This window comes from Calypte anna, chromosome 9, assembly GCF_003957555.1.
Source record: "Calypte anna isolate BGI_N300 chromosome 9, bCalAnn1_v1.p, whole genome shotgun sequence".
In the NCBI taxonomy this organism is placed as follows: domain Eukaryota; kingdom Metazoa; phylum Chordata; class Aves; order Apodiformes; family Trochilidae; genus Calypte; species Calypte anna.
In genome coordinates, this window is record NC_044255.1 from 21,905,324 (window position 1) to 21,977,412 (window position 72,089).

The 72,089-nt window shown below is 38.8% G+C and overlaps 2 protein-coding genes across 6 annotated transcripts; one reads left to right on the top strand and one right to left on the bottom strand.

Moving 5' to 3' along the window:
- Nucleotides 1-765: 765 nt before the first annotated feature.
- LOC103531449 (neuroserpin) lies at nt 766-47,003 on the bottom strand. Of its 4 annotated transcripts, none has more exons than XM_030456119.1 (9): nt 46,770-46,943; nt 22,812-23,079; nt 21,012-21,242; nt 18,267-18,461; nt 17,291-17,495; nt 10,993-11,090; nt 5,641-5,727; nt 4,309-4,398; nt 766-3,518 (listed from the first exon to the last, which is right to left on the bottom strand). In XM_030456119.1, the coding sequence occupies exons 2-9, from the start codon at nt 23,059-23,061 to the stop codon at nt 3,442-3,444; spliced, it is 1,233 nt and encodes a 410-aa protein (XP_030311979.1). In that variant the 5' UTR covers nt 23,062-23,079; nt 46,770-46,943; the 3' UTR covers nt 766-3,441. The 4 variants fall into 4 exon arrangements, with proteins under 4 accessions (XP_030311979.1, XP_030311980.1, XP_030311983.1 ...); XM_030456120.1 differs by having other exon boundaries at nt 3,220-3,518; nt 46,886-47,003; XM_030456123.1 differs by having other exon boundaries at nt 3,220-3,518; nt 46,861-46,911.
- A 135-nt stretch (nt 47,004-47,138) lies between these two features.
- PDCD10 (programmed cell death 10) lies at nt 47,139-59,608 on the top strand. 2 transcript variants are annotated; one of them, XM_030456436.1, is made up of 9 exons: nt 47,139-47,279; nt 47,876-48,096; nt 53,760-53,973; nt 54,595-54,648; nt 55,610-55,727; nt 56,343-56,469; nt 56,850-56,928; nt 57,246-57,328; nt 59,111-59,608. In XM_030456436.1, exons 3-9 carry the CDS (start codon nt 53,878-53,880, stop codon nt 59,190-59,192), a joined length of 639 nt encoding a protein of 212 aa, XP_030312296.1. In that variant the 5' UTR covers nt 47,139-47,279; nt 47,876-48,096; nt 53,760-53,877; the 3' UTR covers nt 59,193-59,608. The 2 variants fall into 2 exon arrangements, with proteins under 2 accessions (XP_030312296.1, XP_030312295.1); XM_030456435.1 differs by lacking the exon at nt 47,876-48,096.
- The last annotated feature ends 12,481 nt before the right edge of the window (nt 59,609-72,089 follow it).

The window sequence follows — 72,089 nt, forward strand, 5'->3', positions numbered from 1 at the left end:
CCCAATTATTATTAATAATTAGTTATTAATCTTGGGCAGCTGGTTCTTATTGTGCTCTCACGCTCAAGCAACTCATTGACTTTACAAAGATCTATGAATAGATCAGTCCCATTCTGGAGATTCAATTTACCAACACTCCCATAGGACTGCTGAAAATGTGGAAGTTCTTCTCAGCTTCTTAGGATAGAGTGACATCTTGTGGTTTTCTTCTTTTGTCCATCATTGGGGGAAAAAAAAAATAATCACAACAACTTTTACTATTTTTTTTTGTTTGCTTGTTTCTGGTATAATACTAAGGTCTTGTTTGAGTTATATCACAGTTTTTTCACAACTACCACTACTTATTTATTTTTAAAAGTCAGTCTATATCCCATTAAGTCATACAGGTGGTGTTGACCTAAACAAGTTTACTTTGCCATCATAAAGGCTTTTGGAAAGCTAATGGACATCAGTGCTTGAAAAAGCAACAAAACCACTCTAATTCAAACAAGTTCTAACCTGGAAAAATAAACTGGTGCTCATGTTCATGTAAATGTCTGATATTCTTACTTAAATAAAGTCTCCAGTGGTAGCAGGATTTGTATGGAAAATACTGTTTTGAATTACAGCTCTGAAAAGCATTTCCCCCTGGACTCCATCAGATGTATGCAAGAAATACAGAAGCTGACAGCATTAGGAAACTGCATCTCATGCTTCAACTCCACCTGCAGAACAAAAGGATCCCAGCAAATACTGTCACATCACAGGTCACACACCACAACTATAGACATTTCAGTAATTTATTTTTTGATATAGCCTTCAACATAAAATACAGTTTTAATTTTTTTTTGAGACTGTACACCTAAACTCACATACGAGCCACTATTGACAAATTCCCCTTACCAAAAAAAAAAACCAAAACCAAAACCCCAAACAAAGACAAAATTATTTTTCCTGGTTTTGTATTGAAAAAAGCAATAGCATCTTTGAAGAGAACATTATACAAAATCTAGATTAAAAAACCCACAATGGAATAGTATTCGTATACCTCAGTAAACTGGTAACAATGCTTAAAATATCATCACTACTGAAAAACAGTATTGAGAGCTGTTCTCATGGTCTGAAATGAACATCTGGGCATCACTGGGTAACAAATCAAATTCATGTTGTTGAAAACGAGGTGATTTTCAATTTTCAAGAAACAACTATTTTGCATCTGTAAAGATTGGGAGAATATGAAGTGAATAACTAGTGTTTGCACTTCTGTTTCTGCTGGTTTACCTTTAAGCCCATTGAGGCCATTCTCAGAATCAGATCTGAAATGTGTTTCTGCATCATTCCACTTAGTACCTATGCTGGGGAAGTCTGTGCACTTGCCTGATATCCTCTATAAATACTTCTGACTGGCAGCTGTCCTTCCAGAATTCCATAGCTTTAGTTCAAATCTATGTTCAGTCCTCCCCTTGGTAATAAAACATCTGTGCTGCAAAGAAATGATGCAAAGGAAACACAAAATTGGTCAGGAGGAACTTCTGATGGACCGAAAATGAACATGATTGAGGGCTGTCATCTGCTTTGCACATCTTCCCACAGCCAACACCTCAAAAATAGCCTGGAAAAAAAAAGTAATAGCTAAAAATCAGGCTCCTCTACAGTTAAAACCACAAGAGATCCTTAGCATATGGGTCACTGCTAAAGACAGTAGGTGACATTCCCAGAATCATTTAAAGATGAAGAACCAGCCCTTGCCTAACTCCGTGTCAAAGGAGCTGATTTCATCTGCAATGTGACAAAGTCTGGATTCTTGGTAAAATTAGCCCCTGGCTCCTTCTCAGAGGCACTCCCTTTTTTTCAAAAAAGCATAATTTTTTTGGCTACAGAGAATTAATAACAATTTTGGTCTAAATTTGAATATAAAAACTGTCTCACCCAGTCCAGACTATTTCCTGATTTACTAAGGGTAAATAAGCAACAGCAACACACTGAGTTGCTCCCTTTCTCTTCTGTGCAACAGAACTCAACAATTCAAGGAGGCAGGGCTAAAAATGTGTTCTCTGAGGGAGCACAACCAACCTCCACAGAGAACATCCATCACTTTGCAGTGTGCCCTGCATGATTTGCACTGGCAGCATAAAAAAAAAAAAAAAAAAAAGAGTGAACAATGTGTCAAATTTCAGAAGTTCTCTTTGCATGAATAACTTTGTGAGCAATATCTAAGCTATTCTGAAGTGCCAGAGAAGCCTATAACTAAAACTCAGCCAAAACACATTTATTCCCATAGAAATCAAAAGATGAACTCCTATTGACTAGAAGAAACCAATGTAATAGCCAAAGTTTTGTATTCATGCTAAGTTTCAAAGGAGCTCCTCCCTTCTTTTCCCCTATTCTCTCTTACCTTTTTAATAACTTCAGTTCTTTTTATACTTTGCACAATGAGGGATGAAATAATTATACACCTCTCTGGTGAGAACAGGTAATTCTTCTCTTGCAAACAGAAACAGCAACTAATTCCCCTGCTATTATTTACTTGTGGTATGTGTCATTCTCCTCTGTCAGTAAAAAGTTAGGGAATAAAAAGGATTATATTGTTCCTTTAAACATTTATTTATGAATAGAATATTTGCAAGACACTAAAAATCAAGGTGGGTTTTGTTTGCTTTTTTTTTTGTTTTGTTTTTTACTTTGTAAAAGATCATTCTAGATCCCTGAAGTGAGTGAAGTAAATTACTTGGAGGGAGAAAAATGTGCATACTAATGACATGACTATTAAACTATTTTACTTCAGTCACATACATAGCAATTTCTACACTGAGTAGTCTCAAATATTCATGCTATCAAATTTTATTGGCATCACCAGCTATGGAAGGTGAATTGCAGAGTTGCATGCAGAAGCATTCAAAAAAAAGCAGTATTTTAGATTCACATGTGGGAGAGTTCACACAAAGTCTACCACATTTTTCTTAAGAGAATAAAACCCACCAGGCTTAATTTGTCCCATTAACATTGATGAGACAGCACATCACAGCCTGTTTACTACTTCTACAGGAACAAGAAGAGATGACAATTTTCAGCTGCAGTTCCTCAACTCCATAAATCATCATCAAGGTTTGCCATTTGCATTATTCAGAGCTGCACACATTCTGTTCCTGTCTCATTGATCAAGTCAGTCTCTGGACTGTAAAAAAATATTACAAATAATGGATTTGCAAGGTTTTTTTGCTTTACAATGCACAGAAACAGTTGTTGACATGTACACAATTTTATTTTGAGGACACAGCAATCACAATGACAGAAACAGAACCATTACTTTAATACTGTAAGCTTTCCTCTGGAAACTGACTTGCACACAATTAGACCTGAAAGCATTTTAAACAATATCTTGGGGGGAAAACACAGCAAACCTTAAATATATTAACTTCAAACTTTATGTGCTTATCTTCTCTTTTTGGTAGCTGATGGGAGTTAAAGCTCTTCAAAGTCATGGCCACTTGCATTCATTGCTTCAGGGTGCATTACTCTTCCCATGAATAACACAGTACCTGGAGAACAAGTGGGAAGGGAGAAAGTCAAGGAGGAATGTCAGAACCAAGGGAAAAGATGAGGTTATAGAGGACAAATGTAAGTTCTAGAGCATGCAGTGCAGAAGTGTTATGGAAAACCATGCCTAAATGGTTCAATAAGCATTGACACCTACATTAAGGATCCCAGCTACAGAAAAAACTCCAACTGAATCTACCAGAATTTTCTGGAAGATATGGCAACACACAGAACAATATGATCTGTGGGTGTATAGTTTTGTCACCCAGTCAAACCCATATCATTAGGACAAATTACAAATATGAAACTAAGGAATTATTTAATCATTGCTCACTTTGCTAATAAGTGCTGTTCTCAGCCTGCCACAGAACACTTCAGAGCACAGCAGAATTATTCACAGCTGTAATACCTGTCCATTAGGCAAATCATTTGATAGTGGGAACATACTTCACTGGTCTTACAACTGCCAAGCTCTTATGGAATACAATGATTATGGGTATTCAGGGCAGTTACACTTATCTGAAGAAAAAGGGTGAATTTTTCTTCCCCAGGGTTTTAAATCACATGATGATTAATTAAACTGTGAATATTTTTCAGGATTATGTCAGACTTTGGTGTCCTGGAGAAACATTAAAGGGACACAGAAAAGGTCATTCTTTCAGTATTAAGTATTTTAAGACAAATTAAGGAAAATTCACAATCCAAGGCTAGTGCATTATGAAAACATGTAATTTTCTTTTGTTTACTTAACGTGCAATGTGGAAAATGTGGAAGAGTCTTCAAGTATCTCACCTGTCCTTCTGTTTCTGACCAAAAAGAAAAAGGGATGATCAACTATAACTTGGGGATACAGCACAGCCATTCTGCTAATAGCAATCATTCCTGAAGGAAGAAAACATGAGAAACCTGTTAAATATCACTGCACATTCTCCTGCTCTTCACAAGCTCCTGAGCAGACACTGAAGTCCTTCTCTGTCAGCACTGCCACCAAGAAATGGCATGAAAAATCTAACAGAAAATGAAAGTGACCTAGAGAGGAGTTGCACAGCTATTTATGTTTTAAGGATGATTAATAAGGAAGAGTGGCTCAATTTCCTAGGCTGAGGGAGAAGCTTGTAACTTGTAAGATCCAGAATCCTTAAGAGAAGGTATGACACCTGCTCACTTGTAGAAAGAAAACAGATGACGTGTTTTAAATAGCTCCAAGCCTGCAGTTAAAGGTATAAGGTAAACCTTAATAACTGTGGAATATGCAACTCCTAAATGGGGTATTTGCAGCCTTTAGGATGTGTGTTTAAATAATGCAGAGGCTGAAAGGAAAATCAGCTGGGAATCAGGCAAAATTTGGTGTTTATTATTTTGATTTGAGATGCAGGGATTTCTCCAGGACATGATTATTATTTCCCAGTGTTGCACTGACTTTTACATTTTCACTGGACTGTTAATAAGGACTCATCCTGCCACTAATCTCTGTTCATATTACTGTCACAATCCAAACCTGCTACTGAGATTCCTGACTAGGGAAGTCATTCCTCCTCTTCTGGAAGAGTGGTACAATTACAGGCAATTAGAAATCACTTAATGATGCATATTGTCAACTACTATAAATTATTTTCAGGAAAAACAAATAATAGCCAATGAAAGCAACCATCTGGCTTCCTAGAATTAATAGGGGTCAACTATGCTTTTGCATTTAGCACTACTCATCTTGCACCTCTGTATATGAACTTATTAAAATGCAATTGCCACACTCTCAGCTTCTTCTAGGTACTCTGGATCAAATGCTTTTAACCATTTCAAAGAGCAAATTAGAAATTATGAACATGTGAGCTCCATAAAAAGAAAAATAAACTGCAGTCTGTACCCTCCTGACAATCACAAGCAAAATAATGAAGAGTTTTTCCACAGGATGCTCAAAATTCTTTGTGAAACACCATGTCAAAAAAATGCTAACATTTTCATTTCCAGAATTCTCTTCTGAAAAGCAGTATATACTTGCTATGCTGTGGTTTCATGCTAGGTGCTTATTTAGCTTTCCTGGCTGTACAGCAAGTCAGCTAAAAAAAGATTAATTAGCAGAGAATAACCAGACATTTGATTTGGTTCTGCTTTTCAGTCAGGTACCTGAGGCAGCAGCAGCTTCTGATCCTTCCTCATTAACTTCTAGAAGTGCCTTATGAAATGCTTTTGCAAGGTAAAGTTCTTTGTTATCTGGAGAAGAAAAGGAAATACATTTCAAGTGGTTGAACAGTAAGATTCAAGTATTTAAAAGAAATCCCAGCACTTCTATCCCCCTTCTATAACAAGTAGGGAAGAAGAGCTTTGTGCATAGGAGTTGCATTAAAATATCTTCTTGCCAATCCTTTTAATAGCACCAGTTACCTCACTTAAACTTGTAGTGCTCTCCTACATGATGTATAATAAAATATCTTGGCACTGCCTAGAGCACCAGAATACCAGACAGAGTGAAAGACAATCCTTGAACACAGGATTTTAAATGCAACTGTTGGGAAAAAGGACTGTGATATTTTATAGCAAGTACTTAAGACTTTTATTTCTGCACTAGGTGCAATAAAGACTTCTTCCAGCAACACTAGGTATTTTCTTTTTGTCATTATATTTAAAAGAAGCTGAAGATAAATATTTCTGCTGTGGAAAACACAGGGCTGAAAGTTCATTCAGTCTTGGTTGTTTTTTTAAGTCAGAGAATGTTTCATTACTTTTCTTCAGTGGCCAAATGATCAGAGCTACTGAAACAGTCAGCACCTTGAAGGAAGCAAGACACATAAACCCATTTAATGTGTTTGACTAAGTTTCATCATTAAGACATAACAAGGATTAGATATACATTTATTGTACCTGCATAAAATCCACAGTAATGACAGAGCACAACTGGCAGCTAAGAAAAGAATAAAAGCTTTCTCAACAGGGGGATTCACAACCATAAAAATCTAATCTAACCACCCCAGTGAGACAGCTGCACCATTCTGCACTTCTGATCCCTCCCAAAATGTTCAACAGAAAAACCCCAGCTGAAGGCTGAATAAGAAGGGAAAGTTTGGGACTCTTAATCTACATTTTTACCCCCCCCTAAAGAAAATGTTTCAGAGCAAAAAAACATTTGCCTAGGTGATAATGGAGTCTAAATACCCAAGACAAAAGATAAGAGACATGAGGAATTCCTGTTGTACATGTCTCACATTAGTCTTATGCTGCCTTTCTAAACATGTCAGTTAACAAGATTCTTGGTAAGTTTATTGGTCAGCTCTGTGAATTCAACCTTCCAGGCAGCTGTATTTTAGCTAGAGTTCATTTCAAAGCTGTATTGAGCATTTGAGCTATTCAACACACAGCAGAAGCAATCAATAACTCTCCAGCCCTCATAGAAAAAATGATTTGGAGCTCCTAATCTCAAACCCAAATACATTTTCATGTTTAACAGCAACTTAGCCTAATCACATAATTAAGTAACTTTAAAAAAAAAAGCCTTTAAGCCTGCTCCCTTGCCCTTCAACCTTCAATACAGCAATATTCCATATTTTCATCCTGACTGCTTTATTTTGCATAGTATGGTGGTGCTTATGGTATTGTGAGGTATATTTCTGATCAAAACCCTGATCAGAACACCCTAGAAAACTGGTGCCCATCCACTGAGCTCACAGAGCCTAATGCAGACAGCATTAACATGGCTAATATTCACCATCAGGTATAATATTAGGCCTAATTGAAATGTATTCAGGACCTGGGTATTAACAAGCTATTTTTGGTTCTCTTTAAATTGACAGGAACACAACAAGTGCCACTGCAGATGAGACCAGTGTGTCCAGCTAGTCTGGGACACTGCTCCAGCTATAGCATTATTGTTGCTTCAGAACAAGACACAAGCAGCCTTACAGATGAAAACTACAGCATAAATTTCAATAGAATAAGATCCTCTCCCTCAGCATGTGCTTTATACTAGAGTTTCTAATCCAAAGAATACACAGAATGCCTTTAATCAATGCAGTAGAGATAGCTTTGATTGCTCTGAAACTTTTTTTTTTAATCCTACCAAACTAATGGCCTCAAGCAATACCCAGCAAAGAGCTCTGTGTTGTTTTCTGTAAGAGAAATGCTTTGTATTTGCTTTCAAATTTGTTGCCTTTAACTTCCTTGGATACCTTTGTTCTTGGGTGGAAAAAAGAGCAATTCCAAATCCCACGTTACTTTCTTTAGGCTCAGAATTTTCTTTATATTGCCACTACCACATCTCTCTCATTCATCTCTCTCTGAAGTGAATGACTCTGTTTTCATATGGAAGCATAATATTGTCACCTGGTGTTCAAGCATTCTTCTCTTTGCTCTGTTTTATGATTGTCAAATCACTGACTGCAATACTTGAATATCATACACATCCTGTCATTATTATTATACATCTTTCCTTTGGCTGAGAATAAGGTGGAGCTTACCTGAGGATCTACTATCAAGTTATTTTACTCAAGTAGCTGCTCTGAATTTTCATAGCAACCAACATGACTGGATTGTTAACATTTCAGAAAAGTTTCATGGAGATTTGGTACCAAAGTTCAAGCCTTCTGCAGGACCCTAGCCTAGATATCCATTGATGTGTGGGAGTAATCTGTGACTTCCTCCTAATGTGCATGACTCTGTTAGCATCACATTTCATTTGTCATTATGCTCCATATGCCTGCAAACTCCTACTCGTTGCTGCCAACTGGTTGCTGTGCAAATCTCTTTTTTTTTTTAAATAAAACAACAAAACCATGCAGGTTTACTGACTTCTCTAGTTTAGGGTGTGTCAGAAAAATTGTACCTACCTCAGTCAAGACTTTGAAAGAACTATTTATTGGCTTGGTGCTCTTCTAGCTACTTTATATTGTGAAATTAAGCCATGAAGGTTCCTTGGCTGTTTAAGGAAATGCAGGTCACCTTGAGGGTAAAAGCAGTTGCCATTTAAGGCCATTTAAAACTGTATTACACTAAATGGAAAGGAAAGGGGAATTTTACTAGAGTAATTAGTTCAAGAGTAAGCCCTAGGTAGCCTTTAAATACTCAAATAGTGTAAATTATAAAATCTGAAATACCAGTTCTTTCAAGATTATTTTGAACACCTGATGGAATCAGAGATGAAAGTGAAACCTTCCAGTCTTTTGCTGGGAGTCAGGATACATGCAACTAGACAGCTAAATAGCCATGTTCTCCTACTTATCTGTGTTAACTGAACAACTTAATTTCTGCAATAGCAAAACATTTAAAATGTGCAGCTGGATTAATACTTTCTCTTTGGTTGCTCACAACCCATACTTTGGAGAAAGGAAAAGATGATTCATCTAACTTCATTTTTCAGATTGAGTGCAAAAATGCAAAAATTTCTAAATATTGGAAAATAAATCTGTAATCCTGCAATTTGATTTATATTCACTAAAGCCACAGACTTTCACTGAACTCAGCAATCTGTGCCTGGATTTGATTACAGGATTAAGGCTGTTGTTGAAATTGCAGAAGGCTTTCCTTGACAATAATCCAAAGGCAAAAGCAACAGGAGAGGGGGAGGAGAGTATTTTTAAACACAACAGGATTTTTTATGATTTGTATCTTGCCAAATAAAAAGTGTCCAGACAAACATTTTGTTCAAATACTGCATTTAAGATATTATGTAGTGCCAAATCTTTAAAAAATGGTTGGCACTATGATGCATGTAAAATTCTGGCCTCAGCTTTCCTGTTACCTGACATACTATTCAGGTATTTGCAAAAGCAAGTTTTCCACATTTTTCTTCACAATTCCCCCCACTTCCTCCTCCCTCCCCATTGTGCATTCTGAAAATTAGAAATAGGAAACACATTCTGTACTTTAATTACTTAAAATTTCCTCTCCATAGCATCAACAGCAGGGTTTTCATTAAATACATTACTTCAAAACCATTTTCTTCTTCTTCATTTATAAATGACCTTTCCAGCACCAAGTGACATATGCCTTTTTAAGTTAAAAATCTTGCAGTTAGCCATGGGTTCTTGCTATAGACTGCTCTACAATACTTAATAAACAAGTCAGTCTTTCAGTGGCAGAGGAGTTAATTCAGTTTTGCAGAACATGGCATTTTCATTTTGTACAGTACATTTGCCAAAAATAAACTTGAAACAAGTAATTAGTCACATGGATTAAAACACAAGCGAGTTCCAATCTTTCTGCTAACCTCTCCACTACAGAATTACTTCCCAATGTATTTGGATGAATTTTACATGAAATGAAGAGCCAAGCACTGTCTTTGTGGTTCAATCTCTTCTGTGTATTTTCCATTTTCTCCCAAGTGCTTTTCCTCACATAAATACTTTTCTATCTACATAGCAGAAGTTATGGGAAAGCTTACTTGTCTTGTCACTTGAAGCTGTTCATCCAAAAAAAAAAAAAAAAAAGGTACTTTTTTTAAAAGAAAGATTTTTCTTGTATTCAAATTCTTTTCACATTAGCTAACTCTGGCATTAACTACAATTTCACTGTAAAGCAAAAGCAGCAAAACAGTGGAATAATATGATACATGTAAACAACACTTCAAACTTGGAGAAAGTCAACAGGATATTAATACCCCAAACTATTCTGCTGTGATTTTTCGAGGAAGATTTGTGTTCATTACCATTAATTCTGAGTAAGCCCCACAAAGTCTGATTGCTTTCAGAGACAGACAATTAGGAGCAGTTATTTCCCATCCGCCAAGGATCTATCTGCATGATTAGGCAGCAACCCATTGAGCAGAAACAAAGAGAGTGGTATATAAGCATCAGTTTCAAGAACACTGACCTAAATCTCACCCTGGCACTCGATTCTAGATAGAGAACAAGGGGGTTTGCCAAAATTCAGACCATACTAAATACACTGCTTCTCTGCCTCCTTTTGTTATGCAAAAATGAAACAACTTCTCAGGCAAAGATGACTCAACTACCATTTCAACACCTTTTAGGAGGTATTAAGAGTATAAATATCTCATTTGCACCTACATTTCTAAAATTATTTGATGTTTCTACTTCATGAAAATAAAGTGTTGACAACACATTAAAATAGGGCCAGCAGCTTATGTGACTAAATTGCTTTCATCTCAGGACTTTCTTTCCTGAGCTGCAGGTATTAGGCAAGAGGACTAAATTGTACACCAGTTACTGCTGTGAACAAATTGCCTCTGGAGAGAAAATCTGACATCTCCCTTAGTGGGTGAATCCCATTTGCTCTAAAGTCTGTCTGTCTCTCACAGAGTATTCCTTGGAGTAAACACACAAACGCCCCTGATGGATTTTCCCCCTGCCCCAACTGCTCCTTCAGTGAGTATGCTCTCACATTATGCAAAAATCCCAGATGATCAAAAATCTGCTAGCAGTTCTGTGGTTTTCTTGCCATACAGCACTTCTAAGAGCTTGTTGGTTCTCTTTAGGGGATTTTAGTACTTCCTCATGGACCCTGAAAGGCAACACATGAAACTCTTACCAGACATGGCAGTGAGGTCAGCACTGCTGCTGAACAGCTCTGTAATTCCAAGACCTCTCCAGACATCTTTCAGATCGATTTCCTGCTCCACTGTAAACCTGAAGAACACAGCAGAACATTAGAATAAGCCCAGAATGTAAGCAGTGTTTACTGTTATTAGGTTAACATTTCTAGGTAATGCCAATTGAAACACTGAGGTAAATAACCTAAAGTAATGGAAAAAAAGGTAAAACCAGCATTAGCACAACAGGAAAAATCCTCATGAACAAATTACTTTCACGAGTAGATTTTCTTTTTCTAATGCAGAAGCAATCAAAAAGATGCTAATGGAATGTACAGTCCCTCACCATAAAGCCACAGTGCACAATGAGGCAGTAGCTAATGTAAATGCTTATTTTTTAAACACAAAAGATTATAGAAACCAAACTTATTTGTATACATCCTAGAATAGAATATTAGATAAGGCCAAGCAGAGCACAAACTTCACCAAGAGCTGCTGACAAAGAAGTTGCAGGAAAGTAAGAAAAATAATCCATTTTTATTTATACACTTTAAGAAAAGACCAGAAACCATGAACATGGATATAAAGCATTTCTATCTCAGCTTCTAATTACTGCAGTGACAAGTTTTTAATTGGGTTTTAATTGTGAGTAAAGAACAGAGGAAACAAATAGTTGTTTGCACAAATGCACATGTGAGTAGAACCTGGAAGGCTTTCAGGTTTAGCTTCCAAAGTCATGTTCTAGGCTATGCTGGAAGGACAAATTGAGATTAATCCTGAGGGCAAGGTTTTGGGCAAAAGTTTGTTCCATTTACAAAGAGTTCTTTTCATACATTAGAGAAGTTGTGCCTTGTGTCAGTAACACAAAAAAGAACCCCAACAACAACCATCCAGTCCTTCATGCATGGCCAGAAAGAGACTGGACAGTTAGGGAGACAAAAAAATGTGTCAGAATCATAGAATGTCAGGTTGGAAGGCACCTCAAGGATCCTCTGGTCCAACCCTTCTAATATGATTGTTTATATGAGATGTCTCAGCATCCTGTTGAGCTGAGACTTCAAACTTTCCAAAGTGGGGGAATCCACCACTTCCCCAGAATAATAACAACTAAAACCATAAAATACCAGAAGTCTAGAGAAAACAAAAGAGACTATTATACACTTTATGGGTGAGTTATGTGTTCTCTAAGATGACAAAGCAAAATATTAGTGAATTCCATTATGCTATGACTGGTTATAACTGCTCAATTGTTGTTAGTTTCTCCAGCAAGCCATTCAGTCAGAAAGAATTCTGCAGTTACAGTGGAGTCCCTAAGGATCTTCCCTCTGCTAGAACCAGAAATAAAACATTCTTCTGGGTTACTGCTTATAATAATTCTTTTCCAGAACTAAAGGTTTTAGACTACATGGAGGAACATGTCCTTTTCAGAAGAAAGTATAGGCCAGAACTCTGAGAACAGCTGATGAAGAGCTGAGAAGTACAATACCTCAGCCTATACAAGCCTTGGCAGATTGAAAAAGAATCTGGTATCAAAAGACAACTACTTAAGAGTCAAGTGGATCTTTCTCATTTACAACATTGACACAGAATGAGAAAAAATTCAATACACAATTTACATTCATAATGAACATAGAAATGCCATTAGAAGCCAAAAATCAATGATGGAGCAGGTATTAGTCATTACCCAGAGAAGAATTTTCTGCAAGTTAAAATAAGCCCTGGACATATTTCAGGATCAATACATCACTGGAGGCACCACAAGTCCTGATGAATTCCAGGATACGCCTGGAATTAAAAGACCAAACTGATTCTTGGGATTTCACTGCATTGGCAGTTCTCAAAAGAACCAGAAGAGACCAAAGATAAAAGATTTATGTACTGGAGGAAGCTTCGTGTTCTGGCATATTCTGCATCAGTCAGTGTAGCAGCACTTGAAAATAGGACATGTGTCCTGTTAAGTTTTCCTCTTCAAGAAAAAACATCTCTTACTTTCCTTTTACTAAGCTGTGGACACCCATATTGCTCAAAAACTACAGACTAACTCAAAGGCTTTCTGCATAATTTTAGCTTTAAGCTGAGACACAAACCTGAAAATTGTTAATTCATTCCATTTCCCAATGCCTTACAGGCTCCAAAACTTGTTTTACACTCTGTACATTCAGTTGAGAGGTTCTGCACACTGGATAAATGCAGAATTATTTCCTTCTGTATTAAAACTATAACATTTTGACATACACATCCAACTGTGCCTACCCTACCAGGCAAATTCATGCCAAAATGCATTTCATAACATTTTCAGTGGTGCATTTCTCTTTTTTTAATATTACTTCACAACAATTAGTATTAATAGTATGGCTATTATAATTAGTGTCAAGTTGGAGATAATTTAGCTATTAAGTAGCAATGTCAATTTAGTGAAGTCTCAACATAGGACACCAGCAAGAAAAATCTGCATGAAACCAAAATTTGAGGTCACAAAAAAAAAATAAATTGCAAATCACCATTTTTTCCAACTGAAGGGGTGATGGCTCTGCCTATCAGCTGTTAGACAAAGTCAAGAAGTGGAGATGTGAGTTAGCTCAGTATTTGTTATAGTATTTATTTGTAGTCTCTCTACTTCCCACATATAAAATGAAACCCAAATAGTTGAGCAAAAGCACTTCCCTTGACTTCCATGGAAACGAAGAACAAAATGAGATGCTCAGGAAGTAGAATTAGACTGAGAAACCAACAGTTCTCTGGAGAGTGTAGCAGAAACTAATGGTATTTTCATGAAATTTAAAACTTACACAAGCACTATATTAAAGTGATGCATTCATTGTCCTTAGTTTTGTTTCTGAAGCTTTAGGTAGTGGACAGACCACTCAAGAGCACATCAAGCCACTTATTTTACAGAGTTTAAGGACAAACTAAACAAAACAAAAAAGGATGGCTTCAACTTGATGTTGTACAACCCTTCTGAAATGCTGAATTTTTCATGAGGTCCTCAGACACCCAGGATGCACAGAATCAAGGTTTAGGGTACAGATTCTAGTTAGACAACAGAAAGGAACTACATCTGAGACTGATTCATCCCACAGGCTGCAATTTAAACAATTACTCTGAGTTCTAAATGAACAAGAGCAAGAAATTGCAGGTTTTCAGATTGGTTCTAACACACTACGTTCTGCAGAACAAAAACCAAGGACAGGAATGGTTCCATTGCTTCAAATCAACAGTCTTCTTGCTCGGAGGGCAGGTCCTCAGGATCTGAATTGGTATTTTAGCCTCGTAGGCAGCCTCCAATACAAAGCTGCCAGCTGGTATCAATTCCAACATTTTGCCTGGAATTTCAGTTAGGTTGTCCTGAGGTGCTAGAATTAGACTGCATGATTGAATAGCCTGAAAATAGATGAGGGGAAAAAAAAACCAACAACCACTAACAGCAAAACTAAACTAAAACCCCCATCCAGCTGCTCTGATGAGGTGAAGCAAGGCTGGTTATGGCTGTTTCTCTGGCAACATCTTTCTAGTCAAGGCTAAATCTGGGCTGCAGAAGTTGGCTGTGACAGTTTTATGCATCTGTAACTGTGTCTCTAGAACAATCAGCACTGGCCTATTCCTCATGAAAAGTGGACTCAAGAAAGCATATTAAAAAAAGAGAGAAAATGGTTTTTTTTGATTGGGGTTTTTTTTTGGTGGTGTTGTTTTGTTTTGTTTTTATGAGAAAAGAACCTTTGACACCACCTAAGGCATTTTTAAGTTATTTTAAATGTACAAAAAAAGCAAGAAGGCCATTGCAGAGAGCCAGACATACTGGAATAATCCTAAGAGATCTGCAGACTGTTGCACTATTGGGCACTGGTTCCTTCCAGGCTCTTCAAATAATTTATGTTAGAGACAGCTTTGTAAATTAGATTCATGGTCTGTTTCACTCCTGTGCAAAAAGTGGATTAAATGTTGATCACTTTAGTCTGGGCTAGGCTGCAAACAACAAGTTGAAAATGAAAATGAGAGAGTATAATTTAACAGTTCTGTACAAATCTCTCCTTTGCTATTAAGGGGAATAATACACAATTTCATTTGCACACAGATAAGGGAGACAGAAATTGGAAACTTGTGATTAACTCTGCTTTTGGTAGTCATTCACGTTCTATTACAAATGTGCAGGTTTCAAAAATGTTCACTTTATAATTGGATAGCATCTTTCAGGATATAAAATTTTAATTTTATTCCACTGCTTTCAATTTCTCAGTGGACAGGGCCTGCAAGCCACATTCCCCAACATGCCTTTCTGAGTCAGAGCATGAAATATTTATGAAGTGTTTATTTAGAGCATTGATAAAATCCTGCAGATTACCTCTGAATCCCTAATGGAAACCCAGCACCTGGGGAGCATGCAATTAATATGTGGAATTTTTGTAAGGAAACTGCAGTGTTACTGTATGTAATTTCAAGATCATGATCATTATCTTTTATAATCTGAAAATACTGACTGTAATCAGCACCTGCTTGTACCTGTTTGGCCTTTGCATAGCCTTAATTCACAAATGTTTACCAGGTTCTTTGAGGTTCTTAGATAAGAGCAACAGGCATGAGGACTACCCCAAGGATGGAATAAATCAAACCATTTCATAACCACACAAAACCTAAGCCTCCAATTCATGTCTATGACTACAGAGAATATGTAATATGTTTTCCATGACACTCATGTATTTAGATACCTAAGCTGCTTGAATTTCAAGATAGTTTTCTGATTCCCTATGTACTCAATAAGGAGAGACCTCTGTTATGGATATGGCACTCCAGAAATTCTTTGAGAGAAGATAATGCAGCTTTATCACCTGATGCACAGGCTGTGAAATGCTCTAGTTATAAAAGAAAAGCTCAAGGGATGGAAGAATCCTCATATTTTGCTTCTCAACATCTAGGTAAGGTTTGCCCAAGCCTACAGGAGAAATAGCCTAGGAGAAACATCCCTCCCTTGCATCTTAGTGCACTATTAAATACTAAAACTTCTGGGAGCTGGAGCTCCAGGAGAAAAACAAACAAACAAATAGGGAAAGTGTACAGTAGGTTGAGTTTGTGTAAAACCTGCAATGCAGCTCTCTGCTGCTCTCCCTGATTCTTCAAAGGAAATCCTACTTAAGAAAAGGAACTCTTACTATGGGACAGAGAAAAACAGCCCCAAAATGCTGCTGTTCCCCCACCACTCTGACTCTCAGCTTTACAGAGAAGTGCAACTCCATCTCAAGTTAGAATCAGGGCATGCTGACAGCAACATTCCATCTCAGCCTGATTCATCCTGACTAGCCTTGTTTTAGGGTGCTCAGCTCAGTTAGCTTGTTGAAAGCAGCCTGCTTGGAAAGGAAGCAGAGATTTCTGCAGAGATTCTTGCTCTGCTCTTACCATTTGAAATAAACTGAAAACTCCAAGTCATCTAAAAACAAGGAACTATTTAAAATGATTAAAAGGATTCACTGTAGTATATATTTTCTGCTGCCTTATACCTCCTAGAAGTGTCACAAAGTGAAGTAGAAGTGATCCACATCAACCTTGTGGCAGGTTGTTCTATGAACACCTTAATGAAATCATTATGGGTCACTTGAAGGACATCATGATCCAACTATACATTATTAATGACATTTAGCAGTAAACAACTCTGTTACTAAAGTCAAGTGTAGGGTAAGCATGAAATATATTTTAAAGTAGATGAAAAAGAATTCTAGGGAAGATAACTAAGTGGTACATGTGAGCAAAGATGACTGAGCACACACAACTTATGTCTACAAATGACACGAGAATCCTTTCATCCCTTCTGGTAGTAACATCTTGTTATTCTATTGCTCCTCTAAAAGAAACCAGCAATTACAACTAAGAAAAAAGACAAATTGACTGGAATTACCTCTCAACTCTCAAATATTTGTACCTACCTAGACACACACCATCACATCCTTTAAAATCAGCAGCACAAAGAGATCTAATTAGGACCTAAATGAGACATTTTATCTTCTGTTATTTCAGACTTGCAGTATTTCTATGGCTCCTGCCTAAATGCAACTTAGTCATAATGAATTCTGCAATACTCTGAACATCATTCAGAGTGGATATATTCCTGATGGTGAAATTCTGCAAATACAGTGCTCATTTCTTCCCTAAATAACCCTCATCCTGCACTGCACACCCCCTGGGCTTTCCTGTCAAAGCAACCTTCATGTGGGTGCTCTGTAACTGCAGACTTGATCAGGATGATCAATATACTCCAATCAATTTGAAGACCATCTTTCACCTCCTACTGACATGGGAGCAAATTCTCACCTTGGTAAGTACACTTCCACTTTTTGCTTCTTTACAGAATTAGCCCACTCATTAATCAAGGAGGCTTTGAGCAGTGGTTCCAATGTGACCAGAGGAACTTCCTGTCTGGACAGGACAATCATCATACTCATCTCATCCCCCTCATATGGGATTTCCAGAACTTGATAGATGCCACCTGCTTCATTGGAGCCATCACTGAACTCTCCTAAAAAAGAAAACAACAAAAAAGGTATTAATGAGCCTTTTCTTCTGTATAAAATTGATAGTGGCTTCTTCATCACAGGATTTGAATCTTATATCTGCTTTTTTACAAGATGACAAGGTTAGACAGTCACACAGTTTGTAAATAATCACAGATCTGAACCTACTACCTAACTTATATTCTTCCACTGGTTAAACAGAGAGAGAGGTCTAAAAGTTAAGGCTGCCAAAACCATCATGGAAATCAGCAGAGGGTTTTTGTTTTGTTTTTTTAATTCAGGAGAGACAAATTGTTAGTGATAATATTGAGTGAAATACTGCCAATGCTCAAATGTAGAATCCACTTGCAGTTTAAGCTCAAGATAAAAACATCATGAGTTGTGCTGTTCAAAACAGCCCTGCTTTACCTAAGGATATTAAAACAGTAATGACCAAACATTATTAAAATTAATATTTAGCACAAGGAAAAAATGTAGGAAGAAGGAGGACTAGCTCAAGAACAGAGAGGTGGCTTGAGATAAAGGATGAACATTCTGAAATCCACCATGTGGCACCAAACACGTAACTAAAGAAAAAGTAATCAAGAAGAAGGTCATTATAGATGTTGCTATCTAGTCAAAATACACAAGCACACCCATCACAAAATTACAAACTCAGAGTCCCTTCATTGGGCAAACACCACATTTAAAATTCTGGGTGAAAGAACAGACAACAATACAAATTAATACTGCTGCTATTAATTTATTAGCTGTAAATTGCTAAAGCTCCAACTTACCATAGTAAAACTCTCCCTGCTGGTACATCATTGGAATCTGCACTTCACTTTCATCATCTTTAGTGAAAGAAAAAGTTCTTGTATTTTCAGGTCTGAACTGTGACTTCCAACTGCCTTTAAAGTAGATTGCATTGATGAGAGCCAAATGAGTGAGAGCACCAAAATCTCTTGAAGACACAAAATCTTTGATCATATCTAAGGAAAAAAAAACCAAACAACTGTCACTCTGCACATCAACTTGAGCATTAAATCAAATCTTAAGACAGCTTGAAAAATGCAGGAAAATAAAAAGCTGTGCTAACATGTAATTTCCAATTCAGATGTTCCATTAGATCTCCAATTAGACTGCCAGTGTTTTGTAAACCTAAATCACAGTGGAGGTGCATAAACCCTTCCATCCAGCACATCTTAGGCAATAGTTTCTTTGTGACTGGTTCCATACCCCACAGTGAAACCAACTGGGAAAGGGGTCACATAAACTATGTTTACACTGCTGCTAAAATACAGTTTCAGCACTATCTTGCTAGTCAGAACTTGTATAAACCTTGGTTCTAGTCCAAAGAAGCACTTAAATTAGTGTTTAATTTAAAGTGTACAAGTATACCCCTTAGACCTACACTTGAGCCAATTCTGAAGGAAGGCTTCAATTTCTAATCAAGTAATACCCAGACTTCAATATAAGGACCCATGTAAAACCCCATGGATTCCTAGCATTTGTTCCACTGACACCAGCCCTTGAAAAGCAAAAGAGAAATAAAAAACTATCTAGCAGCTGCTCTGTTCACAGGAGGTATGTCAGCTGAGCACGGGCAGCTGCTTTGCTCCTACTCCTCAATAAGTCATTTCCATCAGAAAACAGTCTGTTACCTGCTTTAGCTCATTTTAAATGGCTTACTTTTCAGCAAAATAATTGAGTTTGTTAAATTTGGTGCCCTGACCACATTTGTCACTGTTCTTGAGGAATTACAGCATACTTCAGATAGCTTTCTTCCTCACTTGTGCTGTCAAATGGCATTGCAATGCAAGGTGTTAAAATAAAACCACATTTTACAGTTTGATTATTACTTCATAATTTATGGTTTGAAATACAGACTACTTCTTTCTGGAGTATGACAATGAACTAACTGGTGAGAAATCTGTCGTAGGGCATTATTTTTCAAGGTTGTTCTTTACACTTCATTCTATCTAGAATATTCCCAAAAAGGAGATGTAACCCAAACTGCCAGACTCACTCTCTGTGGTTGGGGAAAAAAAAAACCCAACAGAATAAGCTTGTAATTTTTCCATTCCTATTTGTAACAATATATTCCCTTATCTTTTTTAGCCATGTCTTGTTAGTACACTAAGGTACATTAAGAAGTGTTCTTTTTTTTTGTATTTTGAAAGTGTTTTTTTTTTTTATTTTGAGCCTCCCATCATGCTAAATGTGCTGGAATAGGAAAGCTGCCTGCTTTGTACCCCCCTCCTAACAAGAAGATGAGTCTCTTCTGTCAGACCTGGCAGGCAGGGAAGAATAAGATGTAGTGGTCAGAGTCTAAGCAGAAGGACTGTTACTGCCACAGCCTGATCCTGAGCACCACAGCTGCTTTTGTTAGCTCTGCACAGCTCCTTCCAGGGCAATGGTGGAAGGTATTAAGCAGGAGAACTTGTTCTTTCTAAATAGCATTTAAATTTTCAATCAGACATCATGTTTCTCTGAAAAAGCTCTGTAATCTGCTGCATCACTTACATTCCCTCTATTACTGTAGCTTGAGATAAAGGGCAGAATTAATTTGAATATAATAGCTGCTATTTTCCCTTGGAAAAAAAAAACCCAGATCATTTACAAAATGGAATGAAAATATGAAATGTTTTTTCACTCTGGTGCCAAAGACTTCCATAAAACATTGTGGATTCTTTAATACTCAGCCTACATGCTGATGGGTAAATACCTTACAGTGGGTTCTGACACCTCCAAATTTAGAATGGCATGATTGATGTTTGAGCCAGATAACCATTAAATTAATCTTAAAATATCAACCTCCAGAGTGTGCCAGATGACCTAGAAGGTGATTATGCTTTGATCCATACCGTGGGGTGCTAACTTCCCTCCCATGCCTTGAGATTGGATTCACAAATTGTCACACCTTTGGGATTCCACAAGTGAAGCAAGCACTACATCAGGCAGAGCTGAATATGCACATTTACAGTGATTCTGTGTTTATTCCACTGCTGCAAATTTTTGCTGTGAAAATGTGTTGACAGTCTTCCTAAAATCAACAGCTCTCTCAGCATTACGTCTAGATTCCTCACATAGGAAAAAATTAAATTATAGACCCTGATTTTGTGGTTTAAAGTAATCCTTTCTACTCACAAGTATTCTGTTCCTCAGTATCTTGTAACCACTCTGAGTTCCTCAGAAGGCTGGTGATACCCCACACCTTCAATAGCTAGAAATTGTACTTAATTTACTACTTCTTTTAATTTAGTAGCAAAATCAGTATTAATATACTATTAAAATGCATACAATTAAAACATCCTCCTTCCATCAATGATACTGCTGTATGATAGCAATGGCTGATATTACTACACAACAACCCTGCACAGGAAAAAGCATAATTTCACAAAAGGCTGATACTGGAATTCTTTTTATGGAAGGAGATGCTTTAGTCTCAAGCAGAACAGATAAAAGGCAGTAATTACACAACACTGTGTAACTCTGTAGACACACTGCAGGAAGTACAGAACAGCAGCACATGGACTTACTATTTGTATGGTTCTCCACCCACTTATTGATGTGGGAAGCTACAGCTGCACTTTGGCTGAAATCTATATTTTCTACTTCAGCTTTGAAGTATTTTTTCACCAACTGCAGAAACTTGTCACTGATATGAAATCCATTCTGCACATAGAGAGTATTAGCAAGATTCAGAACATAATGGCTTTCCTCAGTAGTTGCCATATCAGAAAGATCCTTCAGGAAGGTAAATTCTTCACCTGAGGAAAGAAAAACAGACTCAGTGTTTCAGTAAAGAAAGTTATTCCATATTTTTTCTGATGAGAAAAAAGAAATTGTCACAGATATTTTGAGAAAAAAATTTTAATAAACTTGTTTCTAAACCCACACACACCTTCAGACCTAAAAGAACAATCTAAAAGGCAGAACATATTATTTAGAGCTTATTCTTTCTGCTACCTACAACTAGCATAATTAGACATTTGAATCCCAAAGACAAAGCTATCAATGGCAATCTTTTCAACATTAAAAGAGTAATTAAAAAAAACTTTTTTAAAGTCACTTATGTCTTGCCACCACAGATTTTTCATTGCATCCTAAAAGCCAGTTGTTTAAAGAAAAGTGAACTTCAAGGTGTGAAGCTAAGGACTTCCCCATTGACTTCTCTGAAAAAAACATGCCTGGAATTTCACAGGAACCTGTGTGAGGTAGTACAGATCTGTTTGCTTGGGTAATGAGTAATCCTGAGTAGGATTAAAGCCATTTAAGATATGAACCTTGTATTATTGTCTATCTGAAGTAAAAATTTCTAATTTAATTTTTAAAATATTAATTAAAAATTGAATGCAATATATTCCAAACAGAAATCACTGGAATACTTCCACTGAATACCAGCCATATGCAAGTACCTTGAGTAGCTCACCTGAAATCAACAGCATAATTTTTTCAATTATAGCTAAGGGATAATTTTTCAATATTTTAGAGATAAGCTGTGAAACTAAGTATGTGCTGTAGTCTCCACAGAGAGGCAGGCATCATCTCTGCAGTGGTACTGCTGAGCACATCTTGAACACTGTATTTAGAAATTCCTCAACAAGATCCTTTCACCAAAGTCCAGCACATGGTATGAATAAGAAATGTCATTCAGGCCTCAAACCAATTACTTCAACATCAAAATTCATAGAAAGTGCCTCTTCAGAGTAATTTCTTGCCATTCACTCATCCCCTCCACTTGGATTCATCTAACAGTTACTTGCACTGAGAGTGTGCTTGGAGTGCACAGATCCAGACACAGGACTTTTATTTCCTGATTTTATTTTCTCTGCAGGTACCATTATGCAATGCAGACAAAACATTGAATAAAGAACCCACAGGTTCTGCTTCTAAGAACCAAACAAATCAGGTCAAATTCAGAGGCATTTCCAGGTAAATTACCAAGATTTTCAGACTTCCATATAAGAATATTGCCAAACCCACTGCTTTCCTTTTTAGATTTCACGACAACCCCTAAAAGAGGATATTCCTAATAAATCTCCTAACTCCCCAGGCAAAAGCAAACTTATTTTGCTGATGGAAACCAAGCTCAACAGTTAACTGGGATTGCTTAAGATTCAGGCACCCAAGCAGGAGTGTGTGTCAGCATCTCTCAGTTTATGCAGAGCTCATTGAAGCATGCTTCAGCATGCCTGGGCCATCAAACAGGATGCCAAGAAGCCTCCTGATTAATAACCCACGGACACAACTGGGCTGCTTCCACTGCTCTTCAGGCATTGCCATCTGTTTCTTGAAGACAAAAAGCCCCAGAGTAAAACATGATTAAAAGGCCTTACCATTTTTTAAGCTGTCAAAGCCCAAGGAATGTCGAATTTCTTTCAAAGTGGTTCCATGGGCTCCAAGCTCTACCATTCCCATGGCTATTGCAATACTCAGAGGAGAGAACAGAATATTCTCATCTTCTCTTGTAGCTCGCAGCTGATTGTAAACATTCACAGAAAGCTCTGCAATGGTTTCATCAGGAAAATTTGTCTTGAAGGCTTTGCTTTGCAAAACGAGCAAAGACAACAGTCCAAGGAAATACATGTCTTGAGATTCTAAGATCTGCAAGAAAATATTGGAGAAAATAAGGTAACCTCGTTTAAGCAGTAAAAGTTTCAACTCAAGAGAAAAAAAATCAGAATAATAACCTTTTAGTCTTCTATCTGTGTGGAAAAAAAAATTAGTTATGGAGTTTAATACACCAACCAGGTATTTAGAGAACAACAAAAAAACCCCCAACAAAAAAACCCAAGACAACAACAACAAAAACCCCAAGCAAAACCACACCCCTACTTCATTATGTGATTCTATGCTTTTAAAATCTTTCAGCAATAAATTAAAAAAATGTGGCCATTAGAAAGACCCATAGACATAGTAACATCTTTCCTAACATCTTCTACTTTTTATTTTTGCTGTTGTTAATTAATGATGATGTGGAATTAGTCTGTATTCCTCTACTTTTTCATCAAGGACACCCACAAATCCACATTTCTTTTGCCTGACCTTCCTGCAAGATGCAACTCATACACTGAAGTGACTCTAAGCTCCAAACTGGTAGAAGTATTTCAAGCACTTTAGGAGAGCTTACTGACACTGGTGACAAACAAAACGCACCATGGTGTAGCTCAGCTGCAAAGCACATGGCAAGCAGCCAAAAACTCTTTGGAGAAAAAGAGTATATTAGGTACCAAATGAAATCCCTTCTGCTAGTAAATCATGGTGAAAAGTTGGGTAGTTATGCCAGCTCATCACCTGCTCAGTGATCTTTAGAGGATGAAGTTACTGTATACAGCTGTGAGAATGATCCAACAGGGGAAACAAGAAAGTCAATGAAACAGAAAAAAAAGGGCTAACACTAATGCTTTTCACTAATCCATCCTCCCAGCTTAGCTCAAATGCTTCAGTAAGCAACAGTTCTCACTCTATCCCAGTTTGGCTCATCAGACAACTGCTGAAATTATTAAAATTACACCTCCTGGAGTGGTGTACTTATGCTTCCATCCTTCCATTTCTTCCTTTAAACTTCATGCTATCTTGGCATCTTACCCACTACTGCCAGATATCTTGGGTTAAAAATACCAAGCTAACAGAGCTTGGATTTCAGTTCCTTCTCTGTGCCACTTAGGGTTTCTCCAACACCTATCACAAAGCTTCCTGAAGCAGCAGGTTAGACAGAAGAAGACTAAAAGCTCGAGTCCAGAAGTGTTTACATGTTATGCCAGCCTGCAGGGCATGTCAGCAGGGGACAGATTTGTGTAAATGTGCTATTCTGTTGCTCAACAGAAGTCAAATTGCATGCAGCCAGCCCAAGTGCTCTCCTGTGCCTGCAGTTACCATGAGGTTCTTTTATACCTAACACAGAGACCCTTAGGAAGATTTACACATCATTTACATTATGCAGTTCATCGTTAAAGGACTATGTAGTATTATCCAATTAACTTGCACAACACTGAATGATACATAATTTAAGCATTATTACTCCCATTTAGCAGCTGAGACAATAGAAGCAGCAAGAGGGTAAATATATGTGCCTATACATATGTGCCTGGGCAGCAACTGGTGCAATAACTGGGTAAGATTTTTCCTGTTCCCAAGCCACAGAACAGCCTTTTGTTTACTTTTTTTCACTGAGAAAATTAAACAGATGAATTGGTAGAGCAATCATACAGGCTTCAGGGAAAAAGTACAAGTTCTCAGTGTGACACAGCCAGTCTTTTTTTTCTCCCCTCTACCACATCTCCTTTCTCATGATTGCTTCCATATATGTATGAAATATGCCCCTTTCTCACTTTCTAGTAAGCCCTCCTCTGTGCAGGCATCACTTCAGCTCTCTGGACCACTTGGATCAATCTTTCTCTGATTCTTAGCATGATATAAAAAAAAAAAATCTCAGCTGAAGACCTCCTCCTTTAAGAGTGGCACAGAATAACCTAAAGCACCAGCCTCATATGGTGCTTACTTTATTACTACATATTTCAGTACACTTCAAGAACTACCAAGCACTTCACTGCCACCCAATAGAATATACTTCAGTCTGAGCCATGACTATCACCATTTATTTCAGACACAATCTTTTTATTGTCCAAAACATTATCAAGATACCACAAACTTCCTCAATCACTACCCTTCTCAATAGCAGCATTTTTTCTTTAGCCTGTCCATGTATTCATCATTGACTTGAGGACAGTAAGATTTGTTACAGTAAATAACTGGATTTGTCCATTTTCTTTGTGCTTCTGGGCATTTTAGATTTGTTTATTTAAAAACATCCTAATTCAAGCAACCAAGTTTCACTGCTGTGTGAGGATGCTTTATACAGACAGCCAAGCTTCACTCTCCCCTGTACCAACAATTGTTTGAGCTCTCTTTGAGAGCTGACAAGATTACAAGAGACATAAAAAACCCTTCAGTTTCAGAAAAGGAAATCCCCCCAACCCTTTTGGTTGTACAGGCACATTCAGCACTCCAGCATTGATCTTTGTCATATGTGCTATTGCCAGACAGGACTAAATAATTGCAGGGTTGGTGGGGAGAGGGGAAATTTATACATCTTAATGAAGTGCTTAACATGTAGGTGCAACTATTTGGATAATAATAAAATATTTTTTATCAGACAATGCTAGGACAAAAAAAAAACAAACAAAAAACAAACCAAACCACAAATCAAAGTTGTCTCTCTTCTTGAACACTTCTGAAAAACTCATGTGAAATGATCAAGTTAACATTTTTAACTGGTCAGAAAATAAATAATATATAGATAGGGACAAATCAGATTTATAGTGATAAGTACTTACAAAACAAAGTATCAAACTAAGTTTTTTAATACATGCTTAAATCCAACTGATGGCAATGCAAGAGGTTAAGCTGTGGAGAACTGAACTTCCCAGTAGGAATGGACTAAAGCCAAACAATTCTGATTTCCTTCCACTTCCCTTCTTCCCTTTCCACATTATGTTTAGCACAGAGGTATTCCAAAAGAGTTTAGAGTGAAGTTCCCTATATACACATCCAGGGAGAAGGAAGAGAGGGAGGTGGGAATGAGCAGCTAGGTACAGGCAGAGGATGCAGCCTTAAAACACTTGTGAAAATGTAACTTTCTCACTATGTTTTAATAAGAGTGGAGCAGAAGGGAAGATGTTTGAAAGCAAACAAAATCAGTGGGAGGTGGTCAGAAGGCTGTAAAACAGGAGAGTCATCTGATGGAGCCTGGGCAGTTAATGTGACAAAGTATAATGCTATCAGTCTAATCTGAGATGTCTGGGCTAAATTCTTCAGTTCAGTTCTCCTTGCACTGCAGGTACAAGCATAGACTGTTCTGCTGTCACCTGGGAATCCAGCTCTTAATTATCATTCTAGTCATAACAGCTCCTGCTTCTCTGATTCTGCCTGACTTTAGGCTTTATTACTTTTGGTACTTCATGCAGCAGGTCTTGATCCAACGAGCAGCTGAACATATTCTGGTACAGCACGTTCACAGCATCTCTCTTCAGTAAGAGTCAAGGGCATTCTGTTTTGTTTCCACAGTAGTAAAGAGAGCATTTTTTTTAATTGGCTGTATCCTCTTCACAACCATGCTTTAAGTGAAGGAAATGAAGCTGAATATTATGTAAGTTAAACAATTCCCATGAGAATCAAACTTTTAAATCAGACTTTTTAGACTCTTCCTCAGAGTCAGCAGTAGCACAGGCTGTCATTTCTGCTCTGCATCAATGAAATCTCGTTAAATAACACTGCATTACTCAAAAGGAGTCTAAAATCCACATGAATAATGTTTTAAAAAAATAAAGACCCATCAGTTTCAAATTTTACTATATGCTTTGTGCATTTATTTGCTACCTATATAAATGAAAAAAAAACCAAACAAAAACCAAGCTACGATTGCTTTCACACCTCAATTACATAAAAGTTGGCACCAAAGAAGAATTTCTCATTTGAGGGTCACACTCAGAGAATTTAACTTCTGTCTCATTTTGTCTCAACTGATGCATGAACAGCACTCTCTCCTACTAGGCAGAGAACCAGTGCAAATAGACAAATAGTCTCCTTGTAAAAGCTGCTTCTTGAAAAACAATTGTGTATCACAAATCATCACTTGCTACAGGTCTGTCAGAGTGTTAGTTTTGCTCTTGCTTGCAACTACTCCCTGGAAAAAAAACAAACAAAAAAAATACACTGGCCCTGGAAAAAACCCAACACAACAAGAAATCAAAACAGCAAAAACCCCACCACTGACCAATGCAGTATTGCTTTAAAATCCTGAGAAACATCTGTACCTCTGGTGCTGCACCTGTGCAGGTGTTTTCCAGCAACTCTTACCACAACTTCAATGTAAATCAGCTTCCCTAACAAACAAACACAAGCAGATTTGTAGAGCAACTCCACTTAGTCTGACATGCCCCGTGATTCTTCTGGTGTTTCTGCTCTGGCTACAGATGAATACCTGTTTGGTCTGGTGGCTTCTTTTGCAGTTGGATAATGTTCAGTGCAGAGTTTGTTTCTTGGAAATAACTGAAATGAAAGGCACCCTCTTTCTGATTGTTTCTTAATTTTTGTTATTTCCCTCAGACATTACTGAAGAGATACCCGATATATGTTGTTCAGTAGATACTTGTATCGAGATCATAAATAGTTCAATTCTCAGGAAACTTGTTATTTCAAAATTCAGACACCTTCTGTAAAGGTTTAATCAGTCTTGAAATTCAGCCTGTAACATTTCCACAACAGGTCAGAACCAGCTCAGTCTAAGGGCAGCATTCCTGTGGCCAGCACAGATGTACTCCTGTGTATGGGCAGAAGGAACATCAGTTTTAATTATGTTTGAAGAAAAATATCCACAGGCTAGAATACAGGACTGATTAACTATAGCTCTTGCACTCCCTCAAACATAAGGCTGGAATGACTAAGAGGAAGTAGAACAACATCGCCCCCTCACACCCACAAACTCTGAACTATTCAGTTCATTACAAATGCTCTCAGAAAAATGCAGAAGGGCCAAGCATCTTCTGTAAGACAAGATATTTTGAGGGTTATCAAATCAAACTCATCCTGAGTTCACAGTCATGAAGGACTGTGACTTTGAAACTGGAGTGTGCCAGAAATTCAGTTAAGGGTTGAATTCTTGTTCCTTGTGCGTGCCAGACAGGTTGAAAAATGTGCTTCTAGTTCCCTTGTCTTTTACACCTTTACAGACTGTGGGTTTTATAAGGAAAATAATTTATGGCTTAAAAAAAAACCTACAAGAGAAAACTGTCATATACTGCCTTAGTTCCTCAGCACACAGAGACTAAACTAAGATTAGTTGCCTTAAGGATTACCCTTGGCTACATGCAAGCTAAACACCAAAGGTGTGGGAAGCACAAATGTGAAAAACTGCTGATTCCTTCTGCTCAGTGTATGAAAGACATGCTTGGAGAGAATAAGTGTGGGAACAGGACTGATTACATTCTCTCCTGTAAAGGAGAGCAACTGCAGGACCAGACAGAAGTCTGGCAGAAAATTTTATAAAGTGAGAGTAATTCACTTATGGAGCAAGCCCTGCTGATCAGGAGAAAAAAACCCAACTGCCTATTTATCTAGGTAGAAGCTGGGTGACTCCTCCATCCCTTCAAACCCAGCCACAGTTGTTTCACATTTGTGATGGACTGATTATGGAAAGAGATAAATTTGGTGAAATCCAGCCACTCCTGGTGTGCCAGGTAGTAAACATGACAATTGTCACAGGCACCTTTACTCTGGGGGATTTCTTCTTGGCATTTTTACCAAACAATACAGCACCAAAGGAGAGACTGCCTAACTAGGAATAGTCATTTAAAAAATCAGCACAACTCTCCCTCCAGAAGGGAACCAGTGAATACCAGTTGAGCAGGAGATGCATGGAGCAATTAACATGATCATCAGCTGTTCCCCAGGACCAGGTGGTGGTTGTCATGGCTACCCTGAAGGATCTGCAAAGGAGGACACAACCCTAAGGAAGAGCTCTGGGTCTGCTTCAGCCTTGCCTCGGGCATGCTGTGCTGCCACACCAGGGGGTTGGGGCTGCTTCCATAAATCTCAGGATTCTTACAAATCCACTCCATCAGTTTATACTGCAGAATAATATGAGAATCGTTTCTTCAGCCTTTTCTATTTTGTCCAGGAATCCAACCTTTCAGTTTTGTATTAAACAATTTACTTGATTTATTTAAAGATGGAGCAAAAATTTTATCTCCAGCTAGTGTTACTGGAGATTCTCCAGTATTCTGGAGTTTGTATGTGAGAGTTTTCTCACACTGTGCTTTTACTCCTAAAACCCCACAGAAGAGATGTGGCACTTCCTGCCATCAGTTCTTACTTTGTTCATCCTTCTTTTCCTGCCAATCACTCAGCCACTCTCTCCCTCCAGCACAGGGGGTGACAGACAGTATTGTGTGAACCAAAGCTATAACCCGAGTGGACTTAGTCAGAAAAATAATTTCTTTTCCATAAGAAGTGAAAGCAGCCAGGTCAAAGGCTAACTGCTGTAATCAAGCTTCTAAATGGAAATATCTACATCCTACCAACTGCTCTAAGTGTCTTCTCACACAATCCAGTAGGACAGGCTTACACCTGAGTTGAGATAAACAAGAGCCTGCCCAAAGGTGACAGGAGGTAAATGAAAGTGCCAATTCTCAGAGCAACAGATATGCAATTCATGAGGTAGCATTGCTTATAGCCAGAATAATATAGCCAAGGAAATGGGAGAGTAACTGGATGTCCATAAAATGTTTTACATTACAGCTATCATGGGCAGTGCAAGCAGGACATTAAGGTACCTACAAAGTACCTTGGTTATTGGAAATGGTGACAATAAAGTGAAATCAGACATGCCTTGACACCAGCCAGGCATGTAAATGTTACTTATGATCTATGTCATGGTTAGCCAGCAACTCAACTCCTTCATATTAGGGTACTGTATTTACATTTCCTGTGCTGCAAAAAGCTTATCCCTAAAAAAAGGTGTATCCTTAGCTTATGTGAGCATATGACCTTGTCAAAAAGAGATTCTACAGACCCATCTGGAATCACTAGGCTTGTTCCAGTCTGTTTCAGAGAGGGACACATCCATATTTCAGTCTGCACAAACACTGGTAATGAAGTTACAGGATTTTATAATCGTGTCAATTACAGAGTCACTGCCTTCTAGAGCAGGAAAGCTTGAAGTTAATTTCATTAGGAAGCAGCATAATAACAATGTATTACAAATGTAGCTTATTACAAATGTAATAACAATGTATAAAAAATAATAACAACACTGGAGTATTTAAACTATTACAGAATGACTAAGACAAAAGAAAAGTCATTCTGTCAGAAGTGTGTGGACCACACTAAAGCCTTGCTCTCCACCACACAGAAAGGCACATCCTCAGGATCCTGTACTTCTATTTTTCAAATGACCCCATCACATCAGTAGCTTCTGGAAAACCTCAGAGGAAAACAGTACACCAACAACTCTTCTTGACACATTTTACCATGAAATCCCAATTGTTTTAAAACTTTCATAGAGCTTGGCACTGAGTCACTAACCTGCTGAGGCAATTACACAAGCCAAAATTGTCTTAATTGAGCTTCTTCAAGCATAATCCCTCAGCTCCAATTAAAAATAAAAAGAGATTATGAGAAACCATGTCCAAAATACTTAAATCTGAATAGCCTAAAGCTAACATCTAAATCCATGTCTAGACAATTAAGAAAAGGGGGTCTTATTTCAAAAGCTACTACTATAAGGCCTAAAATTGTGAAGATCTATATACAATTTCTCTATTTGTTTCCTCTGTCTTTTGACAGGGTGCTTTACTTTGTGACAACTACGATGTGCCCCACAACATAAAAGGTAGAAATAAGAAAATACAAACCAAACAAGTGCTCCAAAGGAATAAATTTCAAGTATTAGACAAACTGGGGATTCTAAAGGCTCAGATTTAGGAGAGAGCATTTCCTTCTTGGAAAGTCAATAAAGCCCTACTGGGGTGAGGTCCAGGCCTCCAAGATTGAAATACAACACTAGATCTGCTATCAGCAGAACAAAAGGGGGGAAGTCTGGCTGTCCAGATCTCATAGAAGCAGCTTAATCAGGCAAACACTGATTTTTAGTTTTTTTTAAACCCATATATTGCTGTTTCAGTGAGTTGTCAGCCCTGTAGACCCCTCTGAATGAGGCTGGCCACATGCACATTGGCCTTGTGGTGAAGATGTTGACCTCAATTCACTATTAATAAGAGTAGAGCTGGCTGAAATAATTAATGTGCTTCATTTCAGCAGCATCAGTTATGTTTGTTTTGACATTAGAGAGCCTTCTGTGTACACTACTTGACTAACAAATTAAAACTTAATATACCATCAAAACACTAAGTGGATCTCAATTCTGCCTTTGCTTTAGTTTTTCCTGTATGTTTAAAATTCAGGACATCATCATCTCCTCAGAAGTGGATTTCCCACAAGAACACAGCAAGATACAATCAGGAAGGTCCAGAGAGGTGCCTCAAAGTTGTCCTACCTCATACCTGTGAGACCAGCAGTGGGAACCTCCTCTTAGGACAGATTTGGCTCCAGAAGGAAGGACAATGCCTCACACAGGACATGAAGATGGTCTTAGGTGCTCTCAAGGTGCAATTGACTTTTGGATTTTTTTCTTTTAAACAAAAAAGCCAACACTGTACTCCACTGACAGTGGAAGTGTCTAGGGAAGATACTCCAAATGAGACAGTAGCATTATTTTTTCTCTCTGATTTCCTTAGGGTGGCTTGGGAAAGGAAAGGAGAGTGTGACCTGACTCTGCAATGTCAGATCATAGAATCATAGAACTGGCTGGGTTGGAAGGGACCTCAGAGATCATCAAGTCCAACCTTTGATCCACTCCCCCTGTGGTTCCCAGCCCATGGCACTCAGTGCCACATCCAGGCTCTTTTTAAATAACTCCAGGGATGGAGAATCCACTACTTCCCTGGGCAGCCCATTCCAGTGTCTGATCACCTTCTCCATAAAGAAATTCTTTCTAATCTCCAACCTAAACCTCCCCTGATGCAGCAGAGATGGAACACTGCAACCAGTGATTTTAGATACAAGGACAACTTCTTACCTGCTCTTGCATGGACTGCAAGTTCCCTTAAAGCAAGTCAGATTTCTGTTATTTTACTGTGAAATTTAGTTGATCAGTAAGCTCCCAGAAGAAAGCTCCCAACTATAATTTAATTAGAAGGGCAATAGCTAAGTTTCACCATATGCAACTGCCAGATGTGATCATTGCAGTTTAAGTTAAAGGAGACTTTACTGCAGGTACTGGAGCGTGGTCTTATAAGCAATGAAAGCTGTCACTTATGTCACAGACACTGCAGTAATGCACCATGATATTACAGTTTCAGTAGAACCAAAAAATATCAATAATACATTTTTGTGAAAGCGTTTACAGCAAGTGGGTTTGGAATAGTGTTTCCAGTGTCTCACACTTTCTCCTGCAACTCTGTATTTATGCATAAAGCCACTTGAGATGTGTTACATTATGCTATATGCCTTGAATGGTGTTATATGAACTCTCACAGACAATTTTAAACCTTCAGAAACTGTAGGACTGAAGGACACAATTAACTAGGAATAAGCAAAAATAGAACAGAAGCCCTTCACTATTCAGTGACTCACAGGGATACTGCATCAAAAATAATCTTAAATTGTGTCTGGGGGAGACTTGCTTGAATGCATTTCAAAAGCCTACCAACCAAAACAGGAATTTTTAAAAATGTTGTTAACAATGTTATTAGGAATGATAGTCTTTATATCATCCCAAAGTAACTAGAGATATGGTACGTGTTAGCTGTAAAGCAGTTTCAAAAGCTCTAAGCAGGGTTAATTCTTCAATCCACTGCTAGGCTTCCTTCACAAGGACTTCAGAAGGAAGAAAGATCAAAACATGGCTACAGCTATGACAAGAAGCTAAACAAAGTTAACCAAAATTATGACAATTTCAGAAAAGGAGTCTATCACCATTTCATAAACCTAATGCAAGTGTGACATCCAAAGCAGCTTGCTTTCCTCCAAAACAATGCTGTCTTCAGACTTGCAATCAACATTGGGCTCCATTTACATTTAGGTAATGTCACTAGTGCTGGGAGAGTTATTATGCACTTATGTTAACACGACTTAAATCAGAATGAGTTTCTCACGGTACCACAGTAAGATACACAGATTGCTTTAGAAAAAAAAAAAGCAAAAAAGCAAAAAAGCCAAACCACACCAATTAACCCTAGCATTAAGAGTTAATTAAAGCTAATTTGATTAATTACAAACAGCAATTCATTATTGCAAGGACTGTTACTTGTGATGCACAGACACTGTTCCTCTATCAGTGCTCAGCTCCTTGCTCCATTTCCATCCAGAAGACGCCAAGACCGCAGCAGCCACCAGTGGGCTTCCAGCCAGCTACAACTACTCTTAAAAACAACTGCATATATCACACAGACTGTCATGACAGCCACAGTCCTGACAGCCAGCACCACAGCAGTATTGAACACTGGCCCACACTACCTCCCCAGCACAGCAGCGTGCCAGCAGAGCTCCCTGAGCCACCCCAGCAGCTGCTCGGAGCCAGCCCAGGGACTGTGCTACCACCCGGTGAACGGAGCTGTCCTGGCAGAGCAGCTGGAGCTGGATGACACCTGTGAAAAACTGCTTTAAAAGCCAGTTGAAAGAGCTGTTTTGGCAAGTGTGCTGAGCCTGACCAACAGTCATGGCTGAAAGAAAAATGGAAATGAAAACAGGCTGGAAAGCTGCTCTGGCACAAAGATTTTGGAGAGAAAAGGATAAGAAGGAAGAGTCGCTCCGAGGGGGTTTATTTCTGAACCAGCAAAAGGGAGCCAATGAACAAGAACATTTCAGCAAAACCAGTAACACTGAGTGAAAAATTTAGCTCTATTATGTTAGCTTCATGACTTTAAATATTTCTCTGAGATAACAGTATAACATCTGTTACAAAATTTTATCTTTCTGAAAACTACAGAATAATCTGGATGCAAAATTCACCTAGTAGCAGAATTTTTCACTCTGTTTCACACAGTGGAAAACCGTGGCATATGGCAAGAATTTATTTTCCATGTCAGGGATCCTGATATCACTGGTCTTCCCAAAGGAGTGAGAAGCCTGAGAAGCCTACATGCAGAAGAAAACAAATTCTTCCTCCTGCCCTTAGACCAATTCCAAGTCTTGCCTCTTAGGCTTCAGCATCATTGCTACCTCCTCTGCTTGTTTTCATATATTTGCACTTCTCTTATCTCCATAATTTCCTCACCTCCAAGACTCCAATTTTACATTGCTTCCACCTGAGAGCATCTCTTCAACTATTTTAAAAGAAAAAGTAACCAGGGCAGCTGCCCAATTACAGACAAACTGATCAACCTACACACATACTACCTGGACAGGAGGTCAGAATCAGCTAGTATGCCACAGCACACAAAATTGCCTCATTTTTGTCCTCCATATCATCATCCAAGTGCTTCCTTCCTCTTGCTTCTCCATAAACATCCATGAATTTAACAGCTTAAGGGGAAAAAAGTGAAGGAGTAGTAGCCTCACACTGTTCAAGCTGGTTGAGCTAGAAGGGTACAAAGACGAGGCAAATTCAGTGCCCTGCATGTGTTGCTGGAATTGTTCACAGACAATATCTGGAACAGCAGCAGTTTTCAGTGATAAATGGCAAAGCTGGGAACTGGAAGAGAAAGGCAGAGAGGAACAAAACCAATCCCTGCTGCAAAGGTGTCTTATCTACAACAGAAGAAATGCAACAACCAAAGAAATATAGCTTCTTCACTTGGAGGCTAAAAAGCAAGATTCAGTTTACTTGGGGTGCAAGGGAAAGCAGAAAATATTCATATTTTTATTCAAATAATTTCTTACCCTGGCCTTAGAGGCCTCTAGCTGTTGATGTACCCCTTTTAGCTCACCATGGACAAAACAGCTCAGTTTAAAGTCCAGTATTCAAGCTGTGCCTGGGAGGTGGAACCTGCCTTGAAGTGCACTTCTGAGGACCACTGTTCAAGCCTCATTGGTTTGTGTTTATGAGAACTGATGCTGTTCCAAGCATCCTCTTGATGATGAGCCATTTAAACAACTCATGTAGGGAGCTGAATTTGTCTTAATCTTGCTTAATCTCCCACACAGAGAAATTTGTGTCTGATTCTAACTGCTAAAGAAATTCACAAGAAAATCAGCAATCACAAAGCACTGGAGAAACAGTTCACCTCTGTCATTCACTGTCTCTTATCTTTTCAACCTCCCTCTGGCTATATAGACACATAAATGGTATGTTTTACAGAAGGTGTTTGGGTTTTTTTTTCTTTTTTTTTTTCTTGTTGTTGTTGACTGGTTATGCTGGTGTGCTTTTTTTTTTTTTTTTTTTTTGTGGATTTTTGTTTGTTGTTTTCTCTTAAAGGATGTTCTAAAGTTTCAATAATCAAAAGCTCCAATGCCTTACAGAAAGTAATGGAGTCATTCCCAAAAACTAGAACCAAAGTGAGAGTTGAAACATCATTGCCTCCCCCTCCCAAAACCAGAGTGCTTCTTTTCCAGTAAGTCTTAGGTGTTTCCTCTAGGATTTCATATGGCAAGCTAATCTTAATTTTACCTTTTGTTAGAGAGATTACAATACTACTCACATTTTTGTCTTGCAAGCTATGATTCACACACATCTAACAGCATTTAATATTCAACATTGGTGGTTACTAAATACATTCTTATTAAATATTAGGTTAATCTTTTTTTATTAGCATGGCTTTGAAAACTAAACAGACTAACCTGAATTCTCATGCCTGTGCATATGGTGAGAATTTTCAAGCTTTCCACAGGTTATCCAATTGTTATGTCTAAATTAAGCTGTCAAGTAGTCAAGGTGGGGAGCTGTACCTCAAAGCAAGGAATTTACACCCAGTTTGTGCCACCCTGCTCCATTAACACAGCCACAGCAGAAAGGATACTTTAATTTTCAATCAATATATCTCAGCAGCAAACTCATTAGGCAACAAACAACCAGAATGCATTGCCTCATAGAGACCTCTTGGAGCTGATGCAGCTGTATGCAAAGTGTTGCCCAAAGCATGTATATTTTTTTAATTATTCACCACAGACCAGTAATTCTGCTGGATCCAAACATGCTCCAATGTGTAAATGGGCAATGCTCATCTCTAATCACACCAAGAATCTGATCATCCTTGAAGAAGCACACAGGGATCAACTGTACACCTTGTGGGAACTAGATTGTATACATTAGCCACCTCTCCCTCACCAGATAAAATTTATCACTCTGATAATGGAGAGAGAAAGCAGCTATAGTGGGAGAATTTAAACAGGCAACATTATTTACAGTATGAAATAATCCACCTGAAGTTCTTTTTAAGTTTATTTCTTCTTTGTTCAAAGTCATCCAAGGCAGAAGACAAAGGCTCTCCAGGTAAAGAACAATGCCCAAAGATTTAAAGTTTTAAGCAGTAAATTACCAATGTTCAGGTGAAAGCAGCTTAGCTCTACCTAAAGTGTCCAGACCCATTTGACATTCCATAGCCTGGGCAGCTGAGACATCAGCTTCGTGCCTGTTTTCATGAACAACTACAGGGAACCCAACTGCAGCAAAAAAACCTTATGAGTACTTCTTTTCTAGATCCCAAAGTCTGCAGTCACCAAACCTGTTAATAATAATGGCAAAAAAGTTCATTACATTCCCCCCCTTATGCTAAATCAAAATTAGACTTTAAACAATCCAGTTGTGACTGTATGGAGAATTGTTAATATTTGTATGCATACTGTGCCTAAATACAATAATGATGTCAAACATGAGCACACACTTGTTTGGGTAAGACTTAAATTTGTCTCTAATAGCCAGAAATTAACAGCTTTCCCATGATTCAGAGAGTTTCAGGAATTGTTACAATGCACTAGGAGGGGCAGTAAAAAGCCTAGTAAAATAATGGATTAAGAAAACTCAGTATAACAAGACTTAAAAACACACTTAGCACAGCTGTAATTACAAGCCTGCATGGCCAGGAGCTGATCCCTAACTTCAAACACTATTTATGCTCCCACTCAGTGAGTCTGCATTAGGAAAAAAAAAAAATCTTCACTATAGCCTTATTAAACAAACATTTCCTTGTACTTGTTTTAAAGGTTCCACTAGTATAACCAGTTCCTATAGATAGAGGCAGACCATGAGATTACCAAATTAGAACACTAACTACCTCAAAGTCCTCAAGTTGTTCACATTTTCATACATATCATCATTGCCTTTTTGCTGAATTGTTCCAGGAAGGGAACTGTAATCACCTTCACCTGCTGTTTGATATCAGCCACACACCACATGTTCTCTAACAATTGCTGACATTACTTTATTCAGAAATGCATACAAGAAGTTTTTTCCTGTAATATTCTGATCAAACTGTGGATGTCTCACACTATTTGGTTTATGACACTGCTAATGAACTGTCAAAGAGGTCCAGCTGGTTACTGTGAAATAAAAGCTTATATTCCCAAGTACTGCCTTTCAAAAACCAGAAGTATTCTCTACACCCAAGTAATTTCCTCCAAAGCTTGTCTGTGTCACCAGTCCAATTATGAACTTTCTTAAGAATAAAGTGCTTATTTTTTAATTGGACTGAAGACAATACCCCAAGTGGATGGGACACGAAGAGTCTCAAACTGAGTAACAAAACATCAGGCTGGACTTACCAATAGTATTTTGCTGGCAAAGGACTCAAAGCTCTGGAATAGGTTGCCTGGTGATGTCTCTAAATCTACCTGACTTCTTTAAGGTGGTCAGAGAAACACTTCAGGAGTCAAGACCACAGTTAACAGTGACTTGGGAAAGTAGATCAACTATGAGTGAGCTACAAAGCTCCTCCTTTACAGCATTCACTGTTTCTATTCTCCATGTTCTAAAAAACAGACACAAGTACACATACACAACTGCATGGACATGGGTACAGCCCCACAAATACCCATTCTACAGCTCCATGTCAGCTATCAAACACAAGTGGTATGCAAGAAGTTTCCTCTGTGGAATGGAAAAAAAATATGCAGTACTATGTACTTTTAGTCCTACACTCATTAAGGTCAACTGAAAGACTTGAATTCCAGCATATTTTGCAAATATAAAAACTGCATGAATACATTAAAAAAAAAAAATCTCCTAAGATCATAACATTGGCTGGTAATGAAAAATGTAAGCTCTTTGAGTACAAAACCTTTGTGCAACTGCAATACAACACAAGTTGAAAGACTCAAACTTAAAAAAAACACCTTTTTTTTCTGATATAAGAGTAATAAGGATGGAATAGACAATTTTGAAATATGAAAGAACAGCAATAAAACAAACCGAAAGGCTGAAACTACCTTGATCTGTAGTAATACAAAAGCCATTGCTACTTGGTGTTTTTACTTCAGCAACTTGGAAGTTGTGCAGTATATGTGCACAAAAGTAGCCCAAGTCTTAAAATTTTACTAGTTTTTTAGAAAAAAATGTATTCAGATTTTTACTCAAAACCAAGAGAAATATCTCTTTCCCACAGAAACAGGTAATCTTGGGTGAAACTGTTCAGAAGCTACAGCCCAACACTATTCAGGCCTAGAAATATTCTAGAAGAAATTATAAAAATATACAAACAAGAAAAATTAGTGATTTCCCTAAGCATTTCTATAGCTTGCATAAAGACATCAATTACCATAGCTTGTCTTCTAAATTAATGATTCACAGCGATGGATTATTCATGCAAGAAGGCCAGCTGAACATTACACTTTGACTCTGGGGAAAAAGTATAGAATGTCTTAATTAACTATTTTTGTATAAACCAGAATACAGTCAGAAAAAAGATACTTCTCTAGTCAACCAGGTAAAAATAAGAAAATAAAACTAGTGGCAATTTAAATATGAAAAAGTCTTCAGTAGTGTCCATAATCCATATTTAAAGTGAACTAGGATGAGCATGTTGCCTCAAGTGAGCTCTCTAAAATAGTCACAAATTGCTGTTTTGTTGAATGACTGGTTTGAGATTTACTCCAGTCAGGCATGAAAAAAATGGAACTTTCACATTAATATGCTGCTTTCTGCCCTATGCACAACCTTACAAGACTTCAGTGACACCACAATTTCTTCTTTTGAAATGATATAAAACATTTTCATAGCCTTGACTGAAATCCAAGGCAGCACTGAATTTTTCTATGAGTGGATATGTACTCATCTCAAACATTTTCTAAAAGAATGCTGCTATCTAATGGCCTTCTTGAACACATAACACTTATGTGATGTATAAGTCTATTGAAGATATTTGTTACTTTGATCAGATCAGTGCAAAACAACTCCACAGTTCAAACAATACCTAGCATTTGCCATTGTTTGCTTTCAAAGTGTGGTTCAATCGCTGTATTGAAAGATTCAGAAAATAAAAATGAGAAGTCAATGATAAATGTGCCCATTTATCCATATAGTAAGCAAAATGAATGATCTATTATCTCTAAAATCTATTAACAAGCTGCTTTAGGACAGCAAAGACTGCCATGACTGATGGATTACATCATCTTGTTGCTTACATGGCTTATATTCAATACATTAAGATTGTTAAAAGTATTAATCACATTCAAATAGACCTTTACCTTTTAATGAACTAATAGCTTTGTGCCTCACACTCATTACTGGATGCTATTTCATGAGATCTGTTTTCATTTTATACAGGAGAAACGCAGGTTAAGTATAGATTAATTGACTTTGTCCACTACTAAAAAATCTAAAAAGCAGTAAACTGACTTCCTTCTTCCTTTTAAACTATGCTATCCATTGGTGGTACCTTCTCTGAGCTTCCAAGACAATCCTAAAACCTTTGAAAGCAAAAATTTACTCCATGATCTCTTGGTGCTTTGGCAATATTTCTGTGCATTCTTCTAAAGCCCTACAGCTCTTAAGGAGTTATTCTTTAACTCAAAGATAGGAAAGTTCTATAAATAAGGAGTAAGAAAGGATGGTGAATATCAACTCAATGAGTCTCTGTCAATCCTGACATGAAATCTGCCTTCACAGGGCTTCCACTAGGGGTACGGATGACATCCCATGAGACCCATCTCCTTGTAACAATTCTTATATGCAAATTAGAATTTATGTTGCTTTGCTCTCCTTCCAAGATATCCTAGTGTCCTCGTTGAGAAATATGTTTCCATCACTTCAAGAATTAAGCTGTGTTGTGACTGAGTGAAAGTTTGTCCTTTTCAAGCCAAAGGGAATTTTGCTGTCACTTCATATATGAAGATCTGGTACCAATTATGCCCAATTCATAATGGAACTGTTTAGATATCTTATGTACATTTCTTCTCTTATATGTGTATGAGAAGTTACCAATTGGATTTTTTCCCTGTGTATGTATTATTCCCTCAAAATAAATCATCTTGCAGTTATCTTGTTTCTTTTACTCACTTATCTTCTCTGTAGGCCCCACTTCTCTGTGTCCCTCATAATTAGACATTCCTGGCTGATTGTTTTTCTGATATTTGTTTTTCTTGGTTTCTCCTTGCAGACAACATCCTTCCCTCTTTAGTATTTCAACATATGAGTTGTAGGGAGAACAGATGGAAACCACCAGCTGCAGGAGACACCAGGCAGCTTCTGTGCAAGTGGAAATTCCAAAACCTCTAAAATCCACACGGGTCTTTGTGTTACCATGACATTTTCTTTACCTCAGGGATGCTGGGGAGGACTAATCAAAGACAGTCCCCTCCAAGAGATTGAGAACAAGCATGGTCACCATGCAGGTGACAGTGAATTCAGCAGTTGCAGCATGTGAGGCTTGAGAACCTCAGGAAGGAGAAAGAGCACTTAAGCTACAAACCATAACCATGGTTTCAGGATGATTAATTCTAGCAGGGATCATCCTTTTATTAAGCATGTTCTTATGTCTTGCTAAATTCCCAAAAGATATTCAGAGTTTCTCTTTACACACCTGAGTTTGTCAGATGAGGGGCAGGGGAAGACATGGTAATAAGTTATTCAACCATTCTTCTGTTCCTGGCCTAAAAAAATATTCTTAAGCAAGCAAGCCACCTCTGAACAAGTTCACATGGGGGTGGGACATTTCACAGACCACTGTTATTTTCTGTTGGAACTGGTAGTAATAAAACTACTCCTGCTTACTCTAAAAAGAAAGCCATAACTAGTACTCCTCCCAGTTCTGCTTCCTTGCAATAGCATTTTCAGGTGGCTGAAGTAAGGAGGTGGAAAATGTCCCCTGCAGATTAAAAGGAAGCATGAAGATTTGCATGCACAGGATACCACAGGCAAAGCAGAGAAAAAGCTAGAGGATGCAGAGGGAGATCTCTGCTCTTAAACCTGGGCACTGAGGGAAACTGATAAAACACACAAGGAGGTGAAGAGGGAAGGCCCAGGTCTGATGAATTAACTAAGGGAAAAGCAAAATATTTCTTCTGGACTTCCACTACTATCAGTTATGGAGCACAAACAGTATCACCCCTGTGATACTTAAGTAAACATTACTGCTGGCTGAAAATGAGATTATAGCAACCAAAGTCCAAACCAGTGTTGAACTGCAAGGGCTCAGCCCTGCACGTATGTTTGTACCATAAGGGCTAGTGGTTATTTCCAACACCTTGCCTTACTTCTCACGAGCCTGTCAGACACTGCTCTCTTCTTCTTCCCAATTCCTCCATTTGCAGACCTCCACTACCAACTTCTTTGGATAGACAGAAGTGGAAGAGCAGCAGTGTTTATGAAACCTAGGGCTGGACTCATCACAGCCAGTCACAGGACAAGGAAAAAAATATAGCACATGCAGTCATGAAACAACTTGTTATTTTTCACACTAGACCACTGGAGGTTTAGTTTAATGTATTATGTGCTTGCTTCAAGTCTCTTCTGTCACCTCCAACTCAGACATCAGCTTTGTCCAAAATATCTGAACCTTTATCATTGAAATGTAGAGATAGCTTATTTTTTTCACCTTTTTTTTAATAACAAACACCTGCTACTTGCAACATTACTGTGAATAAACAGTGTTACTTTAATAGAGGTTTTTATTCAACATACGCAAGTGCACAACATGCTTTTAAAGGCAAAATAGAATTACTACAGTGTTTTAAAGATCCATATCCAGTTTAATAAGAGACTAGTTTATTCTTCTTTAGTATTTGTAAGAATCATTAGACATCTTTCAACTCCCACTAATTACTTGGTTTTTGGCAGACATTACTGTTTCCTCCTCCTGCGTTTTTGAATAAATCTGAAATTAACAAGTCAATAAACTGACATATTTACAGTAAAAATAACTTGGCTTCCCTCTCTTCTTCCTCCCACTTCTCATATTTCTCTTTGCAGATGAAAAGGTTATCATTCACCTACAGGCTTTACATATACTTAGAGCAACTTGGGTAGGAACCTGGGCATCTCTACATCAACAGATCTCAAATTGAAGACCTGATATTACAGTAAGCTGATAGTGCTGTCTTAGGTTTTGATTGATATCTTAAAAAAATTCAGCAACTAGAGCAAATACTATTTTTTTGGGGGGGGGAAGGAGAAGGGAGAGACAAACCTTCAAGAAAACATGAGTTGCTTCAGTGAACTCAAATCGCTGTGTGAAACACACAATAATTAAATGCTCCACGAATGGCTTTAATGTAAATGTGGAAAGCAAAGCATTTGAAAACAGGCAGTTTTAGTGTACTAATTAAATAATGTCTTCAATCCTTAAACCCATTTTCTTTCTAGCTACAGCTTACATAACTGAGATGTATGGGGAAAACTGGGGCAGTAAACCTGAGCTCAGGCACAGAAACAGTTACTGAAAAACTGTGTTTTGCTGTACTGTCAAGGAAGGAAGCAATCTCCAGTGGTTAAGTGATTGTGAGGAGTTCAGACAGGCTGTCTTTGGCAAAATCCCCATGCTCCTAACATTACCTTAACATGCCAAGGGCAGCTAAAAAAATCACATTGAAAAGCAGATGTCCAAGTTCTCCAGCTTACATCAAACTTCAGAGAAGAATACACGAGAACCAAGTGCTGGAATTGAATCACTGTTTAAAAACCCTCAGGTGCAAAGTGCAACTGTTGGGTTTTACAAGTGTTTGGGTGCATTCTCACTGCAATGGCAATTGGAATCATTTGCTTTCCTGTGGATCAAAATTCTCAGAATTCAGTCAGAATTCCAAAAGCAAAATGAAACCTGAAATAAGTTGTTCAAATAAGTTAAAAAGGAAATTATATTTCTCCTTTCTCAAACGAGTCTGTCCCCCAAACTCACTGCACATACAGAAACATGGAGGACAAAAATAGATGGAAACTGAAGAGCATGGAAACTGAAGTCCTTCCTAGATTCAGAAAGATCATTCCTACACATTTCTGGTTTTATACATTTAAAAAAATCCCATGGCAAACACGTTACAGCTTCAGTTCTGGCCGAGTTGATCTTTCTAGCAGAAGCCAATTGCCCCATCAAGGCACCACAGGGTTAGAGCTGTCATACATAACACATTAGAAGTAGCTTGCAGTATTTGCAATTATTTGTTTACATGAAATAGCAAAAGATGGCAGGGCTGAAGTACATACAAGAAATTTTCTGATTGATGGACTGCCTATTTGGGTAAAACTGAATAAAACCACATTGGTTTAACTTCCTTCTTTTAGACAGCATATTACTTGCCATTATTGATTCCACCTAAAAGAACGGCCTCAAGGTCTGCAAAAATATTTCTCATGAATTATCATAATATTTAAACACTCAGCTAAACTAAACATCCTTTACAACACGGGAGGTCAAATCTTATTAACTCAAATGCCAGACACATACTTAACTCATTAGCTTGTATCAAGAAGAAATTTTCTCTTTTCCCATATCCTAGATACAGCTGCTTTGCAACGACTCCAAAAGACCAAAAAGGATGTGGATAATTCACGCAGCTTTTATTACATTAGCCACAGTCTGCAGTTTTCATAATCATCAGCTTTGAAGTATATTAAACAAAGCCCGACACGACCTTACAATAGATACTTTAATCACAACACATAAGAATAATTCTTTATCATACATACTTCATTAAGGCCACCAAATGAGATGCTATTCAGAGCCACTCAAAACACAGAGGCAGGAAAGAAAGGCACTGCTGCACAGCCAAGCCAAGGCAGGCAGTGAGAACCCCACAAAGAGGGTTCCTGATTTTAAATGCAGAGTCACCAGATGACTTCACACCTACCTCTGATTTTGGCTGTGCTGAGGGCTCACCAAGCAGCTGAATGTGTGCATATGTACAAGAGTAATAACATTATTTTCAATGCAGCATAATGGAGATAATGATAGCCTAAGGACTGAGCCTAGGGCAGGTTTCCTCTATTAATTGTCTGTGTTTCACAAGGATAGAGTAATGCATTGCTTACACAGAACATGGATTATCAGAAATTATTTTAAAAGGTATTCATCCATGTCAAAAATGTGCCTTTAGGGATGAGGAGCAACTAAAAAAAAAAATAGGGAAATTTTGAGAAAAACCACACCAGTTGAAAAGCATCTGAAAGAGCTAAGTAGCTAGATCCTGCTGTAAAGAATCCTACTAGTGCTGATTCCTCTCCACTGTTGCATTACATGATTTTTAGGATTAGAAGACGACTTAAACCACACATAAACATGAAATTCATATCTGCAGAATAAATTTCAAAATACTTACTACAACAATGCAGTGTCTGCTAGACTAGATATCATCATATACATTCTTCCACCTGAGAAGGGGTAACAAGAGACCCAAGCCTCCAGAACAAACACAGAAACATACCACATGAGCACCTTCCTGCAGCTCAGCAGCCCTGAAGTGCATTAATCCCAGGTCAACTTTTGGAATCAACTTGAGCCAGCAGCACTGGAGCTAAGGCACCCAGGGGGGCAAAATCACACAGGGTATTGTGTGGTTTTAATGATAAATATGAAAACAAATAAGTGATAACTGCTTAAATAGCATAAATACTTTCACATATGTGTGAGCAAATCATTTGCTGAAAATGGTAGATGGGGAGACAAAGTCCAAGCAAAAAAGACTTCATGTTGTATTCCCTGTGTAATTCCCTGTGTAATTCTTTCAACAACCCATACCTTAAAGAAAAAGCCAACAACTATTTCTCCTCCCTATCCATCCTTCTTTGGCAATTATTCCTTGTCACACTCAGCCAAGCCACAAAAATACTGAAACATACAATGGATGTAAAATAGGGAAGTATTAAGCTGGTCTGAGACGTAACTGCTCAGAAAGAAAAAAAACAACCCATAAACCACAGAAAAAAACCACACCAGCATATGGAAAATATCCCAAAATTGATAGAGGGGGATAACATTTTATTTTAGGTTTTAGCATCCACTGCAGCTTTGTAGCTTTACTTTAAAACGTACTCATTTCACTGAAAGGATAAAATACCCTAGACATGCATGTGGTTCAACCTATGCCATGACACATTTTGGTAAACGCCTCTCATCTAAGCAGAATGGAATAATTTTCCACCAGACTAAAATACTGATCACATCAAAAAGGAGGGGACAAGATTGGGAGAATTAGAGCCAGCCAGTGATTAATAATACACAATGTATACACATTATGCAAGTTTCAAGAAGACCTTTAATACCAAGATGCATGGAGTATACATATATGAGAGACAAAACAAGGTGCTGCGGGGAGGATAAAATTCAGTACATACAACATATTATAACAATCCAACAAAGTGGCTTTTTTTTAATTTCCTTCTCTCTCTCCCCTCAGTGTTCTTGCTCACCTAAACGAAGGTGGCAATAATCTGCAACATACATGGATATGTGCACACAATCTGTCTGCTTCCACAGACATCAAAGTCTTCCTACTTTGCCATCTCACTGCTGCAAGAAGTTACTATCAATGTGTGGAAATTTTAATTATTTACCTATTAATCCACCTGCTCGCAGAGGAAACCATGTGCCTTGTTAACAACTGGCAAGGTTATTTTAAAAAAGGCAAGTTTTCATACTGATGCACCAGAACTGCAGATACAAATCTGAGCTCACACACCAACGATAAAGCTCATCTTAAATATAACTCAAAACTTTCAATCTTAAAAGCTTCGCAGTAGCGGAATTATCTCGACAAGCAATTTACAAGTCAACTTAAGGTTCTGACCAGCCACAAGACAAAATATTTCGTACATACACACAGTCTGCAGAGCACTGATGAAATCAACAGAACGAGCGTTCCATAGGCGAGAAAAGCCCTTTAAAAAAGGGCTCCAGGAGCACAGCTCCGGGTGGACAGCGGCCAGAAAAGCCACACAGCCCTGCAGGACATCCCCTCCTTCAGCAGGGACGGCTTCCCGAGAACTCCTGCTACTACACTTACCACACTTTAACTTGAAAACAAAGTGCGGGTGCCTGAAGCGCAGTCGCTGAGGGCTCCTGGGCGGCGGGAACGCTTTCCTCCCCCTCAGGTAAGGGAGGCAAAGTGTGAGCGCACACACCTGAAAGGATTTTCTCCTACTTCCCTTTCTCCCTTCATTTTTCCGACCGGGAAACACCTCCGCACCCCAAACCCTCCCCGACGCAGCGGGCGCAGCCGCGGGGCGCAGCCGCCCTCCCTCCCCTCAGGCGCCCGCAGCTTTTCCGCACCCATTCCCCCCGCTCCCTTCCCTCCTCTTCCCCTCAGGCGCTAACGGAACGCGGCGCGAGCCCGGCGGCCCCCTGCCTCCCCCTTTCTTCCCTCCCCGCTTTTACCTCAGGAACCCGGACACCGGGGGGCACCAAACGCAGCGGCGCGAAAGCTCCGCTCCCAAATAAACCGCAACCGCCGCCTCCCAGCGCGTACACCGCGAAAGAACGAAGGCGCTCACCAGCCCCGATGCTCGCACAGCCGCCACTCCCCCTCCTGCCGCTCCGCTGCTCCGCCGCGGCTCTGCCCCCTCCCCCGGCCGCGCCTCAGTAGTCTCAAGGTCCCGCCCCGCCCTGGCTCCGCCTCCCGCTGCGTCTCCACGCTCCGATTGGACGCCCTCGCCTCCTCCCCCTCCTCCTCGGCCTCACCCCGCCGTGTGGCATTATGGGGGTTGTAGTCTCCAAGCTGAGGACTCCGAAGCCCAGCGGCCCCCGCGGCTGCCGGTTAGTTCCGGACAACGCCTGGTGTGTGGTAACAGCGGCGGACGCTTCCTTCTCGCAGGCGCTTCCGGCGCGGCGGTGGCGGTGGCGAAACCCCCTGGAGAGCTGCGAGGGTCTCCGTGGGTCGAGGGGGAGGTGAGGGGCTGTGTGTGCCGTGCCTTGCCTTACCCTGCCGCCGTCCCCCCTTTTCCCCCCCGCTCCGCCCTTCGCGGCGTGTGCGCCCTTGGAAGGGTGGGGAGTGAGGGCCGCTAGTGTGTTTGCGCAGGGCCTGGCTCGCCCTTCAGGGCTGCGCCGCGTTAGGAGCGTAAAACTCTTTCCAGCATCGGGGCCTAGCTGAGGGGAGGACAGGGCGGGAGGGGGGGGAGAGGCGGCCCGGTAGTTCCCGCCGCAGGTGAGCGCGGCCTCGCCGTGTGGGGAGAAAGCAGAGGGTGCCCCCCCTCTCCTTCCCTTCCATCGCTGAGGAGAGGGCGGGTGACCCATTCCCTCCCGCCCCGAGGCAGAGCGGGGCGAGGGTTCGTCCTTCTCCTTGTCTTTCCCTCACCTCTCCGTCCCCTTGGCGCAAGGTTGGGGCCCTCCCCTCTTTGAGGAGGAGGAGGAGGAAGGGTGGGGGTAGTGCCCGAGCTGAAGCCCCTGGGCCCGCCCTGAGCTGCCCGGGGAGCCCCGGGGGAGCGGCCCGGGGGGCACGCCCGGTCCCGGAGGCGCAGGCCCGGATGTGTTATTATTATTTTTAGCTCGTCGGAGCTGAGAGCGCTGTCAGGTGGCTGCGGGGAGCGCCGGCGGCTCGGTCACTGCCTCCTCCTCAGGTGTAAAGGAGAGAAAACGGCGCCTCGGCTCCTGCCCGCAAACCGGGGCCCGTCCCGCTCCCCGCAAGGAGAGCAGATCCCTGGGTTGAGGCAGATCCCTGGGGACGCGTTGAGTGCTGGGGTGTCCCTTTAAAGTGTTCATTTAACTGGTGAGTGGGGTTGGTTTCTTTTCCTGTAGCTGGGAGATGGCTGAAACCTTGGGCCAGGTTTGTGCTGTGGCTGTTATCGGAGGAGCTGATTGCTCCCTGGAATTTGTTTACTTGTGGGAATGCGTTTGGATGTTTGTCTTGTCTCTTGGTGTTTGCTGCAGCTTTACTTTTAGATTCCCAGAGAGGGGAATGGGGGGGGGGAAGGAAGAGTAAGAGGATATGTTGTGATGATATATGCTAAGAACCATGACCTGTTTCAGTTACACTGTATAATACTGTTAATGTAGCTAAGTACTGAAATTGGGGCACAGTCCAGAAGGTGGTAGTTTCTCATGTGGCAGGCAGACAAAAAGCCTGGGTGTATCAGAAGAGACTAAATCACTTCCATTTTGAAACTTAGCATTGCAAAAGAACATGAACTAATTGTAAGCCTGACTTCAGAGTAGGCTTGAGTTATTTATTTTTTTTTTTTAAGGTTGATGTGATTCTAAAAATAGACATCTCGGGTTTATTGCAAGTTCGTGTGATTTCTGAGTTAGTCATACAGATTGCTCTAACAGTAATAAAATGCATAAGCAGTTATGCTTTGTTAGAGGGAACTCAGCTGTAAGTGGCTATTGTGTGTGTAGAGCTGTTTGAAAACTGTCTGTCTCTCTTCTAGTGAGGGGCATTTAGAGATCCTTTTATTTTCTGAGGACATTCCTCCAGTGAAACTGCTGCAAGAGCTAGAATAATATGGAATCAGTACAGCAGAGCACCTTTTTGAAATTTCTTGTTGTCTTTATTGATTTTAAAATACAGAGATGGTTATCATAGCTGTTGATCTGTATGCCTATTCTAATTAATTCAACTGTGCTGTCATGAAACTACCTCAGCTTTAAAAAGGAAAGTAGTTCTGTATCTGAGGCACAAAGCCTTTGAGCTTTGTACTGTGTAGTCTAAGTTATACAGTGGGAAATAATTACAATCTATAATTGAAATACAGTGTTGGCAGGTAGGTTATCATCTGGCAAAGAAAAGGAATGAGGGTTTTTTGCTTAAGTGACCATTAATAAGGGAAACTTGGTTACCAAGCTCTGTGTGGGGTATGCATATAGTTAAAAGAGCATACTCTGCAGTTTTTTTTTTCTTCTGTAGAATGTGCAGCTGTAATTAGTAAATTACTTAAACTCTCTCCTCCCATGCACACTGGGCTTACAAATAAGAGCCAAGATCTTTGCCTCTTAATTCAAAATAGAATTCATGCTGCTGTTTCCCTTCCCCCACTCTTTCTTCCTGAACTAAAATCTTTTTCTGGTAACCTAGGGGTCTCAGATCAGGCTGAAGGTAAAACCTTCTCTTGAATCCTAACAGAAAAAGTGGAGTAGAACTTCTTGGCAGTAAGGATAGCCTTTGCTAGCAGAAATAGAGCTGGAATTTTTGCTAGAAACCAACCACTGACATAATTACTTTACTGGTCACTACCTCAGGCTTTGTTTCTCCTCTTTAGTAGTTTTCTAACTGAGAGTATGTATGTGGAGGTGTCAAATTTTTCCAGATCTAAGGTAGCCTGCAATAGAGACAACACCAATGTATAGGTAGATCTCCTGGGTACATAACTGAGGAGTGAAATCCTGGCAACTGATTCCTCATGTTTCTGTTGTTTTAAAACTCTTTTAAGAGTTGTAATCCTGAGATTTTGCTCTCTTCTCTTGAACCACTCTTCAAAAGATACTGATACACAAAGACTTTTATTTCATGGTTACCTGGTTTGTTTTCTCACTGGCTAATGAGCAGATGTGCATTTTGGGAAGGTGACTGCACTCTGTGATTTTTAAATTCTTAAATAGCTCTGCAGTTCTGCTGCTTAGTTTTGGTTCATGACCAAAAGTCTGGGTAAATGACACAGATTAGAGAAGGCCGATTACTACCTTAGGTGCTAAGGTAGTTGGACATTTTGGGAAGTATGAGATTTTTTAAATTATTTTAATTTTTTTTTTGTTTTTTACCCTTTTTTAGTTTACAGGAAGTTTATCCTAGTGTAATTTTTTTTATGCTGAAGTTCAGTTGAATGATTTAAAATGTCACTGTATTGATATGAGGGAATAAGTCCATTAAAAAATCTCCTCTAAATTCTCATCTAAAATGTACCAGTCCTTTCAGTGTTTGTTGAACAGCTGGGATAATATTTCAGTGCTGGAAATGAAAGGTTAGAAAGTGAGATTTACACACTGTGGCAGAATATACTCCACATTTGTACAGCTCTTGGAACACAGTTTGTTGTGTTTGGTTGTTAAAGAATGAGCAGTAGGATTGTATTGTCTGGCATCTTTGCACAGCTTTCAAATTTAGAGTCTCTTTAAGTTCCCTGGATCATTCTGCACTTTCTCTCTAGTGGTTGGCTTCACCTGATGCTGGAGCATGAAGCATGACTTCTAATGACACCTGCACAGATTTGAATCAGAAAAAAGATGAGACTTACCTGCAGATTTGGCAGCCAGCCTATTCTAGACCAGCATCTTATGATTTTTGCCTTGTCTTCCTTCTCAGACCAAGTTTGCCAGCTCAGTAACACCTTTTTTGCAGTTTACAGCAATTTCTTGGGATTTCTTGAACCGCCCACCTTTGCTGTGCTGTTCTAATCTATAAAACCAGCACAAAACAGAATTGGCAGGAGCAGCAAGTGTAAACTCATCTCCAATAAAAATCTCTTTTGAGATTGTAGTGAAGTGCAGTTAAGTTTTTAGAAGACAGTGTTGCCATAAAGCTTGGCAGCTCTGCAGGTGGCTGCTTTTCATTGCATAGGAAAAGAAATACTGAAAGCTCCCAGTTGCTGCATGATAATTTGAGTTAAACTTCACCTTTAGTCAGGCCATTTTGAAGGCTGCTGGACTGTTATTTGGCTGAATTATTAGAACCAAAATAGAATTTTGGGGGGGGGGGATTTGGTCCATAATCAGGATTGAGACCTTCTTCCAACATCGTGGTATGTGGAGCTGTGTGTGCAGCTATGACAAACTATCTTCCTGTGGTGCAAATAAATGTGGAGGGGTTTGTGAAGGTTTTATCCCTGCTGTTTAACACTAGCAAAGGCTGCAGTACATCTCAGTTACACCTGGAAGATGTCAAGAAGTTGATTCCTAGCTGCAAAGACAATAGTCTGGCAGCATTAGCAATCAGCCTGGGTGCTGTAATGCTGCCATGCAAGTGTCTTCTGGAAAATGGGCAGGTAATCTGGGAAAATGGAACAACCAGTGTGATATATTCAATATATTTATTTTCATATGTTTACAACAAAAATATTTGCTGTCTTCGTGTATTTATGGTGTGCATTTATATTTAAATCAACCTCATGGGCTGCAGCATTTGTTTCTTTTATATTAATATAAATCCAAGGGTTTGTGTCTGATGAGGAAGTAATAGATGGTGTGGTTTTGTTTTTATATGGAGGGTTTAACTGCACTGTAGATTAGTAACAGTAACTTATGGCTCTCCAGGAGAAAATGAATTCTTCATGGTAGTCCAGAGTGTAGTAAGTTCTCATCATTATAACAATTCATCATTTCAGTTAGCATTTCCTTTCTTTGTGAATACTGCTAACCCATAAAAACCAAATAATTGTCTAATGGTTATTTTGTCCTTTTTTAACCCTTCTTCTTGTGATCAAAAAACTTTTGGGTAAACTGGAACTATGTTTAATGACCCCATTTAAGTGTTTTAAAACTTCCTGTTGAGGATACAGTGTTCTAGATAAAAACTTGAAGAAAATGAGTTTATGAATGTTGTCATTGGTGGTGCTTGGTGGTGTAGTATCTTGCAGGAGTATTTTTACTAAACTTTCAGAGACACAGGTGTAAACAGTAGAACAAGTAACTCTTTTCTCTACCCCTTACATCCCCAGAACCTTCAGTGCAGGGAATATGTCTGTATAATAAATGGAACAGCTTGGATTTGAAGTTGTGAGAGAAAACTTGTTCAGACGAGTTACCTCCCCCACCTGAGCAGACCTCCTGTGAATTTATGTAGCTCTGAAACAAGTTCTTTAAAGATATTCAAATTCTTGAGGAATGGTGAATATTCACTTGTATTCCTCTATGTTCCTCACAGCTGTAAAATATCTATGTGCAGGGGATTAAAATGTGAGGTTTTTGCAGTTCCATCCACCTGGACATACCTCATCTGTACAGACCCCTTTTTAATGTCTCAATAATCCCATTGTGTGGCTGTAGGAATCTGCCCATGGATGTCATGTTGAAAGTATTGAATAGGAAGAGAAACAAAGAGAAGATTCTGCAAGAAGTAATCCATATCAGAAGACTTTTGTATCAAGTCTTCTATATTTGTGTTCAGTTTTTTTCTGAAATCTTCTTTCAAGTGTTGGCTATTTCTTTGGTGTGATCAGTTCTCTGATCAGCCAGTTTTCTGACTTGTGAATATATTCACACTGCCTAATCACATACCCAGATGAGCCATGCATGATATTTGTAGTGATTTAAATCCTTAATGTAACCAATAATCTCACACCTACCCTAGGCAAAAGCATTATATCTGTTCTTTTGTTTAAACAACCTGAAGATTTTTAGCCAGTGAAGAGTGTAACAAGGAATATAGTTTGAAGAAATAGCTTTTTAACCTCTTTGTTAAATTTTTTAACCTCTAAAAGCTATTGGGAAATGATACTGATTATTAAATTAACATTTTCTGTTTCTTAAAAATTTAACTTATTTCACTTCTTATTAGAATATCAGTAAAATCAGTAATGAGCAATATGAATGCCTGGTATCTGAAGCTTGTTGAAGGAAAAAAAATTCCTCTAGTGTGATAAATACTCCAAGGAAATCTAAAAATCAGAACTGTTCATCTCTTGTTCATCTTTATTCCCGACTTGGACTTCAGGTCTTTAAACTCAGTTATGTTATATAAATATTTTTGAAGAGTCTCTTGAACAGAAAGATGTCAGGCTGTAGTAGAGATTCTTATGAACTGTAAAGCGACCTTTCCCCTTTGCACAGAACTTCAGGGTCTGAGCAATGATCATTCTGTTGGATATGATGAGCTGGGTTGGGTGGAGAACTAGGTTCAGTTACTGGAACAATTAATTTTCCATTGAGTTAATGTAAGTGGTGGCACACCCTGAGTGGAAACATGACTTAAGATTTGGCTGATACACAAACAAATGTATGAAAAAAATTCAGAAGGGTAGGAATGCAGGCACTGATCTCCAGCAGAATCACTCCAGTTTATGTAAAAATATGGAATATTTATAGGTAGTCATAACATTAATTGCCATAATGTATCTGTATCTGGTTTGGGTTTACAGAATCTAATGCTTTTCAAGCTTTTTATATATGAGAGTTGTCAGGAATCTTACCCTGCTCCAAGATTTTGTCCTAAATATCAAATAAGACCACTGCTTTCAGGAAAGCTGAATTCAATAAGAACTTGAAGTCAAACATAAGACCTGATTCTTTAAACTATCTGCTGACTTAATGGATTTCAGTCAGAGTTTTGAAGTTACATGAAGTGGTCACACCACAGTTACTCAATACATAAGTAATTCCTAATTTCTAGGTAGTAACAAACTGATGTTCTGTGCCTTTTAATTTTTTAGAACCTGTCTGTCATAAGCATTCCTAATTGTGGGGTTTTTTTGTTGTGTTTTTTTTTCCTCACACAACATAAAGACAAGATATTTTTCAAGTTCTCCAAGTATTTTTGCACGACGAGGAAAAAGAAGAAACATTTTGGTGAATGAGGAGTTTTCTGCTTCTATAGTGTTTTCCTTGAGAAGTGGGTCTTTGAATGAGGATGACAATGGAAGAGATGAAGAATGAAGCAGAGACCACTTCTATGGTTTCCATGCCTCTCTATGCTGTTATGTATCCTGTCTTTAATGAGGTGAGCCACATCTTGCTTTAGAATGCAGTAATCCCTTTTACACTGAGAAATACAATTACAGAAGCAGCTGCTCATCTTGCTCTGTGTCTAACACCATCTTTCTATGCATTGTTTTCCCTTTCTTTCCATGAAAACAATTTCAGGCTTGTCAAAGATTGCTAGTTGTCTTGGCACCAATCTATTTCTCTTACCTCTTACAGAGGTTTTTCACAAAAATGCTAGATCCTGCACTTTGTGGCAGGAAATATTATAGTTGAACATGTACCTGTGAACAGCTTGATAATTTTACTGCTAATGGCTATAATGTAATAGGATATTTATTTTTGTACAAGTATCAGAGGTGGTCAGGATGTTCTCAAAAGCTTCTGTCAGTCTTCTGCTGTGCACTGGATAAATGCAAAATACATCCAGTGATGTGTTTGAGTTTAATGTTTTATTTTGGAGGTGAAATCTTTCCTTTGGAATCTAACTTTGTGGTATCTCTCCCTCAAATGAGATCAGCAATTTGAATCCTTTGTCATTTCCTTTTTTCATTATGATATCTAAGGCAAGGCAGGAGGGCTCGAGTTGTTTTGTTCTGATAACACCAGACTTGCTAATCTCTCTAAATTTTTATTGCAGCTAGAAAGAGTAAATCTGTCTGCAGCTCAGACACTGAGAGCAGCATTTATTAAGGTGAGCAGTACCTTGTACAGGAAAAATGTTTTCCCCTTTCAACAATCAATGATGAAGCTAAAAGGTCAGCTGTCTTGTTTCCTTGTGTTTTCATGTTTGAAGGCTGCATCCTTTATCCAGTAGTCTTCAAAATAAAGTAGACAATTGCATGGACTGTAAGTTTGACATGTCTGCAAATGTTTAGAGTATAAATCTGAATGATTCAAAGATACTGAGCAATGCTGAATAAGCAGAATCTTGTCTTGTCCATGTAGCACAAAAGCTTAAATGAAGAATCAGTGAAGGTAATGAGGTCATAAACTTAATCCAGATGTGACAGGGCTATGTAGAACAGGTGCTCATGACAAAGAGGCACAGAACAGAATTTGTAAATGGTTTACAAAGTGAACAGTAATGGGATTTTTTAATGGATAAGTTGAAGGTCTGTATATTTATCTAGCAGTAAACAGAAAAAAGATTTTTTTAAACTTTTGTATTTTATTCCTAAGAATGAAAATACAAATATTGCTTTGTGCTGCTTTACTGACAATGGTGATCATTTGAATTTCTTTAAACAAATGTAGTTGTAGAGATGACATAACTGAACATATGAGCTATGCAACTAAGAAATTTTCATGTACCTTAAATCTGGGTGTACCTAGACAGTCTTAAATCTCAACTAGAGCTTGTACACACTAAATGGTTATTTTCTTTGAGAAACTTTCAGAGTCAAATTGAAATGAGTGGAAGGGCTTATTGGGAAAGCTGTTTATACAAAACCATGCATGTAATCTGAGAAAAAATTGTTGATAATAGTGAAAAACTGGTTTTCAGTGTAATCTGCTAGTCTAAAACTCTCAGACTTTTAAAGTATCCAGCACACTCCTGCAGTATATGAAGCAAGTTACATGCAAATCTGTCTCTGTGTTTGCAGTGCTCAGGTCTTGCATGTATAAGAATAAAAACTTTCTTTGCTTTACAGGCTGAAAAAGAAAATCCAGGTCTTACACAGGACATCATTATGAAAATTCTGGAGAAAAAAAGTGTGGATGTGAACTTCACAGAGTCTCTTCTGCGTATGGCAGCTGATGATGTAGAAGGTATTATCTTATCTCTTATGTTGAATAAGTGTTTTTAATGAAACTGTTAATTAGGAGCATGCATTCCTCTATGCCTATTTTTAGAATAGGTTGTTTCTTAATAGGTTGTTTTCAGGGTGATAAAAGAATATTTGTATTTTTCCAGAAACCTTTTGGAGAAGTTAAATCTCCCTGAAAACTTAACCAATAAGAGAAAGAAAATTAATGTTTACAGCTATGTGTGAGTGTGTAGTTCACACTTTGCAACCTGAAAAGCCAGGAAAAAAAAACCTGGAGTATAATATTAGTTTTCCTTTCCTCTGCTTCAAATTAAAACAGGGAGGGGAGCCTATAGTAGACTTTAAGTTATTATAACACTGTGTTTTATTAGTGTAATATCTTCAGTGTCTTGAAGATGGACTCTTTTCCAGCTTGCAAGAATAAAGGTTACTTTTGTGCTATGTTTCTATTAGTTCACTAATAGCAGAGCATGTTCACTTCAGTTTTCTGGTCATGGCTATTTTGATGCTGTTCACATTTAAATTCTGCTGTCTTTTGTGAAGCAGTGGTTTTAGCTGTCTCTAGAGACTTGGGGAAACAATAATGCTATTTTTCTGAATATCTTCTTCTTCTTAGAATATATGATTGAAAGGCCAGAACCAGAATTCCAAGATCTTAATGAGAAGGCACGAGCACTTAAACAGATTCTTAGTAAGATTCCTGATGAGATCAATGACAGAGTGAGGTTTCTTCAGACAATCAAGTAAGTGCTGTATCAACTATTTTTCTCCAGATTGAGGGCCCAAACTTCTTATTTGAATCTGAATGCTCAAATGCTGTAGAAGATGCTAGCAGCCTGTTCCCTGGGAAAGGAGCCTTATCCTTGCTGTTAAAAGAGTGGAGAGAGTTGAGGATTTTTAGGGAGAGCCCCATGTTACTTAACCCAACTTAACTTGGTGATTCCCACTTGGAATTTCTGTGTCACTGGTGCAGCTCCTTGTGTTTGGTCCTGCTCCATCCTGTGTGACACCTGAGTCTGTAGAGACTGCTAAGAAGTATTTGATTGCTAGAGGGGGATTAAATCCCAACATTTAAATAGGATTGCTTAAGGGGTATTACAACTATCTCTTTATTGCCAAACAGGGACATTGCAAGTGCAATAAAGGAGCTTCTTGACACAGTAAATAATGTCTTCAAGAAATACCAATATCAGAACCGGCGGGTATGTGCAAGAACCTTTTTATTTTAACCAACATTTTTAATAGTATAAGAAGAAATATGTTGATTTGATCAAAGGATAACCCAAGCAGGTAAATGACATAGTACTTGGACAAGAGGACTGCTGTATGGTAGGTCTTGGTGGGTCTTTTTCCTCATGGGAAGAGGATGACATTTTTGTATGTCTTCAAAAACCCCCAGCAAAATTTCTATACCTACAATAATGTTGGCCAGTTTTCTTTATCAGATTAACCTAAAGATTCTCACAGTACCCAACAGCATGTGAATTAAGCCTCTGCTCCTGGTGTTTTTGTTTCTTAGGCACTTGAGCACCAAAAGAAAGAGTTTGTAAAATACTCCAAAAGTTTCAGTGATACTCTGAAAACCTATTTTAAAGATGGAAAGTAAGTATGGTTTTGTACTAATGTTTTACATTATGAAAGGCCTTGTTGACTCACTGGGGAAAATAGAACAAGCTTTGGGGTATAAGCTACCTTCTTCAGGATATCAATTTTTTCCTCACTTTTGTCTTCAGACCATCATAGCTACTTTAAAATACTCATATTCCTTTTAAAATGTCTTTGAGGAAGGGGAAGTCTGTTAATTTCACCACCATATAATGCCCATGTCCAGTATGAGCTTTGAATTTGTTAAGTTTCATTTCCTTCTGTGGCTTTTTCAGTCTATGTAAAAGGACAAAAAAAAAAAATCTGGAATGTGTTATTGAAAAAAGTGATCTATTTGAAATATCACTTGCAAACTAAACATTTGTGCAGTGTTTTCTTTTGATTTACACTTCTGTTGATCTTTTTTATACCTTCTTACAGTGCTTTGCAGTATTTGGAATTACTCAGCTGATCTTTGTGTATTTCAACCTTTTAGCCTTCAAAACAAGGCTTTGTTTAGGTCTTCACCTTGTGTTTTGAACTCACTGTTCTTATAAATTTCACTGCAGTGACTGTTCTGGATGATGCATGTATCCCCCCCAGATTTTTGAACCAAAGTGTTTTATGTGCTACTGGTCCTGGTGAGCTTGGTAATGACTAAGAGCACCCAGGGGATAGTGCATTACTAAAGGGCAAAGTCCTGAGGCCAGCTGTGAATACCACCTTGTTCCTGTCAAAGCATTTTTTCCCCTCCTCTTAGAATCATAGAATCATAGAATGGGCTGGGTTGGAAGGGACCTCAGAGATCATCGAGTTCAAACCTTGATCCACTACTGCTGCAGTTCCCAGCCCATGGCACTCAGTGCCACATCCAGTCTCTTTTTAAATATCTCCAGACATGGAGAATCCACTACTTCCCTGGGCAGCCCATTCCAATGCCTGATCACCCTCTCCATAAAGAAATTCTTTCTCATCTCCAACCTAAACCTCCCCTGGCACAACTTGAGCCCCTTTGTGCCCTCTTGTCTTGCTGAGAGTTGCCTGGGAAAAGAGCCCAACCCCCCCCTGGCTCCAACCTCCTTTCAGGGAGTTGGAGAGAGTGATGAGGTCTCCCCTGAGCCTCCTCTTCTCCAGGCTGAACAGCCCCAGCTCTCTCAGCCTCTCCTCATAGGGTCTGTGCTCGAGTCCCTTCACCAGCCTGGTTTCCCTACTGAAACTTGGACTAAATTTGGTTTAAATTTTATTTAAAAGTGAGCTACAAGTTTATTTAAAAGTGAGCTACAGCAGCACTAAACAGAAGTTATGCTTAACAGGTATCATGACTGATCTGAAAAATTCAGTGACCCCCCCACACTTCTTTCTTAAAAAAAGGTGATTAAAATAACATGCTGCAAATAAGTACATGCAGAATGTTTCTTGAGAAAATAATTACAAATTCTGGAATGACTTGGGGATTAACTATTCAGCTCTGAAAACAACAGACATTTAATGATCATCTGCTCCACTCTTCTTCTTAGTTAGCCAAAAGCCCAGAAGAAAATGATTGATGTGCCAATGGTGGTTGAGAGGCAAAGTCTTTAAATTCCTGCCAATAAACAAAATCTCCCTGAGATCAGCTATGTAAATAACTCTCTTTGCCAGCAATAAGCTTCAGGTAGATCACAGCATGGTAAAACATCAATATGCTTCCAATTTGCAGAGCTTAGGTGCCAATATGTTTAGTCACCCAAGCTCGAGGGTGTATTTATTGAAGGACATGTTTCTAAAAATGCCTGAATCCATCTTTTCCTCTTTCCACAGGGCAATAAATGTGTTTGTAAGTGCCAACCGACTAATTCATCAAACCAACTTGATACTCCAGACCTTCAAAACTGTGGCCTGAAAACTGTATATGTTGAGAGTTGTACTTTTCAATGGTGGATAGGGTACCTTTATATGTAAATTTTAAAGTTTTGACTGTATAAATTATCAGCCCCTCCTGAAGGGGGGGGGGGGGCCCTAATGCAGGATTTTGAATGGGATTATTGCCATCTTACACCATATTTTTGTAAAACATTGTAGCTTAATCATAATCTCACGATGAAGATTTTTGCATCACTTTTTTGCTATTACCATTCTTTTCAGAATTATAAGCCAAAAGAATTTACGCCTTAATGTGTCATTATGTAACATTCCTTATAAGAATTGTAAATACTTGGTGTTCTGTTTCTGACATTTTAACTTGAAAGCGGAAAACTGCAAGATTATGTATTTAACAATATTGGTGGCAAATATTCAATAAATAGTTTACATCTGTTAGACTGTCTTTTTTTTGTATCTGAACAAAAACAAAATCTGCATAACTCATCTTCCCAGAGCTGCAGAATGTTCATGAAACTGAAAAATTTAAAATTATTTGGGTGCTTAAAGGTACAAACAGTTCAAATCAGTATAAAATGAGGGGTTTTCCTTAAAACAGGTTTTGGGCTGTGAGCTAACTGAAGACCAGAATACTAGAATAATTCTATTAAAATGTCATTGACAGTATAATAAAGAACCTCAGAAGTGAGATGTGCTTTTGTTTTTGATGGAAACTAAATCCCACTTCTTTCTTAATCTTCTGTTGCTGGTGAGTTAACAGTATTTTACTCCTAGACTATCCCTTGTTTTGAGCAGAGGATTACTTTAAATATATGCAGCTTACTATGCAGCAAAAGGTCATTTTAAAATATTAAAATAGCAGGGTTTTATGTTGGTTGCCTTTTGGGAGGGAGAAGCTGCTGGAACTCTTCTTCTAGTGATGTCTGTACTATGCATGCCAATAAGGCAACTTTTTTTTCAGGGACTGAAATCATGCAAGACCTTAATAGAAAAAAAATTGTCTGTGAAGATGGTTAAGAACTGCTAAAACCAGGTTTGAGTTGTGTCATTGTGATTTCATGGTAATGCTTCACCAATTCTAATGGATATCTTGCATTGCCTCTTTGAAGTGCACCTTAAGTTTATTCTGAAAGAGAATGGGTCTGGAATAAACTTCTGAAAGTCTTCAGAATATTTCTGTGGCTGTAATTGTAAGTCTTGGGAAGAATGTGAAGCAGTTTATGGAGCTGCACAAGCTGTTGCAGGAGGTTCATTTCAGACTGAAAGACCACAATTACTACAGAATTATTCCTTGTTTTAGGTATAAATGATGAGGAAAAGATACAGCCAGACTTTTCTTGATCACTGGCCTGGTGCTGTGTTGCTCACTTGGGGCAAGTGCCTTACTCAGAATACATCAGCTGGGTCTTTGAATTTTGTTATCTGCTTAAATGACCTGAAATGGGGAAAAAAACCAATCTGCAGCTCTCCAGCAGCACTGGATTTTTGTGTAACTGCATGGAAATGTTGGAAACAGCACTTGACTGTAGTGAAATATAACAATGTAAAGGTGAGCACTGTGTTAAGAAAGAATTCTTGGGGATGTATGCTGTGAATTTCTTGGTGACAAAGCTATAAACAGGACATGATCCTTAGAGCTTGCTGTTCTGGTTGTTTTCTATTTTGACAGTGGTGTTTTGTGGGTGTCAGAAATTGAGCACAGTAACATGACAAAGGGGGGTGGACAGAGTTTATAGCTAAAACTTTGTTATTTATTAAAGTTTGGCATTCTACACTCATCTCTTAGAAGATGGTGGGAAAGGAGCAATGTTAGTTGCTGCTAAGGAGAGAGTCTGCTAAATTATAGTATCTAATTTGCATTTTTGAAGTAAAAAGGTTGAGTAGTCTTGCTTGGCAGATGATTTAATCTTAAATTGTGGCACCAAAAAGCTTAACAAAAACTAGGAAGTCAGGTAGAAGAAGGGGAAAAGCTTCTGGCAGTTCAGTTATCCTAAAAAGTAGCTAGAAGACATAAAAGCTTGGGTTATACTTTGTGAATTGGTCTCAATTCTGATAAAAATCTGAGCTTTTTCTATTTTACTGTCTTGAGAGGGACAGTAGCTAGTGTTGGCAATCATTTGTTGAATAGTATCATGTTTATTTCCACAGGTGTAGTAAAAAATATTGGGTCCCAAACAAGATGCTGTTATATCCTGCAAATGGATTCCCTGAAGTTAAAGAGGCTTTCAAGAAATGAAACTGTTCTCTTCATCAGTTCTTCCTAAAACCTTTATTGGGTGGAAGGTACCAAGCATAGGGCTAAGGTCTGCTCAATGTTTTTGTTTATTTGTAGCCTTATTTTGATTTCTTTTTTGTTGCTGATGTCTTCAGGTCTTCTGTTGTGTGAAGTGAATCCATATCTATTGGTCTGACAAACTTCATTTTCCACTGAGTATGTGCTGGGGCAAATGTCTGTCAGATTTTATTGTGCTTTTGGACTTTATTCAAGTTACCTGAGTAGCTAAAGAGAAGATTCTCAAAGATTTCCAACACAGCAGCTAGTGCTATTAGTAATATTCTATCAGTAAATTTCTGCTGTGACTGTGGGTTATAAGGGATAATGTTAACATACAGAAAACCAATCTAATAAACAAAATAAAACTTTGTATATTTGTTAATGAAGCAAAGAAATGTCTTAATTATGTGTTTTGGTATTTCTCAGCCTATAAAGAAATTAAGAAAAGCTTAATATACTTACTTCTGCTTAGAAGCTTCTTGTTTTAACATTCAGAAAAAGTTTTGTTCAAAAATAAGATGTGCCAAGTGCCCAGCTCAATGTAATCTTTACCTTGAGTTGACATGAAGCATTAAATATGAAATTTCTTGGTGTCAGAACTTCTATTTCTGCAGACAGTAAGATGACTTAGTATCACTCTTGATTAAGTATTACATTTTTGTATAATTTTAGATTACCACTGAAGGTTTCCTTCTTTGTGTTCTTTTTGGAGCTTTCTCTGTGTGTCAGGGGAAGAATCAAGGGATTCTGCAAGGGTTCTCTGATCTCTTTTGCATGGAGAATCCATGTGCTGCTTGGAATTGGATAGGGAATGAAGAGAAGCTCATCTAGATACAAAATCCAAGTTTTAGAGGATTTTGTTAGGAAGGGGAGATAAAACAAATGGATCGTAGTGCATGAGGTAATAAAAACCAGATTTGGCAGAGCAGTGATTAATTCTCACCTTCAGAGTAGACTCTGGCAGCTCTGCTTGAGAACTTGCCATGCTCCTTTTCCCCCAGGAATAAGCAGTGCCCTCTCAAGGAGGCATTGCAGGGAATTTCTGCTTGTGAGCTGTGGGAGCTCCTCAAGCTTTGGGTAATGATGATGTGCATTTGTTCACTTTGTCATTTTTCACTCTGCTCTTCTGGTTTTCTTCCCACTCTTCTGGCCAGATGTTGCTCTCAAGAGAGTAGCAGGCAGTGTGCTTCAGAAGCAGAACTGCTTCCTAGCTGAAATCTTGGCCCTAAAAAACAGGGCTCAAAAGATGTCCTCTGGGTCATCAATTCTGCCATCCTGTTGCAGAAGTGAAAAAGAACCATATAATTTTAGTCATAAATCTGTCAAGTTCTATTTTAAAGCCGGGCTCTTTGTCCTCATTCCTCTTGGAAAATGTCACTGTAAAACAGTCTGAATAAAAAAGAAAAACCACTCAAGTCTTGAAGTTTAACATGCTGTATAAATGAGATTTCTGATGAAGAACTCACTAACCTTGTCCATAACTAATTGTTTTTTTTCACTCTTCATCACTTGGGATGAGCTGTGTACCATCTTGGGCCCCATTGTGTCAAGATATTTAACCCCAAGATTTTGGTCTTCTTTCAAAACAACAGAACTGTTGGGCAGTGCTGAATTTGCTCCTTTAGGCTGACATGGAGATTTTCTCCTTGCTTGAATTTTGACTTGAAACTTGAATTTTACAGGAAAATTAATTGGCAATGGTGTCTCCAAGGCAGAGATGGTGGGTTTGGTTCATCTGGAGATTTCTGTGGAGGTGATGTCTCTCCTCAGCTTCTTTGTCTCACAGCTTGGTTATCATTTTCTGGACATAATGCTTGAGTTTTGAGACTATGAATTTTTTTTTCTGTCTACTACACGTAGGCCCAAGTAGTAATTGTCTTGCTGGATGGCAGAAGCACCTTCCTCACAACTTCTTGTTTTGTGCCTCCATCCAAGCACAGGCTGCTGTAACAGCTCAGGAAGCAGAACATGGATGCTGCACATCATGCCAAGGACCCTAACAGGATGGCATAAAAAAGCCCTTTCTGAGACATTTACACCAGGACTGATTCCTAGGTGATCACATGTGAGTCTCTATTTTACCATCTATTATGTGTTGACTTCAAGTATTCTTGAAGAGCAGAGCAAGCACATCATTTTATTTATTTTTTTTTTAATGTCCATCATAAGGCTGAGGATATGACTTGGCAGCATTTGAGGTGCAAGAATTAATTTGTGCCTGCATTGCACTTGTCATAGAAAGCTTCGACTGTGGTATCAGTACCTGAGTATAAAACTATAGAATAAAGTGTTTTTTCCCCTTTTCTGCCACATTGCAGTGCTGCTTATCAGAGGTCAGTGTTAAGGTGAGTGAGACTGTGGCTGCGTTTGCAAGGAGAACTTGCAATTGAGGATTCATTCCAGACAATGTGCATTCTTGGGTTTAAAGTTTGCCTTTGCTCTTCCTTTGGACTCTTTCTTGCTATTAAAGATTCATAGACACTTTGTTTTTCAAGCAATAACTAGAGATGCCCATGGAGGGAAGTTAAATTGGTTTTGTAGGGACTGTCAGGGACTCAGACTCACGAGCAGCAAGGGAAGCAATGAGCCTGAGTGTTGTGAATATTAAACTCTGCTTACTCTGGATATAAATGTTTAACTTATTAACCATATTCTAGAAGGAAATGTGTTTTCCAGTGTTTTTCTAGTACTGGTGACAAGGGTTAAGTTTTTCCATCACTGATTCCTAGTGCACATTCAGCTGTGCTGTGGGAATGTTTGTACATTTGCATTCAGTGTCACATTCAAAGGGCTCATTGTACCTGAGAATGATTTTAGAGAATATTTTTTAGTATTTCAGCAAGCTAAAAAGTTTAAAACACTTCATCTAAATCAGACATGTCTGTGACATTTTATTATTTCATAATTGTAACTACTGGAATTTTCACTGTAGGTAATTGCTTTATTCCCCAATGCTGTGTTAGTCCCCAGGGATAAGTGGTGGCTGAAATAGAAACCTGAGTGCCTGAAGTTTTGAAATAAAAAGAATCAGGTATATGCTACAAGTATAACTCAAACTCCTTTTTTTGCTGCTGGGTATCTGATCTCTGATAGAACCACAGTGAAAAACGTTGTGGAGGAATTTGGTAGCCATCAGAGTTATAAAACCCTTAAGAAAATGCAGGACCCTTTCATGGTAAGTGAATTTTCTAATTAAAATGTTAATTGGAAGGATTTTGCCTTGCTTATCAAGGAAAATGTGGTTACTATTTTTTCCTGCTGTTTGCACAGCCATGTGGTACTAATAATTTTTATGTGCTTTCCTACATCTGCCTAATGAGTAGCAAACAGAATTTGCTTGAGTGGTTTGGGATGGGAGATCAGAAATTCCTACCAAGGACAGAGTGGAGTAAGGAAAATAAATATTGCTCATGAGCCATGAGAAGCAAAACTTCATCCTGGCTGTGAACTTCTCTGAATGTAGCAACACAGTTGCTGTGTTTTAAGTGAAATTCCCACACAAGTGACACTACAGCTGTAGACAAATTGTGGTCCATTTACTCAGCATGAGCATCCACATAGCAGAGCTGCTGGTTGGGGTTTTGTCACACTCAAATTTTATGCAGGTTTCTCTGGAGCCTCATAAAGAGCCTTGGTTGCTGCAGCTAAGGGGAAATTCTGTGTGTTTCTATTTGATGAAAGCTACACAGTTTAAGGAGCAAAGGAAAATATAATTTGAGCTGAGTTAGTTGTGGTTTTTTTAGTTGTGGTTTTTTTTTTTTAACTTTGTTCAAGTTGAGATTTTTCTATCAGAAATACTGAAGTGACAACTGAGATAATGTTTCAAAAAGATAAAAAGTGTGCATTACCAGGACAAAAGTATGGTTTGTTTTCTTCTTCCAGCATAAGAGGAGACTTCTATGTCACAGAATACAAGCAATAGGAACTGCTGATGATGCCAAAGTAAGTGAAGTTCAACCTATTGACCTCTTTGTATCTGAAGCTTTTTCTCATGACCATGCAATTCTTTATTTCTCTGCCAATAGACAGGAGCAACTTGCATGAGAAAAATACAGCTGAGGTGCAAAAACCCCACCTTGCTGTCATCATGTCTCCTAGACACAAATTAAACAGCGAGGCTGACGCAGTGGAATAATTAGTGATCAACCCTGCCACTTGGCCAATTCTCATTTACTGAGGTGTCAAGTCTGATGTGTAACCTCTTTCCAGTGCTTCATCTGCAAGGACATAGAGCCTGGTGGGACATTCTCCCTGTTTCTTGTGCTGTTTTTACTGGGAGAGGGAACCAAGAGCCCCCCAGTCTGAGCCAGTCTGGCTTTGTTTGCCTCGTTCTTGAAATGAGCACCTCCCCTGTTCCCCTCCACATTAAATGTGGCAGCTCTAAAACTGAACAATCAGGTGCAAATCTTCCTGTTTGTTTAAAGATTTTTGTACCAAGTCATTCTTTATTTCTACAAGTCAAAAATTAATCTCCTGCCATAGCTGTTGGGTTTAGAGCAAAGCACCCTGTTCTTGGGTCTGGGGTTGTGGGCAGGGGGACTCCACTTGGGTCCCTTCTCTGCTCATTCTGTGCAAGGCAAAAATCTTAGCTCAGGGGCTTAACTTTCAGCACAGACTTTTTATTTGTTTCCAGAATCTTTTGCTGCTGTAGCCTTTGAGGCTGCTGAAAATGGATGGAGTTCATTTGTGCCAGGTACACCTACATTGCCATTTCCTTTCAAAGTAGCAGATGTTGGGCTTCTGGTTATTATTTTTGTGTGTGTGTGTTCAGCTCAAACCACAAGCTGCAATTTCAGTTCTTCTCCAAGCTATTAGTCACTGTCCTTTGAGGCTAACTTCAGGAACAAGTGGGAAAGTTCATCATCAAAAAGGCCTAAAGTAAAAGGATTTTACGAGGGGAATGGTCCAGCTGCAAACTACTGTCACTTCTCTTCATGTCTCCAGAGCTGTTTTCTCTCAATCAAGTACCTGAAGCTAAATTCTGGGAGTTGGCAATTTTGTGTGTTTTCTGACTTCTTAAAAGCTATTTCACAACTTGTACCTTCTGCTGCTTTTGTGCCTTGCAGGCAAAACTTGTTGCCACTTCTGTATTTTTGGAAAGCTGTTTGGAGGAGAATGATGTAGAAATTAATGAAAAACTTGTTTACATTTGTTTTCTTAACCTCTGCAAGATTATCCAAAGTGTTAGTCTTATGGTTTGCTTTTGGTTTTGTTGGGTTTTTTTTTCTTTTAGAGGGGTGGGAAAGGGAGGAGGCTCAGGGGTTGAGATTTTAAGTTATTTATACCCTTAAATAATGTTTAAAGCTGTTTCCATCTAGATTCATCAATGTGTGGCTACTCACTGCAGCAGAAGCTGGGTAAGATTTTTTTTTGTTTAAAATACTTTATACAATTCCTGGTTGTTGGGATGACATTGCTCCTTTTTTAATTACCTTTTACTGTACTGGTGGTAACTCTCAGAAATCCAGCATGCAATCTACATCTTGCTCAGGCTTTGAGCAACCTGATCTAGTTGAGGGTGCCCCTGCTTACTGCAGGGACTAAATGACCTTTGGAAGTCCTTTCCAACCCAAATTAATCTATGATTCTATGATCTTTCAGGGATGATCTGCCTAAAATTCTTGATCTTTCAGTCTCTGCAGTAATAGACTGCTTTTCTTCTGATACATCTCAGTGAGAGAGCAAAGTTGGACAAAAGAATTCATACTATTGGGGATGGAACTTGAAACCTAGAAGACTGGGTTTGAAATTCCATTCTTAACTATTCAAGTGAGTGATGAAATTTTCCTTACAAAAAATGTGACACTGAAATATTATTCCTCTGTCATTATTAAAGGATTTCTAGACAGGGCAGAGTTGTAAGCCTGTTTCTGTTGGAAATGGCATAGGGAAAATAGGGATAGGGATTTCCCTGGCATAGGGAAATCTGCACTGGCTTTAGCAAGACTGTGACCCCTGCTACTTCTCTTTCACAGGTTCCCAGCAGTTGCTGCCCACCTGAAACACAGTGCTGTAAATAAAGCTGTATTTTTGTTCTGCAAGCACTGTATATCTGAAATATATCAACTTCTCACAATGTGTGCAATCTCATTTAATAGATAACTCCTAAGTATACAAGGAAAATCAAATCAAGTATCACTTAGAGGTGCAGAGAGGATTCATTTTCCTTTTTCCCAGGAAAATTGATGGCTGTTTCAGGGACAGTTTGCTTGGTGTGAAAAATCCTTCCTTTGTTCTAGAGAAGTGAATAAACAAATCAGAATTTCTATCAGTATTGCACTGCTAAAATAAACCTGAAACCCCTGTGATAGGTTTTTATAGCATAACTTTTTTATTAATACTAAAATATCTCAAGTCTTTTAACCAGTCAGCCCCCAGTCCCCACTCCTAACTCCATTCAGTGACAAAAATCAAACATCTTTTCCTTGGCACTGCCAGCGAATTAGTGGCACCACAAGACTTATTTTCTATTTTAAATGAATCAAGTCAGATCCTATTATGTTGCATGTGACAGAACTGAAAGTGTCTGCTCTGAGCTGCCAGCCAGCATCCTCTTGTCCTAGTGGGGAGGTGCCTTTTCTGGCATGAGAAATAATAGCTGGGACAGAGCCTGGGAGGCACATGGGGCCATATGTGTCTAATCTCTACTGGGCTTCTGTGTCTTTGTCTCATTTTTCTCCTGTTTCTGCTGTTTCAGTGCTCCCTGAGGAGTGGTGGATCAGTCCTGCCTCTGGTTTCAACACTGAAGATTGGCAGAGAACAAGGGTGGCCTTGTCCCAAAGGGTGGCTGGAGTGCCAGTGGTCCCAACCCCTGCCTGACCTCTCTCAACTCAGCTTCATTGCTCAGTGCCTGAGTTCCCTGGTTGTTATTTAAGGGGTACACACACACAATGGGATCTCAGCTCCTTTGCAGAAATAATAATAAAATTTCCCAAGCATAAAGAAAGATTTGCAAGCCAATGAGCCTGTCACATTTTAGAGTGCTGCACAGTCTTTAGAATGAGAAGCAGTTTAATGTGAGCAGAGGCAAATCACTGACAGAACAGGAACATTCACACATTACATGGCATCCTCTAAGTATTTTAGAATGGAGGGGAAATAAGTAAGTCAGTATATTTCAGCTAAAGTGCTCAGATAATTTTCTGCATGGATTGTATTGCCAGAAGAAAATCTCAGAGGCAAATAGTGGGGGAGAAGAGTCATCATTTGTAGAAAATGGTTGAGTGGGAGGCAACAATCTTTTTCAACCTCATTAAAGTGTCTACTGCATGCTTCTTCCTCGAGCAGGGAATTGTATATCTTCAATTGCTGGTTCCTCACCTCAGTACCTGCAGAGGTGCCAGGTGGAGCTCATCTATGGTTCTCTGCTGCTCTGTAACCTCTTGTGTTATTTGGACACCTTGCAGCCAGCCTGTTCCCTTTCCTCTCCTCCTCTACAAATTCATTTCCAAATTTCACTTAAAAGTTACACTTCAAAATTGAGACAAGTTGACCAAGGAAGTATGGGACAGAAAAAGAGGAAAGTGAGAGGAAGGTGGTGTCAGAAGGGATAAAAGAAAATGTTTTTTCATGAAGCTCCCATGTAAGTTAGACTGAAGATATCTGGGCACATAATTTGTGGTTAAATATGTGCTTGCAATACACCAGGTTGGGTTTTGCCTAAAAAAGGCTTAAATACTGTGTCCATTAGAAATAAAAACTGAAAGTGGTGCATGTCTTGGGAAATCCCTGCCCTAATATTTTCTTGATGTGGTATGCACATAGTAACAATTACTATTTTTTCTCTTTCCTAGAGAGTAACACTTCTAAGCAGCCTGACAACCTGTAGAGCTGAAGATGACATTTGGAAGAGAGGCAGAATTGTTTTTTTTTCATGTCTCAGTGGGTCTCTGCAGCCTGGCTGCATGCAGAACATCTCAGGGGCATGGCCTTGAGAGCCATGAGAAAACATCCCGTGGTTAAACTCCAGAAACAGAGTAGCTGAAGCATCCCCAGAGTCAAGAGAGAAGTCAGAGTCAGAGAACTATTTTAGAATTATAATGAGCTATGGTAAAATGACTTGGAAAAATGCCTGTGTGGGTCTGGCTACCTCTGCTCAGAGATTGGCTCCAATGAGACTGGGAGCAGGGAAGTGCAGTTAAGAAGATCAAGGGAATTGATTAATCTTTTTGTGTAGAGAGATTGGGTCTGGCTTGTTCAAAATCTAATCAAGGGCAGAAGAGAGATGATGAATCTCTACTTGAATATTTGGGATAGATGAAAAGAGAACTGCTTCAGCTAGGAGCTGATGGGATTGTAGGATCCAATTACTGTGGCTGGATGAGGAATGCAGGTGGGAAACTACTGAAAGTGGAGTTGTCTCCTCATTTGAGGAAGAAATTGTGTGTTCTTCCCAACACCTTGCGAGGAGAAAAAGAGCCTGGATGTTCCTAAGGAGCCTTAATGTGGAACTGGAGTTCTTGGAAGACGTTGTGTAACTGAGCAGGAGAGTTTCTGGGGACAGGAAATTAGATAAAGTCTATAAATACCTGGGGCTTAGCAGGACGTCAGGGAAAGAGGGTTAAAGGCTTTTGGGGGACTGCTTTCTCACAAACAATCTCTCTGTATTCATCATGGGCTTTTCCTGGCCACTGGTTTTAGCCAGGAATAGGCTTCTTCCCCTCCTGGAATATTGCAATTTCTTTTTTATTTATTTTTGGTGTGCTTTTGTGTGGAAATGTTTGGGCTTTTTTGACTTTCTGAGTGCATAATTGGGCTGCAGCCACCTGGAGATGGTGCTGGTGGCCCTGCTGGTGTAAATGCTTGAGGACCTGGGTTGTGTAAACTCTTTGTGTGATGCACTACAGGGGTGTAAGGCAATGGTAATTTCTCTTTATTGTTCTGGAGAGGTTTTACAGGTTGTAAATTGCTTGGAAGGAAGTTGTGACCTGGAGTTTGTGATGAGAGATTGTACAGATGGAGCTTCATTCTTGGATAAAGCTAAGTGAACTTCTTGGACCACTAAAGAATTCTTCTGGAATTAAAATGCTGCTTTGGACAGATTGAAACTAGCTGCAAAAACAGGTCGAAGTTTGTACTTAATTTTAGGAAAGTAAAAGAATATTATTTAATAAAAATAAATATCAAGATTACTCAGCACAACACTTGCAGGAGTAAGATCTACCCTTTCTTTAAAAGTTACATTTAGAAACCTTATTTTTAAGGCATTGACTTAAAAGTTGTATTAAAATATTTAGAAAATATAACATTCAGCTTGGAGGCTTTTTGTACAGAATGTGTTTTGTTTTCTTTTCTTTTGACTTCAGATTCCCAGGCTGCAGTGTGAATTATTCTGTCTCTTCCTGTCCCAGTGGCAAAGCATTTAGTGTGGCTTGCTTAGCACCTGAGAGCATGGGGGTATATTTACCTTTCCTAAAGCAGAGAGATCCTCATTCTCAGGGGTGAAAGAAGTTATTTGTATTATTTGTATTATTTGCAGTCTTAGACCATCCTGATAATGTAGAATACAGAAGAGCAGAAAGAAGAGTAAGAAAATATGAAGAGAACTTATACACAGGTTAGGTGTGATTTTTCTACACAGTTGTTAAGAAGCTGAATTTCAATTTATTTCTCATATTTTATTTAACAGAAAAATGAAAGAGTCAGCACTTTCTAGCACGGAGATGTATCTGTCAGGAAGAGAGGGGGTTGTGTTCCAAATTTCCTTCTCCACCTCCCTGTACCCCCTGCCCAAAGCAAGTGCATACTTTGTGCTACTAAAGGACAACTCAAGAAATCAAGGTAAAATGTGTGCTGGAGGGTAATTGCTTAGGAGATTACTGATAAGGTACAGGATTCTCCAGCCAAGTGAACCCAAAATCGTTGCCATCTGACAGCTCTTCAATAGGTCACAGGTGTACAGAGCTCAAAAAAAAAAACAAACCCAAAACAAAACCCAAAACCCAAACAACCCTCATTAGAATGGAATTAACTGACACCTGAGTGACTGGCACACAGGGGAGAGGCAGCACCACTCTGTATTCCCAAGGGAACAGAGAAAAATTGGAATTACCTTTTTTTTTGAGCTAAACAGAAAGTATGAAATTCACTCTTGTCATTACAGTTGTAGATTGTAGCAAGAAGTGGCATTTATGCTTCCCCTTAGAGTGGAACAAGATAATCCCTGAAAGTCAGGGAAGTCTCCAGAACTATCAATTCTGGCTGAAGCTTAAAATATATGCCTTTTTTTTTTTTTTTTCCCTTTGAATATTGATCTTACTGCATCAATATTACATTTTAGCACAACCTTTCTATATTTATGGTGAGATCAGGACTGGTCTTTTAAATCTGAACACTTTTGTCTCAGCTTAGGTGCTCTCTATGTATTTAAAGACAAGGCTGATATGAATTATTTTTTTTTAATCTGTTTTACTTTGTGCTGATAATTAAAAATGTGAGGTGGTTATTTTAAATAGAATAGAAAATATTTGGTTGGGGGGATGTGAAGTCATTGAATGCATTATTTTTTTTTCCTTGTGGGGTTTTTTCTATGGTTGTTTTTGCAAGTAAACAGGTAAAGTACTGCTACATTAGAAGCTTTGATACAAAGCTTATGATCAGCATGAAGTTATTGTGATGTTTGGACACTATAAACACAATGTCAAA

What these genes read in the sequence shown, in the direction of transcription:
- PDCD10 (XM_030456436.1), top strand. Translation starts at nt 53,878, where the DNA reads ATGAGGATGACAATGGAAGAGATGAAGAATGAAGCAGAGACCACTTCT. An exon ending in AGGTTTCTTCAGACAATCAA is followed by an intron (nt 56,470 to 56,849) that starts GTAAGTGCTGTA and finishes ATTGCCAAACAG; the next exon opens with GGACATTGCAAGTGCAATAA. An exon ending in ACCAATATCAGAACCGGCGG is followed by an intron (nt 56,929 to 57,245) that starts GTATGTGCAAGA and finishes TTTGTTTCTTAG; the next exon opens with GCACTTGAGCACCAAAAGAA.
- LOC103531449 (XM_030456119.1), bottom strand. Translation starts at nt 23,061, where the DNA reads ATGTATTTCCTTGGACTGTTGTCTTTGCTCGTTTTGCAAAGCAAAGCC. An exon ending in CTTTGACAGCTTAAAAAATG is followed by an intron (nt 21,243 to 22,811) that starts GTAAGGCCTTTT and finishes TTCTTTCCTCAG; the next exon opens with GTGAAGAATTTACCTTCCTG. An exon ending in GGTCAGAAACAGAAGGACAG is followed by an intron (nt 3,519 to 4,308) that starts GTGAGATACTTG and finishes CTTGTTCTCCAG; the next exon opens with GTACTGTGTTATTCATGGGA.